The sequence below is a fragment of the Rhododendron vialii genome, chromosome 8a (assembly GCF_030253575.1).
Source record: "Rhododendron vialii isolate Sample 1 chromosome 8a, ASM3025357v1".
NCBI lineage: Eukaryota > Viridiplantae > Streptophyta > Magnoliopsida > Ericales > Ericaceae > Rhododendron > Rhododendron vialii.
Window position 1 is genome coordinate 10,779,333 of NC_080564.1, and position 72,089 is coordinate 10,851,421.

The 72,089-nt window shown below is 36.9% G+C and overlaps 3 protein-coding genes and 1 long non-coding RNA gene across 11 annotated transcripts; 3 read left to right on the forward strand and 1 right to left on the reverse strand.

Annotated features, from left to right (window-relative positions):
• Positions 1 to 8,894: 8,894 nt before the first annotated feature.
• LOC131336569 (patatin-like protein 2) lies at positions 8,895 to 41,884 on the reverse strand. Of its 8 annotated transcripts, none has more exons than XM_058372452.1 (9): positions 41,788 to 41,884; positions 24,794 to 24,967; positions 13,995 to 14,071; positions 13,596 to 13,777; positions 13,302 to 13,488; positions 11,814 to 11,975; positions 10,509 to 10,811; positions 9,669 to 9,844; positions 8,895 to 9,106 (listed from the first exon to the last, which is right to left on the reverse strand). In XM_058372452.1, the coding sequence occupies exons 3-9, from the start codon at positions 14,022 to 14,024 to the stop codon at positions 9,016 to 9,018; spliced, it is 1,131 nt and encodes a 376-aa protein (XP_058228435.1). In that variant the 5' UTR covers positions 14,025 to 14,071; positions 24,794 to 24,967; positions 41,788 to 41,884; the 3' UTR covers positions 8,895 to 9,015. The 8 variants fall into 8 exon arrangements, with proteins under 8 accessions (XP_058228435.1, XP_058228436.1, XP_058228434.1 ...); XM_058372453.1 differs by lacking the exon at positions 41,788 to 41,884 and adding an exon at positions 35,652 to 35,675; XM_058372451.1 differs by lacking the exon at positions 41,788 to 41,884 and adding an exon at positions 28,659 to 28,777.
• LOC131336568 (protein FAR1-RELATED SEQUENCE 5-like) lies at positions 15,486 to 18,107 on the forward strand. The gene is made up of 2 exons (XM_058372448.1): positions 15,486 to 17,701; positions 17,783 to 18,107. Exon 1 carries the CDS (start codon positions 15,567 to 15,569, stop codon positions 16,983 to 16,985), a length of 1,419 nt encoding a protein of 472 aa, XP_058228431.1. The 5' UTR covers positions 15,486 to 15,566; the 3' UTR covers positions 16,986 to 17,701; positions 17,783 to 18,107.
• On the forward strand, positions 31,731 to 33,527 carry LOC131336572 (uncharacterized). The gene is made up of 3 exons (XR_009202878.1): positions 31,731 to 31,788; positions 32,727 to 32,796; positions 33,244 to 33,527. It is a non-coding gene; the product is annotated as an uncharacterized LOC131336572 (long non-coding RNA).
• On the forward strand, positions 37,405 to 38,638 carry LOC131336571 (precursor of CEP9-like). The gene has a single exon (XM_058372458.1). The coding sequence runs from the start codon at positions 38,034 to 38,036 to the stop codon at positions 38,451 to 38,453; it is 420 nt and encodes a 139-aa protein (XP_058228441.1). The 5' UTR covers positions 37,405 to 38,033; the 3' UTR covers positions 38,454 to 38,638.
• Positions 41,885 to 72,089: the final 30,205 nt, after the last annotated feature.

Below are 72,089 nucleotides of genomic sequence, written 5' to 3' on the forward strand. Positions count from 1 at the left end.
ACGAAGGCAAAAAGGAGCTACTCCCTCCGTCCCTTTTTGTGTGTCCAGTATTTCATTTTGGGCTGTCCCTTAATAAGTGTCCATTTTGTAAAGTTAAGGGGGTAAAAGTTGGTGTATTTTCTATTTTGTCCCTCAAAGTAGATTTTATTTTGAAAAGTTAGTGAGTAAAAGTGTAATGATGATGGGTAAGTAGAGAAAGTGGAGGAAAAAGTTGATGTGAAAGGTGTAATGATGATGTCTTTTTAATAAGTTGGAGTTACGAAGTAGGACACTTAAAAGGAACGGAGGGAGTAGTATTTTTAGATCCGCGCGTATTCTACCCAACGAAGCTCAGGCGGTGTGGGAGTTAAACAAATCCATGGGAATTGGATATGATGGTGACGAAGTCGAAGTGGTTAGTAAGTAAATAGCTCATCTCGAAGAATTGGATGAAGCAATTTTTCTGAAATGCATTGCAGAAGCTGGAGGCATTGGCTAATCTAAAGGGTATTTCTACTAACAAAAAATACCAAAAATTTATGTATTTTATCATTTCATTTCTTCTAATAAAAAGTTTCAATATTTTACCATTTCGTTCTCACTAACAAAAAAGGTATCGACAAAATTTTTTTTTTGCTACAGTAATTCTACTCACAAATTTATCAACAACTTATTCACTACCGGAAACATTTAATAATTTTTCAACCACGAATAAAAATCTACAAATTTTTCACTACCGAAAATACCCCTAAGTTCCAGGGTATGCTTTTAGGATTTTAGGTGTTGAGGCCCTATCTCAGGGATGTTTAGGTGGCATCTTTTCTTTACTGTTCAGAAAAAATCTTTTTTGTTGTTTAGGGTAAGTGTTTTGAGGGTTATGCTTTTGGAGAGGTGATTTTTTTTTTTTTTTTTTTTGTCTTGGCGGCTTCTTGCCATACGCGGTTTGGTGTTTTTTTCCTTTGAGTCCTGGTGGCATGTGATCGCTAGTGTGTTGGGGTGTCTCCTATGTGGACTCCTCATGCTCCATCGTGATGCCTCATACTTTGAATATTTTGAATCTTTATAATTTATTTTTAAAAATTAATAAACTCTTTTTTTGCCATTCAAAAAAGAAGAAGAAAAGACTCATCATTTTAATTTAATTTACGTGAACTGAGCTAGCTGAGTCGTAATCATTTTAAAATATATAAGACGGCAAAGGCCTCACGATTCCGGGTGCATTTTTTTAATTGAGAGTGGAATATTTTCTTTTTCACATTTTTTCAATAACCTAGCTTTAATGTGGATAATTTTTTTTACCTTTCAAATACTATTAAAATTTACTAAACTCTATAAAAGTGCTTAAACCCTAAGATATTCTACCTTGTGAAGTCAGTGGAGGAAATCATGGGAAAGTTCAATGGAATTATCCAGCGAAGGAAGGGATCCAAGAAACGAAGGCAAAAATGAGCTATTTTCATATCCGCCGCACCAGGGAATTTCTCTTTCGATTTCCTCTGATGGAATCCTTAATAGGAACCGTATTCTACTCAACGAAGCCCATTCGGTGGGGGAGTTAAAACAAATCCATGGGAACCAATAATTAATGAAATTCTTTTTGGCCTGCTGGCGAGTTTTAAAAATTAATGAAATTCTTTTTTACCGTTCAAAAAAAAAAGAAAAAAAGACTCATATGTTATTGACCATTTAAGGGAGGGAATATAATTTAGCGGTTGTGCTGACTGGCGCTTATTAGCTGTGGGTAATAATTACTACTATTAACCAATTCACTCGAGAGTGTTCAACTTTTTTCCCGACGCACGCTCCAAAACAATCATGCCCATCTTGTACTTTTAACAAATTACAACTTTAACCCATATGTTGTATTTTACCTCTCGTTTACCCCGTTTCTCCTCCTCCTTCCTCTTCTCATTGTAACTCGTTCGATTCACAATTTTTTTTTTTCTTTTTGCCGAACGATAAGATGTAAGGGGTTAGTTGTTAGTAGTTCAATGGAAGCCCAACACTTCTCTATGAGGACTTGAACTCAGGATCTCTCCCATAAGAAGGAGAGTAAGAAACCAACCAAACTAGGTAGTGTTCTCAGATGATTTGTGGATTAAAACAGGTGGAATTAACAGTTCTGAGATTGTTATGTGTTCTAAAAAAATTTATGAGCTTCTTGGGTTTTTTGAGTTTGTTATTCTTGTGCCAAATTTTTGTAGCAAATCGGAAAAGTAAAAAATTATAAATTTTACTAGAACATATTTAAAAATATTCAAGATTATGCCAAAAAAAAGTGGAATTTTTTGGGTTTTAAATTCGATATTTTTAAAAATATTTGGGTAAAAGAAAAAAATATTTATTTTTTCAATTCTTCTTGTCATGACGAATCAATAATATATAAAATTTGGTGCAAAACAACACCTTAGTCCCAAGATTATTTATCTAAAATTAATTTTATCCCTAATTCTACCCGATCCAATGTTTGATACGTGTGGGATTACTCATGGGATAAAGAACATTTTTTGAAAAAGTAAAGTTTGAAAAACATTTTTTTTGAATTTTTTTAAACAAACTTTTTAACAAAAGAAAGTTATGAAAAAAATAGTTTTTTATAAGTTCTTGAAAAAAAATTCAAAATCAATTTCTTAGAAGAATGATTATGAAAATATTTTTTGAAAAGAATCCCGATATCATCCGAGTATTTTTGAAAACAATCATTTCTCTGTTAAATCGGTTCTTACTTTTCAGAACCATAACCAGACACCAAACCGTAGAGCACTGAACCGATTAGTGTAGCGGTTATTTTTATTTTTCATGAACACCTCTAATTTTCCAAGCTTCATTTTACAAATTTTTTTACTTTTTATGTTTCTCTCATTTAGACAAATTAACATATATAAGTCAAAAGTACTAAAAAAATTCAGGTTAAAACGCACAGGAGAATTGCGATTATAACAACAAAAAGTTGGTTTACACATAATGGAAAAGGGCGAGAAGTTTGTGGAGTCGTTGGACGAAGGGTGAAAAGTAAAAGAGTAATTATATGTAATGTTAAAAAAGTTGGAGGGGTTATTGGCAGTTTTGTAATATTATCTTCTTTACCTTGTGACATTCCATCGGATATTTTAATGCAAAAGATTGGTTTGATTGATTCACAATTGATTTAACGCTTTCATGCGGTTGTTATAGCATTTGCTCTTTGCCATAATTTTAAAGGCCAAAATCCTTTTATGATGAGACCGTACAAATTAAAGAAAGAGAGGTCATGTCATGTCATGTCCGAGGGGAGAAACAATAATACAGTACTCTTTTCGTTACTAAAATTGGGTTGGCCTAGATCTGGAGATGTTTTTGGGTGCTTGAGTGCAGGTACCCCACACACACGTGATACCCGTCGGTAATTTCTGTCATCCGAACGATAGGGAAAGAAAAGTTTCTCCTAGATGTGACCTGGATTTAGAGGGTGTTTCAGTTTTGTAAAAAAAATACTTTTTGAAAAAAAAAAGTAATTTCAAACTCAAATATAATGAAAATGAAAAATATTTTTTTAATTTTTTTTGCACCGTTTAAAAGATATTAATAAGATCTAACAAACAAAATCCATATTGGGTGAAAAATTATTTGCGTAAATCGATAATTTTTTGAGCTTGAAATTACCTTCTTTTTCTAAAACGTACTCCCTCCGTCCCTTTTTAAGTGTCCTGCTTCGTAAATCCAACTTATTAAAAAGACATCATTATTACACCTTTCACATCAACTTTTTCCTTCACTTTCCCTACTTACCCATCATTATTACACTTTTACTGACTAACTTTTCAAAATAAAATCTACTTTTAGGGACAAAATAGACAATACACCAATTTTTACCCTCCTAATTTTACAAAATGGACACTTATTAAGAAACAACCCCAAAATAAAATACTGGACACAAAAAAAGGGACGGAGGGAGTACTTTTTTTTTCAAAAGTGGAATAAAAGTGTACAAGAGTTGATTGGGTTGGCCTTGTAAATTGTCGTTTTCAAATTAGTAGTATGAAGCGAGAGAACATAAATGAATAAATAAAAAATACTACTCCGTAATATATAGTAATACTATTTGTGTGAGCGTACAAGCATTACCAAGAATTTGATTTCTTGGATTTTAAATAAATATTCCAAGTTGATACTTCTACACTTATAAACTTGACTCAGAATAACAATAAGAGCATCTTTGGTCCTTACCCTTTTCCTTCTTTAAATTTGGGTCCAATTTTGTGCAAAAACTCATTTTGGGTCGTCCTTACCCATTCTCTTCCCTAAATTTGGATCAAATTTTGAGCAAAAACTCATTTTGGGTAGGAGCATCTCCAATGACAAAACCCTATTTTGACCCAAATTTATTTATTTTTAAATACCCAGTGGCATTCATGTAAATAAGGCAGGAGAGAATCTTCAAGTCAGCAGCTCCTACGAGGCTCCGAACGTCTCACTAGCGAAGCTCCAAACATCTCACGTGGAGGTTGGAAGAGATGAGGTGGAAGTTGTTGGGGCCATTTTTCAAGGAGTTGCAGCAGAAGGAGATGTCAGCGCCGTTGAGCTTCAGAGGGTCGTGGAGCGAATCGAAGAGCTCGAACGGTTTCGAAACATGAACATACAGTGAGGTATGGGTGTGAATCTGTATTTATAATTGGAGAGAGAGAGAGAGAGAGAGAGAGAGAGAGAGGCGAAAAATGGGTATGAGTCTGGTTTGTCCCAAATTTGGAGAAGAAAATGGGTAAAACCCAAAAATGGGGAAGGATTTGGGTCATCATGATTGGAGATGGATTTTTAATGATTTTACCCAAATTTTGGGTTTGGATCTTAAAATGGGTCAAGGCTGGAGATGCTCTAAAGAGAAAGCTATGGTCATGTCTACCTAGATGCACGATAAAAATGTTGCGCATTTTTTTTGGGTGTATGTTACCCATATTCTTTTTTGTATGGTACGGTACGCAATTCTTTGGCACGGGGGCGTTCATACTAATTTTTTTCGGTGAATAAGTTGTGACAATTTTACATGTTGTTCACACTAATTAATGAACAACTTAATCATTAGTGTGAACAACTTGTGATTTTTGGTAAATAAGTTGTTGTGCATGTACAACTTATTCATTAGTGGAAATACCCTCTTAGTTACGCAGGGATATATCTTGAAAGTGTATACGATCCTCATAGATTTCCAAGATGGTATGCATAAAATTGGTGCATATATGGTATGCATATTTCATAAATATATAGTGCATCTCAGCGCTTACCTGGCCTTTTTCTTAACCCAAACACAAAACTTGAATAAAACTCGCCAGGCCAAAATCCACTTGACGCAGGAACTGAACCTACACCCTCACTAGTCACTACAGCTAATTTAACAATCGGTGGCCGGGGCAGCTCCGGTTAGCTTTTTAGTTGGCATTCTAAAATAATGTGAAGTGATAAGGATATAACAAAACACGTATACATATTCTAACAAAATTTGAAGCGCTAATGACATAAAAAAATTAAAAAAAATAAAAAATAAAAAAATATATACAATCTGTTTAATAATTGGAATAAGGATTTCACTTGTGTACACGATACAACAAGTTTGTTCTTGGATGTTGAATAAGTGAATAACCATTCAAAGTTGATAATAAAAAAAACAATAAGGATGGCTTGGTACGTAAGCAAGCAACCACTTATGTAGGCGCCAACTCCCAATTGTCCGAGATTGCTAGATCGAGCACGCGACAAGCATAGTCTTAAGTTCAAGAGCGGGACTTTGACTCAGTATAAAAATAGATAGGCAAGCACTTAATTGGCATGAGGGCATTTAGTCCACCAATTTATTGTTGATTAGAATATATACCAACATTCTACCCGTTCAATGCACGGGATGACATACATTACATTGACTAACCATATGCGCCCATTGACTAATCCTAGCTAGAGTACCAATCTCATCGTCCACTGACAGCGGACAAATTAAAATCAGGGCAGGGCCTGTATGGGATGCACATGAAGTTCTATCACCGTAGTTAAAATCCAATTGAAAACAACTTTAGAAAAGAAAAAAAAACCTGGAGCGAGATACAAAACAACGAAATTAAGATTAACGAATTTAGTGATATTTACCTTTGTTGAGAACATCGATTCCGAAGGCCTATTAGAATATATAGAAGGGTCAATGCTCAGGGAAAAAAAATAAACTGCAAATTAAGCGGGGAAGAAGCAAATAGTGATATTTACTTTCAAATTCGCATTTTGTGTGAAAGGCAGCAAAAACTCAGTGTGGGGGGGGGGGGGGGGGGGGGGTGGTTTCAGTTTAGATTTTAGCTTTAGATTCTGCTGCAAATTTTAGATTTCAAATTTTAATAGACATTAAGAAACTTGTTTTTTTTTTTTTTTGGTCAAAATGTTAGGAGTTTTCAGTGATAGGAGAAACAGTACATCAAAAAGAGTAAGATCCCCACAACACAATAGGCAAATCAAGGCACAAGGGAGAGGCCAACAAGAAAGCACCCACTCCCACACATAAACCTTCCGAGCACAACATTTGCCGCAAAAAGAACGCACAACCAAACCAAAGGAAACTTCCGAAGGGGAGGAAACAACCCCATCAGGGGTAGGAAACCAAAAAAACAAACGTAGCAGAGAAAAACAAACCAAAACCTATAGAAATAGATCTACACTAGCAACCACACCCCACCATCCAGCAACACCAATAGCTATCTCTGTCCCACAACAACAACTTTGTCAGGGCTCGAACAAGCGATGCTCAAACGACAAGGCTAGGCCGGTCTGATAACGCCGATAAAACTCGCACGGTGAGGAAGATTGGAAAAGAGAGCACATAACCAGACTGCACGTAGACGAATGGCGCCATTGACGGGGAGCACCAAACTCAGGGAGGGATAGATCTTAAGAGAGAGGAAGAGGAAACAGAACCCCAGCTGTAATCATGTCACTGGACAAACCACCGCTCCAGTTTCGGGAGCTTATTCGGCGGAAGATCTCACCAAGTGGCCCAATAATCCGTCATAGGAGGGAGTGGACGGCCAGTGATTGAGGGGTGGGGCGTGGGGTGGGGTGAGGTGGCAGCCCCAGCCCCCTACCAGGAAACCCTACCAGGTGTCTTTTTGGCCACGATCGTAATTTAGGGTACTGGAAAGTATAGAATATGTTCTTAGCAAAACCTGGCCTCATCGCTTAGCTAGACGTATGAAAAGAAAAAGTTCTCATTACAAGAAATTTAGGATCTCCTAATGGTTTTTTTTAGTAACGCTTGGAAAAATAGTCGGTATAAATGGTGTATAGTAACGGTTTGCAAAACGTTATAAAACGATTTTCTTGTAGTGTCTTGAAGCGGACAAACTTTTATTGTTAACAAGTGATATATTATGGTAATAAGAACAGTGAGTTTTTTACTAAACATTAGTTTGGCTGGACTTTTTGCATTAGTGAGTGACAATGTCTTATGTGAGGCGACGAGAAATTTTTCAGTGCCGGGTGGGTACGGCTAACGTGGTGTCCGCTTGACCCATTCGAGCCATCCAAAAGTGTTTTGGCACTTTTGGACGATCCGGCATTAAAAAATTTCGTGTGAGGCAACAGGCGGCTTGAACGGACTTTTGGATTTTGCAGAGTTAAGACAGGACTTCCGTTAACTATGCGAGAGCAAAATGTGAGAGTTGAGTTGGCATGATGTGGAGCTTGTGATATAGTAGAGTTAATCCTAGCCGTTCACTAGACCAAACTAGACTTTGGCACACTGGACAGGAGCTAAACCCTATAATTGAGAGTAATATTTTAAAAATACATAGAACTTCTCCAAGTTGAACGAGTACGGGTTGGCCGGAGAGCGGTACCTAAAACCTTACCAATCCATTCCCTTGACTCCAGAGTTTGAAGTCCCACTAAATGATTTATCGGTTCCCAAAATCAAGTGGAGCTCCCCTAAAATCAAGTGGAGCCAATGAATGTCGCAAGCAAAACGGAAATGGCATACATTTAGTGGAGTCGCCGCAATCAAGGGAGTCATTTTGGAGTCTTGGAGTCGCCGCAATGAGGTATCCTTTGCCGCAATGGGCGACTCCAAATTTAGTGGTCCCTTGACTCCCGAGTCTAAACCAAGATTTTCTTGACAAGGGAGAGTAGCCAGCCCAAGAGGAGCTTCCCTGCCCGCACCATTTTGGCCAACCATGTCAATGCCATCTCCCCACAAAATTCCAACCCGAACCAAAACGCCCAAAACCAAAGCCAATATGCACCTCGCCTCCTCGAAAATTTTCCCCCACCCTCAAGCAAGCTGCTCAAAGCCCAACCACCTTGCCAACCCCTAGGAGCTAACCGTGATCTTGCAAAGTATTGTACCTATCACCAACAAAACGGTCATTAACAAATCATTCATTAGGCTGCAGCATGATATCAAAGACCTCATCGTTAATCAACCCATCAAATCACCAAAAAGGACTCAATGTCAAAACCAACCCACCTCCTCAAAACATCGACCCTATAAGAAGCCTGGCCCCGTTCTGCTTTCTTTCTAAACCTTCTTTTTCAAAAAAAATTTAATTTCAAACTCTAATATAACGAAAATGAAAAATAATATTTCAATTTTTTTTTTTGCATCATTTTAAAGATCTCAATGAGATCTATCAAACAAGATTCATATTAGTAGAAAAATTATTTGTGTAAACATATGATTTTTGAACTTGAAATTACTTTCCTTTTCTAAAAGTTCCTTTTTTAAGAAACCGGAACAGGGAGCTTACAAAATTTAACTAGTAGGGGTTGTCTGTGTGGGTTCTACAAATTTGTAGTCCCGCGGATATGAAGTTTTCGACGTGAAGGCCACTATAAGTGGCAACCACAGAGAATAAGCTTCAAAGAAATAGGAAAGAATAGATTATGGATGCAAGAATTAACCATGAAGGAGATACAATCACAAAGAAGGAAAGATTGATAGAGCAAGTAGAAGAGTTTATAAAACAAGAAATTTCTTAGGCTTAATTTGCTTACAACACACAAGGAGACATATGACTTTAATTCGTAGGAGTATTACTTTCTGGAAACGCTCATGTGGGGTTTATCCTTCTTCTGGAAGTTTGACTCCCTCAACTTCCTTTCATCTGAAAGTATTTTCGCAAACCTGCAAAGAAAGGTATGACAACGTTATCACTATCAGCACTTGTTAGTATGCGTTTAACTAGACTCTCAAGATTTACCCAAGTAGTTGTACGGTACGATTAGAGTACGTGCTTACATAGGAGTGTTGAATCCGGCGTTATAACTTAGTAACTAATTACTATTGAACTACAGCTATCTTGTACAAAAAATACTGGGGTTTAGCTTGAAGGGAATGGACGATTCAATTTTTCTATCGTGGACCCTCCTTGATGATGAGAACTGATCATAGTAAAGCCCGTTTAACATGATCGGATTAGCTTACTTTGAAAAGAATAAATATAGACACTCTATTCTCACTTCTAAGAATTATTGGTGTCGTGTAATTTAATAAGAAAAAAAGATTAAAATTTTTTTATCAAAAAAAAAAAAGAAATAAAAGAAAGATTAGAATTGATCCTAGCTAGACTAATGTTGGATCAAATAATTTTTAGCACAATCAATTTGTATGCTACATTATGACTGGTTCAGGTCATTGAGGCGGCCCGGGGTGAGGTACCAAAAATAAGTACTAAACGTGTACTTACCTTTTGAGGGCATCTTCATTGGTGCCACCGTCTGCAACCGTTTGGTAGAGACCAGTGTCCAAGTTCACCCTTGAAACTGGTTTCTTCAACAATTTCTCACCAAATTCCACAAGTTTTCCCAAGTTCTCTGTTGTAGCTACATCAACTGATGCTAGTGTTCCGCTTAACGTCTCATCCTGAATTCACGCATGACAACGAAATCATCTAAAATCATTAGATCTAACTTGTAGTAATCATTTTGCACCATGAGAAAGGAAGTGCTATATCTACTCTTGTTGTAGCAAGTCACACTGTACTATATTTAGTATATTTTGTGCTTCCTTTGTTCTAAAAAGATTCTTCACTATGCAAAAAGTGAACTTAACAACAAAATTCATTTTCGTCAAAAAATTTAAACTTTTTATTTTCATAAATTTAAGAATTAATTGATATCTAGTAACTTGCCAATGACAGTCAAATATTTTCCCAGACTATGAGAGAGAGAGAGAGAGAGAGAGAGAGAGAGAGAGAGAGAGAGAGAGAGAGAGAGAGAGAGAGAGAGAGAGAGAGAGAGAGAGAGAGAGAGAGAGAGAGAGAGAGAGAGAGAGAGAGAGAGAGTTTTACTATTTATATTCTCATCGTGCAACTCATGTGCTACTATGGTGATTACTGTCGTTGATAAAAAATAAAAAAAACAATCAACATATGTAATACTTAAGAAATATGCCCATCTATAATTTCAAGCTAATAGCATTTTTCTTCTTTTATTTTTGAATCTATGGGATCTCTAGTCATGCCATAAATTAATATGTAAGACAAATATGAATGATGAAGCAAAAGAGAATGGGATTAAGGCTTTACTTGGATTCTGAGGTAATTATCTTCTGAACAAAGAGCTTGAAAGACCACAGATATGTGGTAATCAACCATATCTGAACTTGCCTGAGTGAAAATATTCACCAAAGGAGGAGACCAATTATCAAAAAACCAATCCAAAAGACCCCAATTGGCAGCCAAGTTTGCATTGTACTTGTGCTCTTTCTTGTTCGAGCCCGTCCCTAGTGAAATCACAAGAAACCGACGATAATCCAAGGGCTTTATTGGATAAAAGTCTGGATTTTCATTGAACTCTTGTTTGGTCACTTCACTAATGGCAACCAGAGCCTGCAATAATAATTACATGCCAAACCAATTAATAAGATCTCACTAGTTTGAGTTTCTACTTTCATACTTAATTCTGGGACAAATTCAATTGCACCCAAAAATGATGGAATCAAATTCTCTCTATTAAGCCTTTTGGCTTTTTTCCTGATCCAAGAAGTAATTAAAAAAAAAAAAATCTCCCTCAACTACACCTAGGAGTTGAGATCAAGTTGTTCATTTTGTGGGTCACTATGTGCAGATCATTCATCAAAAATCAGGTTCATCCAACAATAATACACATGATTTCACTAATTTGTACTCAAAAAATGAATAGTCTCTATTTTCAGTATCATAACTATCATCTATTTTCCATTTAAGACATATAGGATGAAACTAGGTAGCTATGATAAGATCTAAGATGAATATTTAATTTGATTTCTTTTAGATACAAATAAGGGCCCTGTATAGTGAACTAAATCAAATTATGGGGTCCTACATGGTGGGCCATCCGTCCAGCATTGGGGATTCTGTCTAATGAAATCTCTAACTAGAATGATGGATATTTTTCCACTTGAATAACTTGTTGATGGCCTTTTACCAGTTAAACACATCCTGTACTAACATGATTGGCTCAAAACTCAACATCCATACGATGCCTCCGTCACACTTCAAAAACTCTTTTTTTGTAGTTGTGCTCTTTTTTGGGGTCGACAAATACTAAATTTTGTATCAGAAAAAACATCAAAACAATTTCACCAATCTAAAGATCACATAATTACTTCTTTACGACAAAAGTTCTTAATCATTAAAGAAAGAAGTATTAAAAGAACTATAAATAAGTTTTGAAGATATACGAAAAAGTAAAAATGAACCATTATAACAAGACAGAATGAGCATATATGATTATTCTGCAACGGCGTACCTTATTAGTTCACTTATCAAAAAGTCAACAAGCTTATAGATAAGATGTCATTCTCCCAAAAGTTCAAGGATAACACAATCCAATAGTTCCAATTTGCCTACCGGGTCATTGGCAGCCACACCACCATCGATCAAGTTAAATTCTATGAGATTCCCAAGTTCGTCAGTGTTTGTAAAATAATGTGCAGGAAGATAAGTTGGTGCTGCTGAGGAGCTTATGCATATATCTGATAGCGCACAATCAATTACAGGATTGCTTGTCACCTGCAATTAATAGCATCGTCTAGTAAACAATAATTTTTAGGCTTCTTACACTTGACAATTAGTGTCGTTTAATTGGCATATCAGAAGCGACCCATACATCATCTTATGATAAATTCTGCAGGTTAACACCAATAGACAAGAATGATCAGGAGTTCACAGAATCACGTAGGAGGAAGTCCGGAGAGCAATAAAAGATTGTGACAGCAATAAGGAGTAAGGACCCTGGGCTTGATGGTTTTAATCTGATATGCGCAAGTGTTGGGGTACAGTGAAGGGGGAAATTATGCAGTTTTTTAAGGAATGTCATGAAGTTGATCCTGTTAGCCCGGCAGATTACAAATCAATTAGCCTCATTCGGTGCATCTACAAAATTCTTGCCAAAATGCTTTCAAAAAGATTAAAGCCAATCACCAGTTCAGTAGTTGGAGAAGTCCAATCAGCCTTTGTAGGTGATATAGGCATTCAAGATGGGACTTCAGTAGCAAATGAAATAGTGGACAACTGGAAAAAGAAAAATAAGAGGGGGCTGATATAAAGCTTGATTTCGAAAAGGCTACAAAATGAATTGGAACTACTTGTTGGACATGAGGATGAAGTTTGATTTTCCTGATAGATGGTTGACTCGGATGAGGGAGACTATTACTTCTGACACTTTTGTGAGTGCTGGTAAATGGTTCACCTACTTGTGAAGATGGCGAAGGGGTTGATGCAAGGAGATACATGATCCCCTTCTTGTTCAGGGATGGCATCTTGCTAACTCCTGCTACCGTTTCTTCTCTTTTTCTTGTCTCTGTTCACCTATGGGTGGTTGTGTGTACGTAATTAGGTGGTTTGGATTGAGGGAGCCAACCTTATTGGGATGCTCTCTTCCCTTCTTCCTCAGTCTTCTTTTTAAACCTCTATGGAAACTATTCTTCTAAGATTAATAAAATGCTCTTTCTTTGCTGATTAAAACAAAGTGAAGTAACAAACTTCAAAAAATTCACTGCTTGTGACTGATTAATAAAGTAACTTCACATTTATATCAATACGGGTCCCTAATATACTAGTTCTTTGTGCCCGCCTCTAGTTATGAAATATATCCCTTGTTGACCAGCTTCCGGTATATGGCAGGATAAACGTCAAACACTAATGGTAAGGAAAGCCTAAACTAAAAGCATGCATAGTGTAATGTGCTGCGTATTTTCTATGGAATCAATGGAAATTTCATGGACCTATCATCAAAAGGATTGTGTGTGTATGTGTGAGAGAGAGAGAGAGAGAGAGAGAGAGAGAGAGAGAGAGAGAGAGAGAGAGAGAGAGAGATAGTTATGACTAAACAGGAACCTGATAAGAGCTAAAGATAGTTGGCTGCAGATTCTTGATGTCGAAAGTTGGAATAATAATGTTTGTCAAGGCCTGGTGCAACCTTGTCTTTCCCAATATGTCGTTAATCAGGTTATGGAGATAATCCCCATCATATTTAGGTCCAATTAAAAGTGTGAGAAAATTTATAATCCAAGCATAAGGTCCCCTGCATTTTCCAGAAATCCAGGAACAAAACAAAAAAACAGTCAAAGAAAAACAAAATAGTTGCATGAATTTTAGGTCCCATTCTATGTGGAAGCATTTTGTGCTTACTCTGTTTGGGGGAAAATTTTTGGAGCATTGTGAAGATAAAAGGGTACTATTTCTTTTGCAGCATATAAAGGTCGTTTATCACTATTTGGTGCAGTTAGCATAGCTGCTATTAGACCACCAGTACTTGTTCCTGCGACCACATCAAAATAATCTGCGAGTCTTGCATTTGCTCCATCTAGCACCTAATTATCACAATCATATATAGACATTGAAGTTGAATCAATAGTTATCAGGCCACAAAAAACATATCATTACATATGATTGTCAAGAGTATCCAAATAGTCTCTTTATCATAAAAATATGATGAATATGTTTAATCAAGAAGTAGAACGTAGTTTTTCTGGAAAAAAAAATGTCAATTTTCAAGATTCTATATAAGATCTTTGAAACATTATATACCTGAAGTTGTGATTCTAGGTACGAGAGCATAACTCCGGGTATGATTCCTCTAATCCCTCCTCCATCAATGCTAAGTACTGTAATAAGATTCCCATAAGTTGGTGGATGGATTGGACTAAATGTTTCCCCCATTGGAGAGGAAACGGAACACGAATGTCTGGGAATTAATTTAGAGGTGATTTATGTGCTGAAAGAAAGAGAGGGTTTATATAGATTTTAAAAACTTGGCCTTGATCAATAGAAGGTGGACATATTTATAGTGTGTTTGGAGAAACTCTGTTCAATGATAAGTGAATGGTACATTGTTTCTTTTCCAATGAGAATTAATTCTTTCCCCAAGAGTTGGGAAACCCAACATTTCTGCTGACCAATCCCGTAACACCACATCATCAAAACAGTAAAAAGTTGGGATATATCACACCATTTACGGAGGGTGGATCATCCTAACCTGGTGTTGAACCAACCACTTTCCCAAGCCTTGTAAGGGTTAACTTGGGCTTGGGGGATTCAACCCAAAGTTAGAGCAAACCACTACCAGCAAGTGATTCCCCCAAGATTTGTACTTTTTTGCTGATGTGGGGTTACGGGATTGGTCGGGGAAAAAGTCAGGTTTTCCGTCTTATGCCGACAGAAATTGTTATCTTTAAATACTAGTGTAACTGAGACGGGCTGCACACCTCCATTTTTGCTCGTTGGGTGTTGCTTGTTCAACAATAATTTACAGAAGAACATGTATGAAGAAAATATATGGAGCCAAATTAAAAGGAGAAACAGATCTTTCACAAACACCACTCAAAAAGAACACAGACTTACCTGTGTCGTTTGGGGGCCGAAATAGAACACACACACTTCCATTTCCATTCCTCCTCACCCACGTTCTTTTTCCTCTCCTTTTTTTCCTTTTTCTTTCTCTTATTCAAATCGATCAGCAGGAGCATCGAGATGGATGGCGGCGGCGGCGATGGTGAGCGGTGCTAACGTTAGGGATCTCAACGGCCGTTATCCCCTTGTCGTTTTTGGGGATCCAGATCCCCTCCACAACTTTTCCTCCCCACATCTACCCCATCTTTTCACCACAGCATGACAACACATTAATGAATACAACCGATGGCCAAGATTAGATCTCAGCCCCAACATTTTTTTTTTTTGGTCAAGTGGAAAATAAAACTACGTCGTTCCTTTTACTCTCCCTAACGCAGCTACCGTCTCTCCTTTCTCTCTGTTTGTTCTCTTTAACGCCATCAAAAATTTTCCCAACCAGCGTAAAAAATTTTGGCGCTAAATCTCCTCTTCACCCATCTCATTTACCCGCCATTTTCATGATTTTCATCCCTTCTCTCTATCCTGCCACTTCAATCTTTAACACCCCCCTCTCTTTCTCTCTCTGGACTGTAAGTATTTTTTTTAGTTCTTTTTGGCAAGTACTGTAAGTATTTTTAATCACCTTGAACTACTAATTATTTGATTATACCTCTCTGTTTATGTAGTGATACTGATGACTAACAAGATTGAATGTTATTTTTCCATCTTACAGCATTTTGATTGATTAATTTTTTGTTCAATTGATCACAGATGGAAGAATTACAGATGGTAGATGTTTCTATAGAGACGGGTGTTCCTGGAGTGGATGATATTCAACCAAAACCTGTTATAGGTATGGAATTTGACTTTGAATTATCTGCTTATGACTTTTACAATTTCTATGGAGGAAGCATGGGATTCAGTGTAAGAAAAAATAATGCTGCCAAAAGTAAAAGTGGTGAAATTACATCTAGGACATTCGTTTGTTCTAAAGAGGGCCATAGAAAACATGATAAACGAGATTACCAGACGAAAAATCCTAGAGCAGAAACGAGGACTAATTGTGATGCTTTGATGGCTATTAAATTGATCAGACAAATTGGCAAGTATAGAGTTACAAATTTTGTGGATACCCACAATCATCCCTTGGTTCCAAGTGATTTGGCCCATATGCTTCCTTCGCGACGAAAGATATCCACTTCTCAATCTGTTCAAATTGACTTGGCTCATGACTCTGGGATACCTCTTAGGTCGTCCTATGGGTTAATTGGTAAAGAGGCTGGTGGAAGGGAATGTCTTGGTTATTTGAAGGTAGATCAAAAAAATTACCTACGAACAAGAAGGCAAAACATGTTGGCATTTGGAGAAGCGGGGAGTATATTAAAGTATTTTCAAGATCAAGCATTGCAAAATCCTTCTTTTTTTCATGCTATGCAGTTGGATTGTGAGGAGCAGATTACTAATATTTTTTGGGCAGATCCGAAAATGATAATAGACTACGCTCACTTTGGAGATGTTGTGATGTTTGACACGACCTTCAAGCTTAACAGAGAGAGTAGACCCTTTGCAGTGTTTATTGGGTTTAATAACCATAGAGAGGTCATTGTGTTTGGGACTGCATTGATGTATGATGAAACTGCTGATTCATTTATATGGTTGTTTGAAACTTTTTTAGAAGCAATGTCAAACAAGCATCCACAAACCATTTTCACAGATCAGGATGCTGCAATGGCTAATGCTGTATCATTTGTGATGCCTAACGTACACCATAGGCTATGTACATGGCATATGATGCAAAATGCATTGAAACATATGAATTCCATCTTCCGGGGTCCTGGTGGAGTTAGAGAAGTATTGGGAAAATTTCTAGACGAGTATGAAGAGGAGGAGGAGGAGTTTGTTATGGCTTGGAATGCTATGTTAGATGAGTATAATCTTCGTAGTAATACTTGGCTTCAATGCATTTTCGACTTGAGAGAGAAATGGGCTAGGCCATATGTGAGATGGGCATGGTCAGCAGGGATGAAGAGCACTCAACTTAGTGAGAGTTTCAATTCAGATTTGAAAGACTATTTGAGATCCGATCATAACTTGGTCCAATTTTTCACACACTTTGAGAGGTTGCTTGATGAGAAACGATATAAGGAAAGGAAGCCGAGTACGCTTTATCATACAAGTTGCCTAAGATAAAAGTGTTAGTGAAGATGTTGATTGAGGCAGGAAAAGTCTACACGAAGACCATATTTGAAGAGTTTCAAGAGGAATATGTTGATGCCCTTGAATTATGCATTATAGATCGCCTTGATCATCTTCAAGAACCTGATTGTATCTTGTACCTAATTGTAGCTGATAGACTACGTCATGTGAAAAGAGATAGAGATGGTAATCTGTCATGTTCTTGTAGATTGTTTGAAATGAGAGGTGTCGATCCTGTGCAACCATGCTATTAAAGTCCTTAAAGATGCAATGAACATTATGGAAATCCCAAGTCAATATATCCTAAAAAGGTGGACGAGAGTAGCTAGAGCTGAAGTAGTACAAGATTATCGAGGACGTGATATTGAGGCTGACCCAAAGCTGGAAAAGAATACCCGATATAAGTCATTATGCTCCCTCTTTAACAAGATTGCATCTAGGGCCTCTGAATTGAAAGATACGTATGAGGTGTCTATTGAGCAAGGCACAAAGTTGCTTCAAACTGTTGAAGACATGCTACAATTCCACACTAGTTGTGAAACAGTTGGCATGGGTGAGAGCAAGGAAAAGCAAGGTTGTGCGGATAATGAAAATGCTATCAAACCCAAAGGACTAAGAAGAGGATTGTTTATGACCATAGAAGGCGACGGATTAGAAGTAGCGTGGAGAAGGCATTGGCTGTGACAAGACAAAAAAGACATTCATCTCAGGTAACACATTAGTTAACTCTTATTTATTGTATTTGGTAATTTTTTTAGCATTCCATGTTATTGAAATAATGCCCTATGCAGGGAGTACAAGTACCTCCACATATGCTCCAATATTTACTATCACAGTGTCCTCAACTACCCAATTCGATGCCTGCAACATGGAATGCTGCTGCTGCGGCATGTTTTGCACCGTCTCAGTAGGTGAAAGTCTTGGTAGTATTTTGCAAGCAGCTGTAATTTGCTAACCTTTTTTGGGACCCCTTTTTTGTTTTGCATAGAAGCAGTTCTGCTACCTACTCCTTGTTATGTGGGGGCTTTGTATTTATGAACCCTTAATGATATATCTATTAGCTACTGATCTTTTGGTGTTTATGTACCTAGACAAAATGCATTGCAGTCAAATTGTAGGTGCTTTGTTTTCCCTTTTATTTGGCAAAGCTTCAGTTGGGCTATAATTCTTATGATGTACTCTTGGTGGAGAATTCTATTAGCTACTAATGAATTAGCTATTGCTGAATTATTGAACTCAATGATTCAAATGCATTATTGAAAGGTAGATTTATGAACTCCATGACTGGCAATCAGTTTCAAGACACATGCAAAAGAAGGATATCATCAAAGCCACATACCACATGTGAAAAGTCATTCTTTCATTTATGAAATCCTTCCATGAAACAGTCAAGCCAAGGGAATAGCCTTGAACTTTATCAAAGACAAAAAAAAGAAAAGAAAAAAAATAACACTACACTATGCAAAACAAAAGCACTACACAAATATCTCTTATCCAGGCTAATTCAGTATCAACCAACACAATGCTTGATCAGTCCTTTACTTTGAAAATGCCAAGGAATGCTTTCAAATCCCTCTCCTTGTTTTTGAATAGCAGCTCATGATCTTGGTGATGGTGTAGATCCCTGTAAGCATTTTCTTCACTTGGTATGTTAAAGCTTAAAGAAAGACGTCAAAAATCTCATTATAAATTGCAGCACTCAAACCCCCATATCTAAATTTTGGGAGTTTTCCCGTACTTTTTAGGAACCAATAATTGGGATGAAGATCAAAATCATGATCCAGTATGGACCTGCAAAGTGTAACTATGTGAAGAATCAAAAAAATCCAAATCCAGATGGAAAGCATAAAAAACCACAATCAAATCAAATCACAGTACAAACAAAACCCTAGTTTTCTAGAACAAACACAAACCTGGGGCTAGTAGAGTCGCCGGAATGATATCCTTCTTTAGCCAGTAAAATGAGATGGGTATTCGTATTCCAACTGGAGAGTCGCCGGAATGATTGCACCGGAGTCGCCGGACTTATCGAACCAGAATCACCGAACGGATTGGGAGCAGGGGTTGTGTTTCCTCTCCTCGCCATGTTTGGGGATAAAGAATCAACGATGGTGGGTTATTTTTTCTTCCGAATTTGATGGCGTTAATCGATTAAAGAGAACAAACGGAGAGAAAGGAGAAGATGTTAGCTGCTCTAGGGGAATTAAAAGAAATGACGTAGTTTTATTAAAGCTGGGACTGAGATCTAATCTTGGCCGTCGGTTGTATTCACTAATGTGTTGTCATGCTGTGGTGAAAAGATGGGGCAGATGTGGGGAGAAAAAACTGTGGAGAGGATCTGGATCCCATTTTCTGGGGTTACGGTCGCCCGACAAGATCGGCGATCTGGTATGGTATGGTTCCTCTTCTCCTTTGTCTTCTCCCTCTCCCTCTTTTGTGTTCGACCCTCTTACCTGTGTCGTTTGGGCTTCTTCTGTCTCGATCTATTTCACCCTTATACCCGGTCATGGCTTTTGTCTCCCTCTCGATCTGCTCCTCTGGTTTGTTTTCTACTGGGTAAACAAATTTTGGCCTAACGGCAAGGGGTTGCTGCGGGTTGTGGGTGTTTGGCTGGCGTGGCTCCCGCCGAGTCCTACTGCTGGGTGGCTTGGTATTCGCGTAACAGTAGGGTTGAGTCCACGGCAGAACGGTGTTGCTGGGTCCGTGTTGCTCCATCGTTGGTGTGGCATGAGGTGGCGTGGTTGTGATGGTGGTGGCTGCACGGTGGTGGTGGCAGTTTTCTGTTCTGATCTGGGGTTGGTGATCTACGGCTGAGATCGAAGGTGTTCAAAAGGCTAGGGTTAGGTTTTGGGTATTCTTTTGGCTGGGCTTCATTGTATTGATTTGGGCATTTTAGGCCTTTTCTATATGTTCTTTATTGTATTATCTAGGTTTTTAGGCCCACGGGTGTATTAGGCTTTGTCCCTATAGGAGTTTTGGGCTTTGTCCCAACTGGATGTACTTCCAACTTTTGGTTGGAATTCTTTTCCTCTTTTCCCCCTTAATAAAATGTTTTTGCCGATAAAAAAAGAAGAAGAGAACACACACACACACACAAACGAAAAGTTTCAAAGTGACTTATGTTGCTTGTTGGGTGTCTATACAGACTATACTGTCGATAAAAGTATAGCAAAATATTAGATACTTGCTATGGACGATCTATTCTGATCGGAGCGCAGCCAGAAACTAAAAAACATTACTCTCCATCATTCTTCTGTGGAAGTGAAATGTCAAAAGTGGTAGATAATATATCTCTGATGACAGTGAATTTGCACTGACAGATGCTTCCACAGTATATTTGCTGAATCAAAGTGCAATAGCACGCTCTTTTGCATTGCAAAACATTTCAAGTGTTTCAACTGTGAGCTGACCGGGACGATTAAAAATTTTAAGGTATAAAGCTTAAGCAATTGTGCCCTCTAGTGTTAACATGGGGTTTAAGTAACTTGGTTGATATTTAGGACATTCATGCCAATAAATTCTTGTCCTAGTGGTGGTTCAATAGAAAGGCAATGAAGTGGATAATAGTATACTTACATTAGCTGTAGTTTCTTTCTTTCTACTTAACTGCCAAATTAACTAAGTTACTCCAAGATATTTGAAAACAAGATAAGATTTCAAATCAAACTTAAATAATTCATAGGTCACTCATTTATCAATGCCAAATGAGAGTAAAAAATTTTACTTTCAAAAAAAGCTGATAGCAATACATATAATTTCCAGGAAGTATATATCGTTTCCTCCTAGCTTTAATGTTTCTTAGATTTCATTTCTTACCGTTTCTTGCAAAAGATTACCTGATGTAAAAAGCTATAGTATTCCTTATAACCTTCTAAGAAAAGAAATTAAACTTATAAATCAGGTTACAAAATGCACAAAGAATATATGAGAATTTAGAGGTGCTTATAGACCTAGTGTGTGATAGCGAGTGTGGGTACCCCCCCAGTCCAGAAGTCTACACAGGTGTTCTTAGTTTTATAACAAACCAAGTAAGTTACTACTACTAACTTAGGCTTAAGTATTTTAGGCTATGTTCTTAGCCTCCAACAAGTTATTGGGCCATAGTCTACATGGGGTGTTATAGATAGTGTAAGAGCAACCTCTGTACATGACCATGTGCGCTTGAGAAAATTTAGTAGCCCAGATGCTATGGCGAGTCCTAGAGCACCAAAGGAAAAGACTCAGATTAGATTGTGGTGACTTTGACAACTAAAGAAAAGACTTGGGTTAGGCCATGGTGACACCCTGTCTCACATTATCGAAATTCTACGTGGGTGATCTTGCCTATATAACAAGTTGCTTAAGTTTTTATGGCCATATTGTTGGGCTAAAGGACATGTCTCCAAGCATTTCGTACCAGTATAACATACGTGTCAGGCAAGGACACACTCGGACACGTTCCCGACAAATGTGCCCCCATCTTTAATTGTTGTTTTCTAAGTTGGACACACTTTGGACACGCGACACGTACAGGGCACATCCCGGATACCACACTTACCGAACACATTTTGGGTCGTAATATGATTTTCAAAACTTGAAAATAGGTAAATATACATATTAGAAATGTGACAAATATTAAATAACTTAAGGATGAAAAGTGTAATAATCAAAAAGTGACAATGAGGTAAGTGTTCTACATAAAATTACGAAATATGTGCTCTTCTCATTTTTTTTCCATTGGATTTTTAAATCCTTAATGTGGAAAAAAGTTATATCTTTCATAATACATGAAGTTTAAATATAGACATGTGTGTGTGTAAATATTTATTCGTTTATGCGCTTACCGTGTCACCCAATGTGTTTCTGTCCCAAGTTTTGAGAAAATTACGTGTCCACATATTCATGCCGTGTCCAATATCCATATATGTACTTGTTAGTTGTTAGGCTCCAACAACTTACTGAACAAGTGATCTACAAGGTGCATTAAACAGAGAGGGTTTATATTGTTTCCAAAGACTTGACCTGGCCAATTAAGTTAATCAATAGAAGATGGACATATCTGACATGTGTACTTGGAAAACTATGTTCATATTCATAGTTGAAGGGTAAATTGTCAATTTAAAATTTTTAATTGGTGCTAATTGCTGCAAAACATGACTTGATTTGAATAGATGGGTGGCTGCACTTGTGACTTTTCTTTTTAGAATTTTTTGGGACTTGTTTGTACCCAAAATCGAACCCAATCACTTAGTGCCTTGTTCTAATACTTTCATCTCAATGATGAGGCGCAAATCAGGACTTGATCGGGTGGTCAAGATAAGATTTCAAGAGGGCTTGGTCACACTAGATTATGGCTCCATTTGTTCTTTCTAGTCATGCCGTTGAAGGAAGGAATAAGGGTCCACACTTGAGCAGTTGAGCATCAACAGCATATACTTAAAGAGTACTGCTATGGGTACCGACGGTACCCATAGGGAAAATGCACCGACGGCCACCGGACGGCCGTCTCCGGTCACCGGACGGCCGATCCGAGCCGTCCAAAAATTTTAAAAAATAAAACCGAGGGGCCCTACGCGAGAATCAATGGCATCCGAGATGTGTAGAGTACTTGATCCGAGTACCCCTTTTTCGTGTATATACACGTATATACAAATATACACGAAAAATGGGTGCTCGGATCAAGTACCCTATACACCTTGGATGCCATTGATTCTCGCGTAGGGCCCCTCGGTTTTATTTTTTAAAATTTTTGGACGGCTCGGATCGGCCGTCCGGTGACCGGAGACGGCCGTCCGGTGGCCGTCGGTGCATTTTCCCTATGGGTACCGTCGGTACCAATAGGATTTCTGATACTTAAAACACCATCTAAGGAACCCTTATTATAGTGTACTAACAGAACTCGGTATTTGGTGGGTGTTTACGAAAAATTATTTTTGCTGATCTATAAATTTTACCTTTTTAAAATCAAAATCAGTTTAGAGTGTTTGACAAAAATTCTAGATAACAGATTCTCAGATTCTACAGATTTTGAAAACCTAAAAAATGAATGATTCTGAAAAATCCCAAAGCTGGGTTTGAGTAGCTTCTGAAGCTTTTTTGGATAAGATTTTAGGTTTTAAATTTTATAAAAGCTTATTTTTAGCTTTTTGAAGTAAACAGTACCAGCTTTTGCTGTAACTTAATGATAATTTCACAACTATGGTAAACATGTTTATCTAGTAGAATCTAAAATCTAAAATCTGTAGCAGAATCTAAAGCTAGAATTTAAACTGTATCCACAGCTATTGGAAACAAGCCCTTGATATGGCTTCGAGTGTCCTAAGTAAAGTGGGAGCAAACTGCCCGTACCTAAAGGACCGACGCAACTTGATGTTGAGTTTGCAACAACTGAATCGTTCAAACCAATTACACACCACTTAGAAGGCATTTGCGAATCCTAATAATCAATTATCCACAATAAACACAATTTTCAGCAATTAAACGCTACGCCCTGGCATATAGAATTTCTCGTCCCCCGTCCTTATCTAAATGAATTGTCCTCCCTACTATTGACAAGCCTCACAATCAGATCAGAATCATCCCAAAAGCTTTTTTTTTTTTTCCCTTTTCAATAAGTTTCACCCTTATGACATCCATGATCTACGACATGCCAACCAAACCAAAACACTGATGGCTACAATATTCTTTTCTCTCTACCGAAGAAACTATGATCACAACTAAACCTAGTTAATATGATGATCTCAAGTTCACAATCAACACTTACCTATAGGAGTTTCTATGAGACCCTCATATATCTGTGGAATTCCTATTTAGTTATTGATTTTTTAGAGAGAGAGAGAGAAAGAGATTTGGATTCTTTCTAAAAATGGCCAGCCCAAGAATCAGCTGTTGGATTCATGGAACTACTTTAGACTATTAGATTTATGAATGTACATAAGTTTCAAAAACTAAGCTCGATTAAATTCAGGTCCCAAATTCAGTAAATAAGGCCTTATTCTTTCATTTATCATCTAGAAATGGAACTAATCTATACTGGGGAGAGGGAATGAGAAAGAGAGTATCATAGCCACGAGAGGAAAGATTTATGGTTTGCGGCTATTTGAATAACTTAGAATGCTAAAAGGAAGTCTTAAAGAATTTGTGGTTGAAACTTAAGTAGCACTGGTTGTGTTTGGTTGGGAGTTTAGTTTAGTTTTGGTAGTGGGTGGAGAGAGAAATAGAGTAATGATTGAAGATAGGGGTAATGATTGGAGAGAGATAAAGAGATATGAGAAAGCAATAATTGAAAAAATAGGGTAATGATAGGAGAAAGAAATAGGGTAATGATTGAAAACAAAACTAAAACTAAAACTAAACAGTGAACCAAACAAAGCCAGTTCTATATTGTTCTACAGGGGTTACATGGAAGATTCTTCTAATATAAGGCTACAAGTGTAAGTAGACTAAAATCCGGGGGGGGGGGGGTGCGCGTACCCCCTCTAGTCCTTGACTTGATCTGCCAGTGCTTAGAATCAACTACAGATAATATTACAAAGCACCAACTTCTTTTACTTCTATAGCTCTTTCTTCTGAATGCCTAGCTCCTTCTTCGGAAGAGGGTCCCTTCGGGCGAGGGTTCCTAAATTGAGAAATAAAAGAAGCTTTCTTTGAATGCAAGAAAACTACTTCCTTTTTATTTTTCGAACGGCAAGAAAACAAAAAAAACTACTTCCTGGACCATCAATTCATGCTGCCATGCAATAGACATAATTTTAAATTAGCAACAACAAAGAGAGATCCTATGCAATCAAGGTTCTATAGAGACAAGATATCCATCAAGTTACCTCGGTGAGGCTCTAATGACCAAGAGCTTCCTTCTTGTATCTTGACTGTTCCTCTATAAACCAGATGAAGGTTTGATTGGAAATTTGTTAACTACATTAAGATCCAATTGCTAGAACTCAACGTTGACAAGACGCATCTGTTACCACCACTTGTTGCAATAGTAAAAGCTCAGCCTACAAATGAATAACACGATTTCAAGCCATGGTGAAGCCATTTTTGGCCCATAATGTGGAGTTACATCCAACTCCTAGCTTATTTAGAATGCTGCAGGATGAAAAACAGATGGAGCTAGCATATATAGTGAAATTTCATCTTAAATGCCATTTAACAACATAGCAGCCGAATATTTTGTCATTTGCAGAGATAAGACTTCAATCCATCTCACAGTCCACTTATATTCCGGTGCATAGCGGAGACTGAGACCATAGAAGCAAAACCTCCCCTAGAAGGACTCAAATTATAGATACATCATCAGAAAACAGGGTGCACTTCTTTGGAAGAGTTCGTAAGTCACACTTGAGGAATATAGGCGACTCTTTGAAGAGATTGATTCCTGGCCCCTTGAAATTTTAGCCTGTTATCCAGAAACCCAAGTAAGTTGTTTTCTATACTGAAAGGTGAGTGAGCAACTGCAATGCTACACTTGAGGCCAAATTATGTTCTTCTAGTTGATTTAATGGCGAAGAGTTCTAGTTAGTTAACATTAGAATGGCTGCAGAAACGCAATCTCATGGAGTTCAAGACACTAAGAATTTAACTAATGAGCATATTGTCTGGTGGACACCACCGGGGGGGGGGGGGGGGGGGAAGCAGCAGCAAGATTAACGCTGCTTCAGTTAAATATTTCTCCCCAAGTACCTAACTTCCTCAATAAAAAATTCTCCCAAAATACCTCATTAAATTTCCACTTTTTAACCAGCTTCAAACAGTCGTTTCCTGGGAAAATACAGCCACACTTTTACAGAGAAGGACGGCTTAGGCACTTCGCATTGTCACACCCTCACAGACACTGCCACACCACCGACCGCTGCACTGCAAAAACCGCCTACTCACCTCTAAAGCTCCTTGGTTTCTCTCTCTAGATATAGAGATATCGGTACTCACCTTCATATATATTTTAAGGGCTTCTTGATGGATTCTGTATTGGGTATTGTTCAAAATTTAAGCTTTGATCTTGAGTTGAAATCTAAGTATATTATGTATCTTGGTTGTTAAAATCACGGCGTTTATTCCTTATATTTCAGGTACTTTAGGCCTTTTCATTCCATTGCAAAATAGGGCTTCTGATATATTTTCATGGCTTGGGGGAATTAAGGTTTTGATGTATTTGTTTGAACTACTTTACATCATTATTACTTGGTTGTTTCAATATATCTCCATTATTTGTGCCCATATTATATAGAATTTACCGATCTGCCATAGCATATAATGACATTCTCCATCACATGATATTATACTGTAACCTTGTATAATGGTACAACCATCCATTCATAATCATAGCCCAGTTGCAGTCATCATGATTCAGAAGTCTATACAACTTGGATGGCTATAATTTACCTAACACAGCATTACATATCCCTGTTTCTCACTGGAACTTTCCTGTATAGTTTTAAGCGGGATAAAAATGAAAGGAAACAAATCAATGATTGCAAGGGGTATGCAAACAAACAATCGAAAGAAGATTCCCATATGTGCTAGATGCACTATCATAGAAAAATAGAAAGGAATTACACCACCCCAAATTTTCTATCACAGAATCTCTGATTGTTGAGGACCTAAGCCGAGTATGGGTCTTTCAGCTCCTTAAATACCCAAATAGACAGAGGAGTCAGGCATCTCACTCTTTCACCTTTCTAATCTCTACCTCCCTCCCTCTCTATACATACATATTGAAAAACATATATATACATATTCATAGATACATAAAATATGGCCCAAATTAAGTTTGCAGTTGCTAGCTTTTTATTTGTATCGATTTTGCTCATGTGCACTCGGTCTAGTGAAGGAAGGAATCTGAAGTTACTAGGAGAAAACACATTCCCCCCAAAGCAAATATCTTATGGTATGATCTTCAAAGCAGAAATAAAAGATTGCTGACAAGAATAGTAATTTGCATGGAGAGAACTCAAATAGAACACAATATACAAAAGAGATTGGACAGATGGATCCAATGCAGCCAACAGCACAAAGTCAGGGTGTAGACAAGTCTCTACCACCGCCATCTCCAGCTCAAGTTGATGACTTCAGACCTACAGCCCCAGTTAACAGCCCGGGTGTTGGCCATTTCCTCCAAAACTAGGGCTTGGGCTAGGGCAACTGTTGTCATATAACCTAGGGTGTTTGTAATAGTGGGAATTGGGAAATGCAACTTTTTGTGGTAAGAATGAAGATCTGTGCCTGTATGTATATAATCTTACCTTGATCAAGTATAGGCACAAGTAATTGAATTTCAAAGTATTTAGCATAGGATAGATGTGCATAAATAAGGTATTATTGTAACGATATTATTTTCTAAGTTTCCATATTATCTGTAAACATATTCTAGGACAAATAAAGAATTATCAGTTGAAGATGTTTTCCGGTAATGGATTACACAATCCAGTAGTGTTTTTGCTTTGACATATAATCTAGTGGAGTTTATCCTCTCCCTGTTAACTCTTGCCCATGGTATGAAAATGGATGACCACACATTCTTCCATTTATTATATTATTGACCTTCACTGTTAAAAAAGAAAGAAGAAGAAGAAGAAAAATAATTACAAGAACACTTCAACAGTATTCTACCTCAAATCCAATTTCAGATCACTCGGTGAAAGAAAGATGGTTTTAAACCATGCATTCTCTCTCAGTAAATTTTCTCAATCCTCTTTCATAGGGCAAAAGTGCATCCTAAATACACTTCTGTCAACTCCTGGACCCTTCCACCATATAATAAAAATAGGAGAAGAGAAAAACACAATTTCAGTATCAATACACCTGACACATTTAAGCAAACCATATAGCTTTAGAACTTTGTCTTTCTTTTGGGTACTAATTCTATGATGTGCTTCACCGCCATATTAAACTTGTCATAAATGGCCAGGCTGTACATTAGCCTCTCCCTGTCACTTTTGTACTTAGTGGCTGAAAGCGACCCTGTTTACGTTTTGGAATGCTCGTTGAAAAAAATGGTACACACATGTTCCAAAACATTGAGTTTAGCTATCCCAAAGTTTTTATTCCTTCCCTCAATATTTAGGCTAGAGAGAAAAAAAATTGCAAAGAAGAAAAAAAATGGAACTCCAGTAGGACAAATGTAAAAGAAAATAATGTATTTTACATCAATATTTAAGAAAATAAACTCTACTTAGTTCCTCTTTTAAATTAATACATTCCTATATTATAAACTATAGAAGCCTACCTCACCATACCACAGTCTTGGGCATGTGGGCTATTGCATTTCCATTCCAGTTCTTCCTACCAGAAAGATCCGCATTCCAGGTATCATAGGATGAAACCATATCAGCAAGTATTTCAAAAGAAGCTAGGCCCTACACATCACTAAAACCATACCAACCTCTGCAAATAAATTAAGCAAGTGCAGAGAAATGCATGGGAGGTGTTCCACACACTACAGGAAGGGAATCCAACAAATGCAAACCATCACTCTAGCAAGTTCCAGCATGGAAAGAGTCAAATTGCTCCACTTTACAGCAATAATATTAGAAACGCCAAACCCTTCATATATGAATACTTGCATTTCTGTAGGAGGATGCGTTAAGCAGCAATTGCAGACTGTGACTATTTGCTGTGCAAGCTATCTCCAGAGTAAACATTTCAATTTATGAACTGTTACATAACATATGCATTATATCAGAATCCTACCTTAAATTGCTGCGCTGCTTTTTGCTCTCATATTCATGATTACACACAAGTTCAACTTCAACTAAAGGGATGTCTACAAAGAGATGCAACACCAGAAGAAATATTTGAAATCTCATGATCTGTTACAAAACGAAGTCACTCATAAACCACTTAGTTTTGAAAAAGTTTAGGTGTGTTCCACTAACTCAAATAAGTACTTTTATTTTGAATTAAAGGTAATTTATTGTGACAGAATGATCTGTCTCGTAACGCGGGAAGTAAGTACTTAAAAAGTAATAACCTTAGCGGAACGGGAAGTAAGTGAACCCTTGCGGAGTTAAGCAAAGTTTTTGGCCTCCTTCCTTCTAGTACCAAGGCAAACTTGTGCAATACGGCCTAATCTTTACAAATTCTGGTATCATAAAAAATCAGCATTGACCTGTCGTACATCAATGGATTCAAACCTCCACTTAATTCCTCAAAAGCCACCTAGAGATCTACATGTTTTCAATTACTACCGCCTACAATGTGTAAAAGTATCAATGAATGTGTTGACTGTATTTAATGTATTGAATGCAATCAGGAAGATACTCAATTAGTAGAATCAATTAGGGATTTGATTTGATTTTATTCTCTTTCCTTATTTTACCTTGTATTCAGCCCATATATTGTACCTCATTGTGAGAAGAATAATATATCAATCAAAGTATTTCAACATGGTATCAGAGCAGGTTCCAAGAACCTGATTTCTTCTTTTTGTTCTTTTCTTGGTCTCTCAACCAAGTATCATCTTTATCCTCTTTTTCAGAGCCAGGGAGCCTGTCCCTATTCTTTCTCGAACGATCTCTGTTTCTCAGACCTATCTGAGAAATCCATCTTGTCCGATGAAGTACTCTCAGCTCTTAGCAATACTGAGACTGCCTTCTCCGATCTTCTATAGACTCCGCCGCCCACTCAGTCGGACTCCGGCAACGTTGCCTAAACCCCAGTCAGCAACGTCAGACCCTCATCTAAACCATATCAACTCCGGGTATCTCTATTGCATCCCCACCAGATCTGGTAATATTTGGTTTATTCCTATTTTTTGGTTTACCCTCGTATTATGGGTGATAAGGATAAGAAAATCGAAACATCTGGCTCTAAGGACACTGTTAGGGATCCATTTCATCGTCGTTCTCTCACCTCAATTAAATTAAATGGGGCCAATTATTTGCCATGGTCACGTGCTGTGACTATTTCTTTGCGAGCAAGTGGTGAGACTTCCTATATCACTGATGCCCCATCTGAAGATTCTGTTTGGATTCAAAATGATTCGTATATTATGACTTTGCTTTGGAATAGTCTTGAACCTGATATTTTTAACAATATTGCATGCCTTAACACATCCAAAGAAGTATGGGATAATTTACATGAGTTATATTCATCCGAACAGAATCTCTCTCGCATTTATCAGATTTATTTTCTTTCCAACAAGGAGATCGATCGGTTGATGAGTATTTTTCCACATTAAAAGGGATGTGAGATGAGTTAAATGTTTATCAACCTTTAACCACAGATTTAAAGGTTCAGCAGAAGTACAGAGATGAATTTCCAGTTACCAAATTCTTGTCCGGGCTGAATACAGAACTTGCTCCTCTCAGTCCCTAAATTCTTTCCGGCAAGGAAGTTCCTACTGTTGGTGAGGCTTTGCTCGTGTTCGAAGGGCTGCTCCTTAGTCTTCTGTTTTAGAGCATCCAACTCCATCTGCTCTAGCTGCTCCTGCTACTGGTCCTATTTCATATTCTGGGAATTTTAGCCACTCTAATCCTCTCCACAGTCGTAGTGGTTCTTATGAACGTGGTGGTCGACATGGCGGCCGTGGGGGGCGTGGTGGTCGTGGCACCAAGAAGTGTACACATTGCAATGCAACCAATCACACTGTTGAGTTCTGTTGGAAGCTTCATGGCAAGCTGGCTTGGGCTAATCAGGCTACATTTGAGGGGGAGCCATCTGGGTTGGCTCCTCCAGATCAAATTACTATCTTTAGGTCTGAGTATGATTCCATGTTTCACAAGGCTAATGCATCTTCGACTTCCATTGCGACTCATGTCTCATCAGGTAATACTTGTCTTCACTCATCTTCTCGTACTGGCAATGCTCCATGGATTCTCGATTCTGGTGCATCTGATCATATGACAGGTGATTTGTCTCTTCTTATTGCTGTCGTTACACCTTCCATTCCTTCTTATGTTACTATTGCGGATGATACTAAAATTCGTGTACATGGCATTGGTACTTATCGTGCCTCTGGCCTTATTTTTACTTCTGTCTTATACTTACCACAATTTCCAATTTAATCTACTTTCCATTCATAAACTTTCTCAAACTCACAATTGTTTTGTACTCTTCTATTCCTCTCATTGTGAATTTCAGGATCTCAAGACGCAGAGGATGATTGGTGGGGGGTATGAGAAGAATGGTCTGTACTACCTTCGGCCGTCCAATCCTTCCAAGTTATCTGCCTTCGACTCCACTACCATACCTTACCAGTGGCATTGTCATCTTGGACACCCATCTTCTGCCAATCTTTGCAAGATAGTCCCTGATTTACCTAGTTTTTCTCTTTTTAATTGTGACACTTGTGAACTCAGTAAACATCGTAGGGTTTCTTTTCCTTTATGAGTTGAGTCACCTAGTTTAGAACCGTTTGCTTTATAGTTCATTCGGATATTTGGGGACCATCTCGTACCGCAAGTTTATGCGGAGCTTGTAACACCCGTTCCGAGCATGCACGTGCATCGCATATGTCATTTAACTTTATGTTGCATAGGTCATGCTATTTGTTACACGAGTTGCGTTATTATTCGCATACCATTTATTAATTGTTAAGCAATCCATGATTTAATTTGAGGGTTTAATTAGTTAATTAAAAGAGATTGACTTGGTAGGTGGAATGAAGGGTTAAGATGAGTTTTGACGTATTAGAACCCATACACCCAAACTCATGGGATAATTATTCCCTAAAAAAAAAAACCTTCTACGGTATTCTACATTATTCCACCCCTCCACCGCTTTCTTTTGTATCACGTAGAGAGAGAGAGAGAGAGAGAGAGAGAGTGAGTGAGAAGAAGAAGAAGAAGAAGAGGAGGAATTTGGGAAAATCTAATTGAAGGTAAACCCTATTTTATACCTAATCTATGTTTTGAGTTTTGATCAAACATGTATATACCTGTATATTCATGTAGTTTAAGTCCTAATTAGGTTATAGAAGATTGGATTTTACTACCAAATTCGTCCATCTTTGGGACATGTCTCAATTAGAGCTTGAGCATAATTGAATCTGTCCTGTTCTTAGCGAATTTTTCTCACAGACTTTCCGACCTTGTAATTTTCTGAAATTTTTACTGGACATGGATATGCATGTCTAGTTTGTTGGGTAAAATTTTCAGAATTTATTTCGAAGAGGGGAAAAAGTTAAAAATCGCGCACCGAACTGCTGCTGTGAAACTCGTATTGCTGACTGCACTGACACAAGTTGGGAAAACAGTCATATCTCCTAGCTCGAGACTCGAAATCACATTCCGCTTGCTTTGCTGAAAACTAGACTTGTAGGGCTTTCCAACGGTGCAACCCGTACGCTGTGGTTATGCCCGAGCAATAACAGAATTTCTATTAAAGTTTACTTAAAATCTGTCTCTGCACCAGTTTTGGAATTATGTTAAGTTATAGTCGCGAGGCCGTAGTAAGGTTACCCGAACTCCATTTTTTATGAATGACCTGTCGATTCGAAGAGGAAGAAGTTAACTTTTCAACAGTTTAAGTGAAATTTCTAGAATTCACGATTATGTATTGGATATGGTCAGAACCGTACACGTTGGCCATGGATTAAGCCTTATTCTTTGGAGTTCTTGTATCTAACCTCATTGAATCAACTTTGGAGCATTGAAACACATCATCCATCATTTTTATTGCATTGGTCTCATTCAGTATCATACTAAGGATGGAGATTTAAAAGAAGATCAAATGCTAGACTTATTGATGCATTTTGCTTGCATTTTATCATGAGTTGGAGTATGAAATATACTAAGTATAGTGTCATTCACATTCTAGGATCGGGGGACGAGTCTCCACCTCAAAGTTGAGAAGGGGGCCTTTCGCTTTTGTCTTTTGGATCTCTAAGGTGAGTGTGCTATTTCATTGAAGTGGCTAGCTAAAAATAAACTTATCATTTTTTTTGCAAATGTTGGAAATTTTGACGATAGTGATATGGATCAAGTTGCTTGAAACATGATTTATTTCAAGAGCATGCCATAGCTGTATTGTTGGTTAGAATTGTTTTCTTCTTGATGTACATAAGAAGGGTATAAATTGTCTGTTTGTTGTACACAAACAGGGTATAAATTGTTGGAAGTACCCTGTGAACAGGGTCACGGTACCGTCATAACTCCTGGTTGCGAGGGAAGCAACCCTATGGCTTCTTGAAATATTGTGCTTATTTAATGGTTTGTGAAAAATAACTTGTTTCTTGCTAAATATGGTTAGAAGCATTACTCGATCCATGTTTGCTCGTGTAAATTGTTTTATGCTTTTTGCCTGAATGAAGTAGTAACACTCACAATCCTTCCAGGTAACTGAAGTAGAGTTTTGGTCCACTACTGGTCTGACAGGCTGTAGGAGTGGAGAGGAGGGGCGACTTGGTGTCCTTTTGGCGTATTACATTTTGTAATATCAATTTTTGGAGAGTTGTCGTACCGTATGTGGATGCAACTCATCTTGTATAGTTCTCTTGTAAATTTTATTTTGGAAGCCGGTTGTAATATACTTAGTCGACACTGTCTTGCGTTTATGGAACGAATTTCATTAAGGTTGATATTAAGCTTTCATTAAGATTGATTATGTTAATCCTTCTAGAGCGGGTCGTTTCAGTTGGTATCAGAGCATAGGTTGTAAATTCTGTAGACTAGCCATGTTTAGACTAGTGGTGGACCATAGGGTGTTTGTCTTGTGTCCGTGGGGATGGGGATGGGAAGGAATAGAATGATCATGAAACATGCATGCATTTACTTTTGTTATTTGAGATGTTCTTTGATGAATTTTTGTATATCTAGCTATGGACCACAGTGGTCAACATGATAATGCTGGAGGGGGAAATGCTAGTAATGCATAAAATCAGCCGACCATGGATGGTAGATTATTTGAAGCGATAATACAGTTAACAACTCAAAAGGCAAAATATTTCGAGTTTCAGGCAGCCGCACAAGCGAGTTCTTTGGGGGCACGCACTGAGCAGGACACCATATATAGTCGGTTTAAAAAGCTTGGGCCTACAGAGTTTGATGGACCGCCTAACCCTCTTGATGCCGAGGAATGGATGAAAAAGTTAGAGGAAATCTTCCAGATAATGGTTGTGACGGATGAACCAAAGGTTTTGTTGGCCACCTTTATGTTAAAATGAGATGCTCGACGTTGGTGAGAAGTTACCAAACAAAGATTGTCTACACCAATTGCAAATCTTGAAAATAATGATGCTCCTCCTATACCTACGGTCATCACTTGGGCTATGTTTACCAAAGCTTTCCATGAAAAGTATTTCCCAAGGAGTTACCAAATGGGTTAGAGGCGGGAATTTTTGAAGTTGGAACAGGGGAAGATGACGGTAGCAGAGTATGAAGCCCGGTTTACAATCTTCTCACGTTTTGCTTTGAATCTTGTTAGCACGGACGAGGACAAGTGCAGAATGTTTGAGGATGGGTTGAATATAGAACTTCGGCCTTATGTGGTAAATCAACGGTTAAATACTTTTGCGGATATGATCGAAGTGGCAACAAATTTTGAGCGGGATGTGGGGTTATTGAATGAACAACGGGAACAAAATAAGAAAAGAAAAACAGAATCTACATCAGGTGGAAGGAACTTTGGCCAACAATCCATAATTAAAGGGAGAGGAACTTCTACTTTTCAGAGCCATGGTGGGAGTCAATTTCGAGGATTCCAATCTAGACAGCGAGCGAATGTGTCAAAGCAACAAAGTCAGACGGGTTCTACTTTTTTTGGTGGTCGCAGCAATGCCCTTACATGTCATAGGTAGGTGTGGATCACCTGATCATTTCGTTCGAGATTGTTCCGAACCAGAATCATTCTGTAGGTGTTTTAGATGTGGGGATCCGGGACATTTGGCTTCAAGTTGTCCTAGAACATCGAGGTCTGCATCATCTTCGGGTAGCGTTCAGATGGGTGGGGGTACTTCTCAGGTTAAAAATCAAAGCCATGGTGGAGGTTCAGTTGGTAGACCTAAAGCACAAGGAAGAATCTTTGCTATGAATCGACAAGATGCAATTGCAACTCCAGATGTTGTCATAGGGATTTGATTAGGTAGAATCAATTAGGGATTCGTGATCCTTTCAAAAAAAAAAATCAATTAGGAATTTGATTTGATTTTATTCTCTTTCCTTATTTTACCTTATATTCAGTCTATATATTGTATCTCATTGTGAGAAGAATAATATATCAATTAAAGTATTACGACAGAATGGTACAGTTAAAATTGTAATACTAGCAATAGAACTTACAACAACAGTATGCATAAAGAAGTTCGACAGTGAAAAGAATGCAATATCTTTGACCGTTGTGATTCGAAAGGGACAGGAGAGATACTTTATTTTTTCTGCACTATCACTATCACCAAATGTACATCGCACATCTGGGTTAATAGAATAAGAATGAAGCACTCACAAGTCACAACATGCACTACAGCCTAGTAGAAAACATAATCAAATGCAATTCATCCTCTACATGGCATTATGACTTTTTAAAGTTAAGTGGGAGGAGGCTCCAAAAATAGAGGAGCCAACCAAGCATGTCCTTTTGGAAGAGTATCTCTACTGATGATTCCATTTTTAACTGGGGAATGGAAGGTACAACTCCTGGCACTTTCAACTCATCATTTGCTTCATTTGACTAATACGAATTAAAAATTCCCCAACAAGGAGTGGTAGGGCCAACAAATGGTACGTGTATTCAGGGGGCTTGACTAACCTTTTTTTCCTTGACCAAGCAGTTTTCTGAAGAATTACTCAATTCATATGAACTTCACATGTCAACAGATTGTGCTATTTAGGCAGGTTGGCATACCACAACTGAATGGTTCAATTCATATCCCAATGCAGAATAGGAATCTGTATCTTTGATAGACAACCTAGAATAATTAAAACAGAAAGGAAATATGTCTGAATAAGGGTTCTAATTAACCACCCCCTTCAAACCCTCTTAGTATCACAACCATCAATTGCTTAAGATGCGTAAAAGAACATCTTTCATCAAAGGACAGGCTGTGAGTGGTTTAACAAAAGGATCTGAAGAGCCGACACCAAAACGGAGTCAAACCAATATTAATGAGAGAAAATAATATAAAACAGAACTCCTCGCTGTTCATAGGATCTTAATGTTGCATTTAAAAACCCAAAAAAAATCCCTTCATATCTCTGCTCATAGCCACTGATATTGGGTCTAATTTCGGCCGCCTTATGTAAACCATCAGTTATCAGTCAAATTTTCTTTTCCTAGTGGTCATGTCTGGTACTCAGAAATTTTTTCCTTCAAGTGGGGAGCATGTGCACTCTGCCTAAACTGCTTTTCAGGGAGAATATTATTGATTCCAGCACACTTACATTGTATATATTTCCTACAAACCCCAAAATTATCTGAGATAGAAGTCAGAATGCAAAACAAAATTATTGAGTACCAAAATTATATGATATTGAGTAGCATACTTCTGGGAAGAAAATTATATAAATGCATGTGCAAGAGCACAAAAAATGAATTCACTGCATTTAATGTTTTTTATAATATTCAAACAAATATGTGATTTAGAATCTGAGTTTAATTCACCAAACAAAAAAAAAATATTCCAGAATTATGAAACAAATATGTGATTTAGAACCTGAGTTTAATTCATAATCAATAGTGGGCACTTTTTAATCAAAGGACTACCAGAATTGAGAAGTTAATTGAGGACTCCTCAGAATTGAGAAGTTAATGGAGAACTCATGAGGTGCTCTGTGCCTAGTGGATGAATACAAGAGCAAGGACAGTCTTTTCACGATCCTAAGGTGAGTCTGGACAGATCTATTAGGTGTTACATGGTGCGGCCAATGTAGGTGGGTTTGTGTGTGAAACTTAATGATGCAGCACCTCATTAGAAGCCACTTTTTGCAGTATGCGGGATGGAATTTTTCAGAAATAGTAAAGGGACTACTGATAGTTTGATAGTCCTTCTTGCTTATCATTTTTGTAATATAGCAGCCAGTAATCATGCAAATCACTAAAAAACCTGTTCACATATTGTAATAAATTAAAATCAAAAAAATCTTCCCAAGGACAGATGTATATCACTTGAATTTGTCGACTAAAAGAGTCAAAGGACATTAGCCATCAACATATTACATACTCATAACTGCAGGTGGAAAGTGTACCGGAATCTGCCTTTATAGAACATACTGACGGTAGAGAGGCCACCTCAGCTCATCTCCGTTACCTTAGTCTAATACACTGTGATGCGAAGTCCCACATCATCTGGGTACCAAAGTAATATGAAATATAACTGAGATCAATTGCTAGCTTTTGGGGTTGAGCTCTACCCAAGATCATGTAACATGGTATCAGAGATGGATAGGGTGCGTGTCTCTGGCCTGCACGCAACAGATGTTGCGGAGTGAGCACACTGCGCGTGAGGAAGGGTGTGAAGCAAAGTTTCACATTGTCTTGCTACTAACGTAATATGAAGTATATAAGTGTGAAGTATATAAGTGTGAGGGCACCCTCAATTCAATAGCTAGCTTTCGGGGTTGAGTTCTACCAAAACCATGTAACACACACGTGAACTAATTTAACTAATTTGTCAAAAACAAGTACTCTAAAGAATACAGTCCATTGAAGATTCAAACAAAAAGCTGCATTTCAGCACAATGAAAGGTCAACCATCAAACTTCAGCCAGAGAAAGTGCTTCACATAGAAAACCAGCAAGAGAATGAGACGAATTCATTCTGTTAATTTATGTTGGGCACAAGTTTTACATGTAAATACGTAAAATTATACAGAGAAACGAAAAGAAAAACAGCAACAGACATCAAGAACTTTGAAAATGATCAACAAGAACGCACTACAAATAAACTACTCATAAAAGGACCCTCAAAAGGTCAGAGAACATGAACCATCCAATTTCATATAATGTAAGTGGACATTTTGAGTTTAACAAATTATCAGCGGTTAAGATCCTGAGAAGGGGGGCTCTCTAACAGTATAAATACCAAGGAGATGCCAGGTAGTTATTATAGCGTTCACAACTCAAAGCTTGAACCACCCTTCTGTTATTCTTGTCAGACAATAACAGGATTACTCAACCCTTTCCTTCTCTACTCATGGCCAGTTCCCAACCCACTTTTGTCTGTGCCATGCTTCTCATACTTATTGCCTGCAATGGCACTCTATTTACTGAGGGACGAAAACTAAAGTCCAAAGGATTTGAAGAACCAGTTGAAGCATATAAAGATGATTTTAGACCAACAACGCCAGGTAGCAGCCCTGGTGTTGGTCATCCTCAAACTCTGGGATCTGATGAATCAGTTGCAGAATACAAAGATGATTTTAGATCTACAACACCTGGTAGCGGCCCTGGGGTTGGTCATTCTTTTGAAACAAAGAAAGATGATGTTCAGAGTGACACACAAAGTAAAGGTACTGGTGTCAGCCATTCCATGGGAGGAAATGAAAATGATTTCCGACCGACAGGACCTGGCCACAGCCCTGGTGTTGGCCATGCTTTCAAACCACAAACGTAGAGAGAAGCCCATAATCAGCTTGGAGTTCATTGCAACTTGCATGTACAAAGAATAATGTCCATCAGGCCCAAAATGAGTGCGTATATGTATTTCAACTTTCTAAGGTTTATAGTGAACAGTCCTAGTATGTATGTTGGACCACCCATGTAGTGATATCAAATATAGCTTGTTGTTCAAACTACAAATCTTTGGATCTCCCCCTCTCTCTATCAGAAATAGATAGGTGATTCGTACGATACAGGTATGGACTGAAATGCATACATATCAATTCTTACAGGTGCATATATTTGCATGTTAGCGCAGAAATGCATGCGCACTGGAGAATTTAAATAGTGGACCCTATGTAGTGTATCAACCGCTACGTATCGGTTTTCAGTTCTCCAATAACATTACACTCCAACATAGGGACACTACAAAAATTTGCATGTGTATCGCTTTGTATCGATATTGTACCTACTTCACGGCCAATACTTGACTACTACGACCCCTTCAAGTGCTCTGCCACCAATAATAACTTTAGACAATTCATAACTGCTACACTTGATTTCGGCTACATATCATTACATACTCCTACAACTATTACCGTTGTGCGGCCCGCTACTGCTATTTAACCTTGTGCACAGCTCGATGAGTCACCAACACCATGAAAGCAAAAGAACATTGACTAAATGTGCTAGGGCAAGATGAAAAGAAAAATAGGTAGGATTCTTCAGTCTACAGCTTGGGCTGGAGCATCAAGTATGGACCTATGCTGCCTGCCACAGGTCTCACATCTGTAATCCAAATCATTCATCTTGTTTCTGTAGATTATAGGTAAGAAAACATTGGGTTGATTTGGTAACCGCACAATTCATTTCATCATAATGCTATCGAAGAAAGTATGAAAGTTGATTCGGTAACCGCACAATACATTTCATCATAATGCTATTGAAAAAATTATGAAACTTCTAATGGAAGGAGAGTCGACTGTCAATTTTTATACGACCAATATAACAATATCATATGGCTACAAATGCCAAAATCGATCTAATTCTTCTCATGGATGACCTACACAAAGGGCCATACAAGATGAAGGAATCAGATGATCAAAATGGGACCAGCGGTCAACAGTACGTTCTACTCCATAGAATATAACGGAGAGAAGAAAATCTAGTTTTACAAACCAAGGAATATTTGCCAATAGGAATCCCAATTCTTTTTAGATCTACAATTCCTGCCATTTTAATTTTTACCGGTCACTATTTTCAAGCTCACCCGTGTGACATATTTCAAATTGGATATTAGTAGGAGAATGGATGGTAGAATTTTCAAATGTAATAGGAGACTACCGCAAAGCAAATATTGGATAGGAAATACACACAATGAAGTTTGTGGATGTATTCAGTAACAGAGATACTATTTCTTATTTCGAGTGTCGGCGGCCCAAAGGCATGCCAAGCAAGTAGGGGTGTGCAAAAAACCCGAGCCCTGACGGATCCGACCCGAAGGGTTTCGGGCGGGGCTGAACATGTAGTTCGGTCGGGTACGGGTCCATTTTTTGAAAAAAAATCAGTTTTCGGTTCGGGGCTCGAGGTGCTGTTTTTCTTACCCGACCCGACGCGATCAAACCCGACCATAAGACGACCTATTCACATAGATTACTTCGGTTTTGGCCGGACCCGACCCGAAAAAAATCTGACCCGGCCAAAAAAAATCGGTTACGCGGATGGTTATTCCCCCTCCTTCGGTTCGGGTTCGGGGCCCAAAAATTCGATAACCGACCAATCCGGTCGGGGTCGGGGCCGAATCCGACCCGTCCGACCCGTGCACACCCCTAACTGCAAGAGAGGCCTGATAGTTGGAAGAGGGAGCACCCTCCCAAATAGGTGAGTCAGAGGCATTAGGATTGGTAGAAAATTAGGGGCAGGCAGAGAAAGGAAAGGCCAAGTCCAGATATCATCATAGATAATGCATGAGACTTTGGCAGCAATATCGAGTTTATCATGCCAAAAAAATGTAAAGATACCATCACCAATGATAGTCCATATCGGAGTTTTTACTTCCACATGGGCTCACTTCCAACTTAGAATTAGCATCCTCTTATTATTCTACTGTTTTATACGCTCCAATTTGGACGTCGACCTGGTCAGCTAGAAAGGAAAAGTTTCCTTTTTTCTTTTCAATTCTATGACAATGAACTAAACCGACATCATGCACTCGATGGTTGTTGAGACTGTTACCAAGTAGCATAAATTGTCTAACTCTAGTTTTCATCTCTGATGTTCGATAGTGACATCCGGGACACACCGCCCTCCCCTAAGCACCAAAGTTTTCCACACTTCTTGGAGGCGTCAAGAATCAACAATGAACTTCGATATTTTGATCACTTTGTTACACTCTCTTGAACACTTCCCAAAACAAAACAATGCAGTACCAACACATCTTAATTGGATACATATGCCTCATTTAGAGTAGGATGTCTTCTGGCTACAGACGGTACTACAGTGTACTTGCCTGAACGTTTTAGGATATGCGGTATTAGCATACCGATTTAGAGGAGCAAGTTACACGTACAAAGTAGAAAATTTGAATTATGAAAACTGCATCACAATCCAAAGCAAAAGTTAATTTAAAACCCCATGTACATTGAGTTGACTGATTACTTTCCCTAATATCACTCCCCAAAAGAAGGGATCTCAGACCTCCTACAAATGTACTATTTTAGTAACAAAATACAGGGCCACAGTGAGATTTTAGATTAAAGAAAATATGGAGAGCATAAAGTAAAGGGTGTGGGCAGCCAAGAAAAAGATTTCCAAGTGGGGCAAAATTGAACCCTCACCTCACCTTAAAATAAAACTGGACCGCTAACTCAAAAGCAAACTTTTCCAGAATTCAGACCCTTGAGGGGAAGAGCCCAATCAAGCACTCTTTTCACTTCCTTCGGAAAGATAGAGAAATCAAACAGCACATGCAAACCAACAGCTATGAAAATCTACTTTCTCTTTTGCATTAAATAATTTATTAGGGTTTGAATAGAAAAAAAGATAATATATTTTTTGGGGTAACTCGTGTTCTCGGGCTACCTTATGCAGCCCGACTAATCCCGGGACTCAATCACACTGCTCACTTGCACGGAACATAATTAAAACCGCAGCAGAGTGCTGTATAGACTGTCCCAAACAAATTGATAACACACGTGATACGTTCTGAATGTAAGATCTTAGAAGAGACCAAATATATACCTATACCTGGCCAACCCTATGGAAAAAAATACTACTGTTCTTAATTCAAATGAAAGCCCAAAATAAAATAATGAAAAAGGAGGAGAAAAGTGTAAACGTGGTTACCAAACCTCGTCAATCGACGATAAACGCCACGAAAGAATGAGCGGCGAACGAATTGAGAAGCAGAACAACATGAAACACCATAAAGATCAATGGACCGAAATAAATATACAATATCAACACCCAGACAATAACAAATTTTGACGCTTACCTGTTAAGGGTTCTTACCCAGAGCATAGGACAAATATTACGTACTTTTTTTTTTTTTTTTAATCTTCTAAGTTTAAAAAAATGGACTTACTAAAATAAATTTTGTGCAATATGGACCTTATTTGATAAATTTCGATGACATCTTTTCAAACGGTAAAAAAAATTGAAAATTATTTTTGTAAATACGTTATTCTTAAATTTGAAAATTACAAATAACTATTTATTTTTTAAGAACCCTTGACGAAAGGGACTTGCTCCCTCCCGATTTGTTTGTGCACTTTTAAGAATTATTCATGTTCCAAAATATTTATCTATTTCATTTTTTAATGAACTAAATGTCCTTTTTTGCCCCTACTTTTTCCGAGTAAAGTAACTTTTTTTTAAAAATAAAGTCAAAAGGGAAAATGTTGTTAATTAAATGTTTTTAGGTGTAATGTTCTCTACAAAAGTTGGGTTCCCAAAAATGGATAAATAAATTGAGACAGATGGAGTATTATTCTTAAGTCCAAATGTTCCATGGAAGTTTTTTTTTTTTTTTTTAAATCGATAGAAAACATCATATATATATATATATATATATATATATATATATATATATATATATATATATATATATGAGCTATAAAATACAAATCGGAGACACTACATTAATACTAATTAGCTCATTATAGGGTACAAATAAAGAGAACAAAGAAAAAAAGGAAAAGCCATTTTAAGGAAAGAATACTCAGATGTGGGTAGAGAGATTCGAACTCTTAACCTCTTAGTGAAATATAAGAGTCTTTACCAATTAAGCTTGTTACATGGAAGTTGAGCGAATTCTTTTCTCTTTTTTTTCCAATATTTTTTACATCAGCTGGGGTTAGTGAGAGAAGTTAGTGAGTTAGTCCACATAGGTTCATAAGTTATCCATAAACCGCTCACAACGAGACTCAAACCTTGATATCGCACAAGTAAGAGCCAGAAGTTATCGACCGAGCTGCAAGCCAATTTGTAGTTGAGTGAATTCATGGAGGTGTGTTTTATTAGAATGTTGGGTTGAGATGCACGTCGGTCATGAATAAAGAGCATTTGATAGGAAAATCAATTTTCAACAAAATTATGTTCTGTATTCTATAGTCATGATTTTTTATGTAAATATTAATGTTGGTAATGAATTCTAAAAATTACACAAATTCAATCATCGAGACGATCCAAAAACAAAAGCCTTGTTTGCTAGCCAAAAAAAAATATTAAAGCTTATTTTCTTAGAAATTTGGTAAATGGTATTTTCACTATTTTGTACGATCAATTATGTAACGCTCCGAATTTTGGTACGTTAAATGGACAATTTTATTGGAACTTAAAGATAGAGTCTAGCTCATTATTACATCATAATCCCCATAATTACACAGAAGGAAGGGAACTAAGGTTCTTAACTAAAGCTCCACCTGCTCTTCCATCATAGCCAGCTCTTCGGCTCCAAAGGCCTCCAAGGTGTACAGCTCACCTTGTTCATCTACAGAGTCTGACACATTATACCAGCGTCATCACCGATATAATATGTCAGGGTCACCAAAGGTAACATCATGAACTACATGAGCTCAATAGAATAATCCAAACTCACTAACCCTTAACTCACAAACAATAGATCATAAATTAACGATTTCCAAATAGAACATGCATAATTGACACATTCACATTCACTATTCATTATCGTTGGTGTCTATGAATTTTTTGAATTTCTCCTACGCGACATTTCGTAGATCATGTCACTGGTTTCACCTTTCATTTACCAAATCAATATTTTCAAAATCGTCATTTTACACACCCAACCTCGGTTCCGCCGCACCGGTCTCCCGAGTATACTCACAATGGTTCCACCGCGCTGGGTTCCCATTGGCACATAAAAATATTGAATTTGGCATTAGCTCCTCTCCATGGATAACCAATCCACAATTCAAAACCCTCGGTTTTGCTGCTCCGGGTTCCCAAGTATCCTTACGATGGTTCCGCCGCTCCGGGTTCCCATATGGGTTTTCGAAAATCATTAAATCAATTGTGTTGGCTCCTTTCCGCGGATAACCAGACCACAATTCATCTCTCGGTTCTGCCGCTCCGGGTTCCCATTGGTTTTTCGAAAATACTTTACACACGCACTCCTCACAATGGGCTACCAAATTCGGACACATTGTAGTCTCCAAAACATTTCTCTTTTGCAAATCACATCATTCCATTAACCACACCTTAGGTGTCATATTTCTACTTTCTCAATTTCTGTCTCATTTTCATGCAACGACTTCGCGGTAGGACTTTTCACATACGTAATCATAAATCATTCATTATAATCTTGAAACTAAACTAGCAAGATCATCCAACTAAATCATGCTCAAAACACCACTTAAAACATAATGCCACATGTATACATGCCTTTGGAGTGAAAATCACTTATGCTTTACAACAAGACAAGTAATACAATCAATTCATGTATACATGCTCATAACCATCCTAAAAATCAAAATACGAATAATTCCGTGCATTTCGATGTACAAACAACATACAATATACGTAGAGTAAGTAAGTAGAGGTATTCTACATATACTTAGAGTAAGCGGTTCGAAGTATTCTACCGCTCTTCTTGGTGGTAGGGCGGCTACGGAAAAGTAAGTTGACGATCGGGCGGAGTGACTTCTTACGGTAAGCTTTCGGTAGTTTCGGAAGAGAGGTTTCTCTCGAAACTATTTCGTGACTAGAACTTCTAAACTTTATGGATCGAAAGGGTGGTTTAGAATGAGTTTCTTGAGAATCTTAGGAAGAACTCAAAAACACTCAAGAATAAGGAAGAACAAAGTAAGAACACAAAGATTTTATAGAGAAAAATTTGGAGGATTTGAAGGTGTGAGTTGAATGGTGAATGGAGGGTGCTATTTATAGCCAAACTAACTTCTATTACCCAATGAATAAAATTTTTTTCTAGCAAATATTGTCCAATGGTTAAAAAGGCAAATTATGATTGAAAGCCTTCCATGACTTGTCAAATCCAATCTTTAGGCATAAGGCTGTAAAATCAAGTAGGATCTTAGGCTTTCTAAGTAAATCTAGGTGATCATAGTCTAGGTTGGCAAGTCTTACAAGTCTAGGGTAGGGTTTGATTAGGTTAAGGCATAGCCTTCCATGTTTAGTCATTCATAGGTCTAGGTTGTAGTCAATTTCTAGGATGATTAAAGGCTACTTTGGAATCAAATCTAGGATGATTAAGGCTAGAATTCTATGCTAAAAATTGACTAGAAATGGAATGGCAAATAGGAAATAGGCTTATGGCTGCATAGGACTAAAAAGGTAGCTTTTATAAGTGTACAAGTCAAGGACACACATGCACACACATCTCTCTCTCTCTCTCCTCCTCCCTCTCTCTCTCTCCCCTCCCTCTCTCGGCCCCTCTCTCTCTCTCTCTCTCTCTCTCTCTCTCTCTCTCTCTCTCTCTCGACCTTCTCTCTCTTTCTCTTGTACTAAGTATGTAGATATGTATATATATATAATGTAATTTTCAGGTCCACTCGTCCGGATTTTTTTATGGTCCGGATTTTCCCTTTTCCGATCGATTTGCGATGATCCGAGCCGCTCAATGTGTTCAGAACGAGATTTTAAGGGTATTCGCGAGAAATCAGCAAAAAAAAAAATGATCGGGAAGGGCTTGATCCGAGCAATTTTTTACTAAACCGTTCAATAAAAAACTGTTCGGATCAAACCCTTTTCGATCATTTTTTTTGCTGATTTCTCGCGGATACTCTTAAAATCACGTTCTGATCACTTTGAGCGGCTTTGATCATCGAAATTCGATCGAAAAATGCGAGGTCCGGACGATCCGGACCGTAAGGCGTCCGGACCTGAAAAGAAATATATATATATATATATATATGTATATATATATGTATATATATATATATGTATGTATCTAAGAAAGTAACCCTAGAATAATTAGGCTTATGACTATAACCCTAGGTTTGTATGCATAGCATGGCTAGGCTTGCTTCTTTTGAAAGCAAAATGATGGCTATGACTTTTCTTGTCCAAGTCATACACACGTTGGCAAGTCAAATGTCTATTATCCAAGGGAGAAGAATTTCTCTAGCATTTATTAACTAATGGTTAAAGAGATAATGATGATAGGTATAGCTTTGAATGACTAGTCATGTAGTATAATGATTATCTCTAATGGCCTAATGGTTCAATTAGGGTTAGGAGGGGTTCACAAGGTTCAAAGATGGTCAAAATGGTCCAATTAGGGTTAGGAAAAAGTAACTAGATGAATTGGTAGTCCGGTTCCTCCAACTAGTCGGTTAAAAACTTATTCTACTTGTCACGTAGGATTTCTAATCAAAAAATATAATTTTAAAGGACTAAAATCTAATTATGACGGATTATAGAAATTAAGAAGGAATTTTAAAAGTAATACAGAGTAATTAAAATAAAATTTAAATATTTAACGAAATTTTTATTCACCAAAAATCAGGGTCGTTACAAATTATAAATAATATAGCTTATTCAGCTTTTCTAGCTATATGATTAAAAGCTTAGGAATTTTAATCTCTAATTCAAAATTTAATTTTCATATTTAAAGCTGCAGAAACTAGATTTCATGAAAGAATATTTTTTCATAATGATAGAGCCTAAACTTGTATTTCTAACTAATAACAAACGGCATCAATGATATTCTTAATTTAACTATTTTATAAGTACATAATTAAAATAACTATAATTTAAAACTTTCTAAGTGTGATAACAAACGGAAGAATGACAATCATTCAACCCGACCCTCCAAATTCTACAATAACAAGTCCCCATAAATAAATAAAAAAAAGGAGGAAAAACAAAAGGGAAAAAGAAAGGATCCACAAAGCTAGGTTGAAGGCCCATAAAATCATGCGAGATAAGATCGCATAATCATTCCTCCGTGCTACTTTAAAATGCGTCAACTGATACTAATCCCTTGAAGACTACTTTTTATTTTATTTTATTTTATTTGGTGTCAAAAATTTGCCCAGACAATCGGTTATTAAAAAATATAACTAAGGAGCAGAGTTGAAAAAGGACAATAATTAGAAGGAATCTTCCAGTGTATTAACTAACTCGTGGAAGAATATGCTTACAAAGAACTTACTCCAATTTGTTATTATTATTTGAAATCTTCTTCTTTTTTTGAAAAAAAAAAAAAGGATTATGAGATTGAAATCTCCAGTTTCCGATCCCATTATTTCCTTCTTACTTTTTCTTGATATATATACACACACACCACGGATCAAGTGAGGGATCCTGCATTTTGTTAAAATGCGGGACTTTTATTTTCCGATCGAATTTTGAAAATCCGAACCGTTCAATGTGTGCAAAAAGTGATTTTAAGGGTTCTTGGGAGAAATCAGCAAAAAAAAAGACCGGGAAGGGCTTCATCCGAGCAGTTTTTTTGGAACCATTCAATGAAAACTGCTCGGATGAAGCCCTTCCCGATCATTTTTTTTACTGATTTCTGGATAGAACCCTTAAAATCACCAACTGATCACTTTCAGCGGCTTGGATCTTTGAAATTCAATTGGGAAGGGAAGTCCCGCATTTTAATAAAATGCGGAATCCCTCACCGGAACCTGACTGTATATATATATATATATATATATATATATATATATATATATATATTCTTATCTTATCCTATTGGAGTCCATGAAATTGTGTTTTCTAACTAATGATAGAAGAAGTATCAAGAAGTTACCCAACCCTAAAATCCTAAGGTACCTTAGAATCTTAGAGTGACACTTTCATTAATAGTAAATATATTTTTGTAAAAGTAAACCTAAAGGTGGCTAAGTATTTCATCTATCCTTAATGGGAATTAGGCTCTGTTTGTTTGAACGTAAAATATTTTTGCCAAGAACATTTTCCGTAATTTTCATTGTTTGGTTGTCGAAATGCCTGTAAAATGAACTTTAAAAAAAAATGTTTTACTACATCTTTATTAGCTGTAAAACAATTTACCCTCGAAAACTCGGTAAGTCAATTTCCAACTCTACGCATCCGTTTGCCCATTCGATCACCTCTATTGAAATAACTTGGCAACAACGCATTCTTGTATTCCCTCATGGCCATGTCAATAGACTCAATACACACGCAACAAGGACACACACACACTCTCTCTCTCTCTCTCTCCAGCCAAGAGCCAGACTCTCTCTCTCTCCCTCTACCCACTTGCATTCCTAGGCACCCCATCGCCTTCGTCTCTCTCTTGGACTTCCTCCAAATATGAAGCTTTCACTTTAATACTACTTCGGGCAAATTAGATGAGTTATTAGCTTGTGTAATAGTAAAAATATAATTCAACCAAACACTGGAAAATAATTGTAAAATTTGTGTTTTTCAGTAAAATATTTTACGTCCAACCAAATGGAGCTTAAGTTCACTTTTTTGTATTTAGAGGTCAAAATCTCAAAAAAAAAAAAAAAAAAAAAAAGTACTTATCAAGAAGTACGTGTTTGTGATTTGATACTTCTTAATTAAGCCATGAACGAAGGCAAGCAATTTCTTCAGTATGTTCTGGAAATTTTCCCTTCGACGGGAATTGTAACTAAGAATTTTTTTTTTTTTTAAAACAACAAAAAATTTATTAGGAAAACTTAATAATGGGTACATCAATTGTAGGGAAAAAGGAGGGAAAATCAACCAAAGGTTGATATAAAACACCAAAAGAGACAAAATCCACGAACCCAGGAGGACCAAAGGCCAAACTTCAAAAACGGGTCAAGCCTCATGAAAATTTTCAAACCCCATTCTCCTAATATTTCCTCGCACCCACTTCTCATATATAAAAGAAACTCCATGACCACTCATTATCGCTGAGTTCTTCTTCGGATTCGAATTGCGGATTTAGGCAAGTTGGGTAGGTGACAAATTTTAAAAAGAAAAAGGAAAAAAAGGAAGTTAACATGGGTTGCTTATACAAGAGTAATGATCACATCGATCTTTCAAATAATTCAATGTAAATAATAAATTTAAAAGCGAATGACAATGTATATACTGGACCGGGACATTGACAACCAATTATTGGGTATTCTCGAAATATTATGTGACATTATCATTTGGTACTCTCCATAAATGAACGATCGGTACCACACTTTGTGTATCAATCTTTGTTTCTCTATCACCCAGTAAAAAGTGAATGACAACGTTTATACCGGGTAATTGATTTTATCGCTAAGTAAATGATTGGAAGTACCACGTAGCTAGACAACCCCACACGATGATCGGAGAAACGCTGAATAATTACCCAACATTGATCATTACTTTTCTTTTTTTATCAAATTGAATTGATCATGCATACTAGTATCAAACAATTACTCCACCTAAAAAACAGAGCTAAGAATACTTTCCTCAGGGTCCATTGGTTGTTTTAGATTTGTGGTTGGTGGCATGGGAGAAGACAAGACCCAGAAGAATCTCTCAGAGCATGATTCTCCGGGCATGTCCTGCATGTGGTTGTGTTTTAATTTGTTACTGTAATTTCAAGGACCAACTTGTTATTCATTATATAAAGCCGACACACACATAAGGCTGCCATTGAGCCGAGTCGAGCCGAGTTTTGAAATGTTCGGACTCAACTCGCAAGAAAAAAGGTAGGCTAGAACTCGGGTCAAGCTACTTAATCGTGGCTCGAACTCGGCTCGAAACTCTATATTGCAGCTCGAGTTCGGCTCACTCGTGCTGGACTAGCCCATGCGTGAGGACAGCTTGAAAAAAGCTGGGTTGGGTGTTGTACTCAAAGAAGATGCTTTGTACAACAGGTATCAAATTTTCCGACGTGGGACTAGCAACTTCTCCTGTCCCTTGGTTTGTGTTTGTCCCACGTCAACATACCCAGACCCACAAAGTATTCCCTCTTCTATAAATGCTTTTCCCACCTTCACGTACCTAGAGGCCTTGCACGTGCCCCTCTGACACTTGGCAATCATAAGTGATTGCCGAGAAACAAGTTTAAAATATTTTAGGTGGAAAGTAACGGGTCATTCGGCTAAATAAGCTACTTGATTTATTTTTTTATTTTTATTCAATTTTTTTTTTGCATTTGTTAGTTTTTTGTCAATTTTTTGAAAATTTTTGCTTCATCATGACTAAAGAAATCTAAAAAGTAAAAAATTACGATTGAAATCTAATTTTTTTAATAAAGACGAAAAAATTGGCTTATTTTTATTTTTATTCAAAAAAATTAGGTTTTGATTGTAATGTTTTACTTTTTAGGTTACTTTCATCATGACGAAGCAATAATTCCCAAAAAATTGATAAAAAACTAACAAATGCAAAAATATTTTGAATAAGGACAAAAAAATAAGCCACTTAGCTTATTTAGCCGAACGGCCCCATAAGTATACATACATATATATATATATAGATATAGATATGTATAAGAAATATATGTAGTTCGCGAGCCCATACGAGCCGAGCTTTTAGAAGCTCGGGCTCGGCTCGTTAAGCAAAAGAGCTGAAGAATTAGGCTCAAGCTTGTTTGTTTATATGTCGAGTTGAGTTTGGACGAGCTCATCTCGAGCCAAGCTACGAGCCGCTCGCGAGCGGCTCGGTTCGTTTGCAGCCCTACTCTCTCATACACCCCCCCCCCCCCCCCCCCCACACACACACAGATAAATATATACACACACACACATGAGCCTTCCTATATGGGCATCCGTACTATGTTAAAGTGCGGATGTCTTCTTTTTCTGATCGAATTTCGATGATTCGAGCCGCTTAATGTGTTCAGAACGTAATTTTAGTGTACTTGCTAGAAATTGACAAAACAAATGACTGGGAAGGGGTCCATCCCAGCAGTTTTTTTGAACTGTTCAATAAAAACTGCTCAGATGAAGCTCTTCTTGTTCTTTTTTTTTTTTTTGCTGATTTCTTGCGGGGACCCTTAAAATCACGTTTTGATCACATTGAGCGGCTCGAATCATTGAAATTCCATCGAAAAAAAGGAGGTTCACACTTTGCTGAGTGCGGACACCCTTATAGGAAGTGGACTGTATATATTTATATAATATATATGTATGTATGTATGTAATAAAAAGAGGAAAAGGAATGAGAGTTCTAAATTAAATATGTACATATATATATATATATATATATATATATTTATATATAATAAAAAGAGGAAAAGGACCCGTTCCGGATTACCCCTTAAAAAATAAGTACTTATTTGTAATTTTCATGCTTAAAAATAATAGGCTTACTGAAATAAATAAAAAATATGCAATATGGGTCTAGTTTATCAAACCCTACAAAAAAAATTGAAAAATTATTTTCATAAACCTATTATTTTTAAGTTTGAAAATAGGTCCTTAAAAAATAACTACTTTTTTTAATAATCTGGAATGGGGCTTGAGAGTTCTAAAATACTATGAACCGAGATGGCCTTTGACCCAGTTGAAGAGGTGGGCTAATAAATTTTAAAAAAAAAGTGTCTTTGGGTCGTTTTAACTATTTGACTGATCCTAATTATTAGGTTGTCGAGAAACTTTTTTAATAATTAAAGAGAGGAGCCCTAATATTAAATTCTTGTGTTTAATTGGGATGCTTTTAACTTATTCGTTACTACTATCATTTTTTCAGGATTATAGATATGTCTCGACAAGAACAACTTCCAACTAAGTTAAAAAGAAGCTAGATTTCTGCTCTTTATTTTTCATTTAACTTTTATTTCTCTTACGTACGAACATGCAAATTCAAGATGTAAATTCAATCTTCAGAGGCATTCTTCATCAAGCCAAACAATTTTTAGACAAAACGTGAAAAACAGATATAACAGAGGAAAGAACAAGGTGGACCGCCTGAGGTACTAAGCAAACTTTGCATGGGTCCACCGAAATTATTTCTGGGACCAAAAAGCCACTAGTTGTTAAACTCCCTCAGGTTGGGGAGAGCACCTTTTAAGATTCTTTCATTTTCCTTTTGCCAAAAGGTGCAACGAAGGAATCTCTTCTAATGATCAAAGGTACGTAGCTCACAAACTTTCGGAAGTAGGGAAGTAGTGGAAAAGGTGAGACCTATAATAATATTTATACTTGTTCTGGGCTCTTTCCATGATCAAAGAAAAATATATGCTTGTTCTGATTTGGCGCTAAGGTTGGGTTTCTTTCTAGCCCTTGAAATAAAGGCAAGTCTCACAGGAACCGTACGTCCAAATAAACAGTATTCCCTGTCATTTGTCATGGGGTGAGTGGGAAGGTGCATGGGTTGGGTTAGAGAGAGAGGTATGAGAATTAAATCATATGCATTCACAGGTTTTGGGCATGATTTTTTTTTTTTGGGTTTTTGATAAGGTGTTCGGATCGATTTTACGCGCACCTCAACTAAGTTATAAGCCATGCATTTATAAATGTTACTTTACGACAAGCCAGATTAAGTCGAGGGACGAAGAGCCTAGTATTTAGGGGCGGAGCTATATAAGTTTGGGCCCGTGAGGCCTGGCCCCTTGGCATCGGCCCCTCAAGCATCCGAGTTATAAAATTTTTATTTGTATATATCTAATTTTGAATATTATGGATAATTATTCGTGTATAGCTACTTATAATCTTGATAATTTTGGTTTGATGATTTGATAAAAAAAAAATATCGGTTAATTTACATTCTCATTTCTCAATTTTTTTCTCATAAATGAAAAAAGCAGGTGACAGTAGAAATAGCCTAAAGAAAAAAATAAAATAATTGATATACTTTAACTGCATTACGCTAAAATCATTTCAAACTACAAATGTAATATATTGGAAAGCAAAAATCTTGTGATATAGTAATAAGTTTCGATAAAAAAAAATATGTTTATTAAGCCACCCTCGGGTCAAATTAATCCAGACTCTGGCACTCTGCCACTGCCACTATTACACTATTTAAGCAGGTTCTACCACAATAGTTCCAATTAGGGCTGTAAACGAATCGAATCGAGCCGAACCCTGTTAAGTTCTACTTGGGTTCGTTAAGGTACTAGTCTGGCTCGAGTTCGATTCGAGCCTGAACAACTTGGCTCGAGTTCAGCTCATTAAAAATTTTCAAAGCTTGGGTTCAGCTCGGTTGGGTTCGTTAAGGTACTAATCTGGCTCAAGTTCGACTCAAATTTGATTTGAACCTGAACGTCTTGGCTCGAGTTCGGCTCGTTAAACTCAAACGAACCGAGTTGAGCCAAATCTAAGCTCGAATTGAGCTCGTCAAGACTCGGGTTTGGTTCGACTCGGCTCATTAAATTCAAAAGAACCCAAACTCTCTCATTGATCGTATAAAATTTGAGAGAAAAATAAGTATTGAATTATATATACAACCTTAAAATTTTTTAATTTTACAAATAGACCCCTATTGAATTATTAATTAAATTTAATTATAGGTTCGTGAGCCTAACCAAGCCGAATATCGTTAGGCTCAGGTTCGGCTCATTAATAGAACGAGCCTAGAATTGAGGTTCAAGTTCATTTCGTTTAACAGACGAATCGAACTCGAACGAGCTCTTGCCAAACCGAGCCTCAAACAGTTCACGAACGACTCAGTTCATTTACAGCCCTAATTCCAATCATAGTAAACTCAGAAGGAACCGTAGTTATACGCTTAACACAATCAAGTGGAACGCAGTTTTCGGGGAGCTGAGAAGAAGGACAAGAGGTTCCTAGCTAGCTAAAGCTATCTAAAAGTAGCATACAAGTTTTTAGGCATGTGTTTTTTTTTTTCTAAGCAAACGAATTTATTAGTCTTTATAAAGGATTATAAAATTAAAAGGATTAAGGACATACCGGCAATAAGCCACCCAAGATCTAAAAAAAAGCAAGACGCCAACTGAATACCAAAACACCCATAAAACCCAACATAAAGCAGCCAAAAACCAAAGCGAGCCTCAAACCTTATACAGAATCCCCCCAACATCAATCAATCGAAAAGCCAAAGAGCCAACAAGACAAAAAAAAAAAAAAAATAACCACCGAGACCTAAAAAGAAGCGTCATCCCCATATTAGAAAAAATTCCTTCTTCTACCTCCATGAAAGAGAACAATGCTATCTCCTTATTGTAACGACCCGCTCCATCTTTGAACAATATTGTCCGCTTTGGGCACCCAAAGCCCATAGATTTCCCAATGGAGTCACCCATCCTTGGATTGCTCCAGGATGAGCAAGCTTAACTGTGAAGTTTCTATGCGCTTTGGCCCGCCCTCACGGCTTTAAAAGGCCTTTTACAAGTAGGAGGGATCTTTTTTTATAAACCATGACTTGCCCCCTTCCATCCGAACGGAACCTGCTTCCTGCAGTACCGCCGGCCATTGGAAAGCAGGGTGTCACACTTATCAACGATTTCCTCGACCAAAAGAAGCAACCAAAATCGAAACCAAGAGACCACCGAGCAAAGCCAGAAAAAGCCAAACAACCCCATACCCGCCAAATCTCAAAAAAAAAAAACATAAACACCCCATGTTCTAACATCCAATAAGTGAACTTCTTTAGGGTCTTAGAACTATTCAGAATCCTATCAATATTTGTGAAAATAAGAGTGCCATAATTCGAAATATCAATAATATTGGTCGTCATAACGGTATTGGTTGCGATGTTGCGGTTTCGGGGTGTGATAGCCGTAGTGGAATCGTATCGGTATCAAGAGCCACGATTGTTAAAATTTTCGTACTTCATATGAAAAAATGACCGATATCATTTTTTCTTTTTTTCCAGAAACACTCCGTAGCATTTCCCTCAAAGAAATAGGAGGCATATATGCAAAATATAACCATGCAACTAGCAAGGGGAAACATATCTCCAATCTTTTTTCTTTATTCATGATCCGAAGTTGTGCTTAAACCCTACAACTAAGGCCGCAGCCATCCAGTTCTCGTCGTTCTCCTTTTTTTTTGGTCCCTTTCTTTTGTCGATTATATCTATCTTCTCTCCAAAGGAATATTCTTCCCACTACTCTGCACCCTCACATGCTTGATGCTTCTGATCCCTCACCACCTTGTATAAATTTCCACAATTCATGCATGCAGGAGAGGGACATGACTTATTAGCCTTCCCTTGAAAGAAAGCTACTAAACCCCTCTCTCTCTCTCTCTCTCTCTCTCGTCTTCCCTTGAAAGCAAGCTACTAAACCCCCCGCTCTATCTCTCTCTCTCTCTCTCTCATGGCCAAGATTAGATCAATGATGTGTGGTGGTGGTGCTCTTCTAGTTCTTGTACTGATTCTGTGTAATGAAGCGGTTGGTGTTGATGGGAGGCTTTTGAAGCATGGGGCATGCAAAAGATGTCATGAGAAGAACAGTGATAATATGATGAATTTGAAGAACACAGAAACTGGTACTGGCAGGGCATTCAGTAGTGTTACAAAGCCAACAGTGGAAACGAGTAAGATGGCAAAAGTGGAGGATTTTCGGCCCACGGAGCCAGGACACAGCCCAGGCGTTGGTCATTCTCTTAACAATTAACGAATCATCTATCTTCTACGTACCAATTATTTGTATTTCGTGTTCGTAATCATCATTTCTCTACATATATATATGTAATCACAACCTAAAATGCGGCTTAAATGCCATGTTATTGTTGTAACTGTATATATCTCTCAATGTACAACGTGTTGTTTCTTTTACATATTGATCGAACTCTAGTACTTCCTCCGTCCCTTAATATATATATATATATATATTGTAAGTCCTATTTAATTTGAAAAGTTAGAAAAAAAAATGATATTGATACTCCAAAAATTGATGCTGACACTCTAAAAAACAAAGGAAAATGGTTTTGGAGTTACACTGATTTTGGAGTGTTTGCATCAATTTTTGAAATGTCAATATCATTTTCAAAAAAAAAATAGTGTAACTTTTAAAAAAATAACTCTCATAAATGATTAGAGAGATAATATTGCAGCGGACTAGAGCATTCATTCCTTTGGGACATTGATCCCGTACTTTTCTTTTTGATCAACTGATGATCATGTAACTACCAACCAATTAGCATTCATTACTTCAAAAACAGTGCTAAGAATACTTCATCAGGGTTAGGAGAAGTTTTTGGGTGTTGAGTGGGTACCACGTGACGGTATCTGTACGACACTCCAAACCGTATTAATGTGTTTTGGACGATCCAGATTTATCTCTCTCCTCACCCCACCACTCTCTCTTCTCTTTTTCTCTAAGATCCGGACTGCCCAAAAACACATTTAGACTGTCCTGGTCGCCGATGAGGTATCACGTGTGTGGTACACTACCAGCACCCAAAAATTTCTCCAGGGTTAGGGGCGGCTTCACCATGGTTTCACGCAAAACAATGTACTATGTCGAGTTTCCCTACAAAGTTAAAGAGGTTAAACCGGCTTATTTTCCTTTGTATTTTTTGAAGAAAAATAAGCTTCTCCACTCATTAGAGCATCCACAATGTAATAATCAAAACTAAAAGGTTGCTAAAGTTAGCAATATTTACTCAAAAAAGTGCTCACATTGTAATAATCAAACTTAGCAACTTCTTAGCAACTCATCAAATTTTGACCTTTGAATAACCAAACTTAACAACTTTTACCAATAACCAAAACTCAATAACCAAACCCAATAACAAAATTCAAAACTAAAAAATTAAAAAACACCTCACATTAGAATCGTCTCATCGAGACGAATAATTTGGTGTGGTCGGGTGTGTGATTGAAACTCGTTTGCAATTAGATATAGATGCATAGCGTATTGTGGGGGGATTTTTTATAGGGATACAAAAATAACCAATGTAGAGATCAAGTTTGTTAGATTTGATTATGAACTAAATGGATAATCAAATGCTGACGTGGCACATTTTGGTTATCGATTTTGATTATTCCAATTGCGGATGCTCTTACTACTCATACATCAAAAATATTTTTCAAAGATGGAAACCAAACAAAGGTTTTGTTTTTCTACATATAATTTAATTTTTTTAATATTGTCTGCACTAAATCATTCCTTCGAAGTTACAGTAAATGGAAATTCACTTAAAATTGTGTGTAATTAGCTAGATAATACAACTATAGCTTAACAAAATAAAATAAATTAGGCCTGATAAATTTTAACCAAGATAAGTGTGTGTGTGTGTGTCTATATATATATATATATAATATTATTTTGAATAATTTTTTATACATTTTAACACCGCTAAATTAAAATCCTACCGTCGCTCCCGCTCTGGAGTACGTACCATTGACAGAAGAATCTCTCATTGCAAGATTCTTTGGGGCATGGGGTTGTTTTTTTTTTTAATTTGTTTCAATTGTTATTCAATGTAACGTCGACATATAATAAAAGGAGAAAATGGAACGGGGTTTTGTTCTAAAATAACGTACGTAGATGACCCTTTGACCTAGGTTTTTTTTTTTTTTTTTTTTCCAATCTCGGTATATAAAAGATCACTTAACCATTTGGCCTAGTTGAAGATAGGAACGGGATCAATATTTCGTAGACCAGAGGGCAGAATTATAAACAATAAAATTTTAAAATTTCATGGTTTGGGAATCTAATAGTTTGTTTGGTTTAGATTTCGATGGAAGTTTTTTGGATAATGAGTGGAGAGAGATAGAAAGATAAATAAGATTAATAATTAAAGAAAAAAAAACTTAAAGGAGACTGTGCAGAGAGAGAGAGAGAGAGAGAGAGAGAGAGAGAGAGATTGGATTTGGGACCCAAAACAAACACATTGTTGAATATCCAAGTAACATCTAATACAAAATACAATATTTAAGTATTCTTAATAAACAAAATGGTTGTCAATATCTAATACAAATCATTGAAACCATGCTTTCTCAATATGGTTGTCTCACCTGCCTCCCCAGTGGAGGCGTGAGTTCGAGCCCCACAGGAGGCTTGATTGGTGTCCAGAGTTATGGATAACTTTTGGACATCTTTTGTGTACTAACATACTAACTACTAACTTTCCGATCCCATTGATGTATAAAGATGACCAAAAAAAAAACTAATATTAAAATTTAAAAAAAAAACCCGAAACAACGTGGGGACCTTGGCCCCATAAGCCCCAACTTGGTTCGATCTCTGGTTAAAGAGAGGTGCGCTAATAATAATTTGTGTGTTTGGATCGTCTAAAAGGGAAAGGCATGCAAATCCTGATTTGGGTGTGCATCATATACATATTATTGATAACATGACTCCCTGAGCAATAGGTACCCCGGCCGCACCCCTTGAAGTTTGGAGAAAAAAAAATCAAAATCTAACGTTTAGTAACCTTTTTGTTTTCATTTTTTATTTTTGTTTTTACTTTTTTGAAAATTAATGAAAAAAATATATTCGGTAGTTTCTACTTCTTCTTTTTTTGTTTTTCATAAACTTTTTTTTAGAGTTTTTATAAACTATGAAAATTACAAAAATGTGTTTTCTCCAGTTTTTTTTTTTTTTTTTGAGAAACACAAATATTAGTCAACATGATTTTTGTTCTTGTTTTTATGAAAACATAAACCTATTTCTAGTTTTGGTTTCTTAAAAACAAAAAAAAAAAAAACTGAAAAGATTACCAAACGCACGTATCTCTTTGTTACTTTCCCCTCTCGACGAAACCCTAAAATGGTCAATATCTCTCTGCACACCCGGCCACAAACGTATAACACCTTACATCACCAATTTCTCTTTCAATCTCGTCCAATTTCTTTCTCTAATCACACCCATGCCATCATCGCAGCATCCACTATTCCATCACCACCGTCATCCAATTCGACTTGAATTAAAGTTACTGAATATTTTTTATTTTTTTTTGCTCGGCAAACGAAATTTATTAAAAACTCGAAGGGGTACATCGAGGAAAGAAAACAAAGACAAACAAACAACGCAAGACCATCCAACAGAAAGTTGGACAGTTACAATGCCTAAAGAAAAGAACTACAATTTGAGCTTTCAGATACCATCCAAAAACAGCCTAAAGTCCTCCACCGAGTAAAACTTAATCTCTAACCTGGGCTTCATCCACATTGCTACTCTGGTTTTAACAATCTCCCCCACCTCCTCGACACTAGTTGTAGCGTTGTTGAAAACGTAGTCCTTCCGAACTAACCACGTACAAGGACCAGAGTGTAGCATAAAAAGAAGCTTCCCATAACTTTTTCTCCACATTTCCGAACCTGTTGTCGAACCACCATAAAGTTAGGTCTGCCAAGGATGAAGGGCATACCCACACAACATGCCACCAGTCGAGAACCAATGACCAAATACTCCAAGAAAACTGACAGTGTAGAAATAAATGATTGGGGGTTTCTAATTGCAAGGAACATAGAGGGCATGATAACGGCTGATCCTCCTGGATCAAATTCCTTCTTGATAACGTTGATCTAGTGGCTACCTTTTCTTGAACTGCCAACCACGAGAAGATTTCCACCTTAGGAGGGCAAAGATTCTTCCAAATAGAGCCCAAAACCTAGTTCTTGGATTGACCGATCTGCTCCCATTGGTTATACGCTGATTTAACTGAGAATTGTTTGTCAGAAGACCACTTCCACTGCAACACATCCTCCTTAGATAGGTCTAGAGTAACCTGTTGCAGCCTCTGAAGCAATTCGTCCAGAAGTTGGTTCTCCCGTACCCGCAATGTTTTCCTAAATTGTAGATTCCAAAGCTCATCCCCAGAACCCCCCTTCATTGTGCTAATCGTGTCTTCCTTTTGAGAAGAAATTATAAAGAGTCTTGGAAAAGCCTCTTTGAGAGTACCATCCCCCAACCATATATTGTTCCAAAAAGAAGTTTTGTGCCCGGAATTGACTTGAATTCTGAAGCCCTCATTGATAATAGAACCCAAATTGGAAAGAGGATCCCCTAAGGAGCAAATGTCCCTCCAAATAATGGTAACATTACCTGCTCTTGGCAAGTGCGGTAGCCAAGCCTCTTGCAATAGGTTATACTTGCCTCTAATAATCTTGACCCAAAGAGAGTCTTTATCCTTATTAAATCTCCACCGCCACTTGGATAGAAGAGCAAGGTTTTGTTGCATCATTCTCCTCACTCCCAGCCCACCAAACTCCTTCTTTGTTGCAATTGTTTCCCACTTGACTAAATGCAATTTTTTCTTTTTCGAAGTATCGCCCCAAAAAAATTGTCTCTGAAGTTTCTCCATAGCCTTTGCCACGGCCAACGGCATTTTGAAAATAGACATGAAATAGGTGGGGAGATGACTAAAAGAAGAATTAATCAAAGTCGACTAAATGCAAGTTACTGAATATTGTTTTGTTTGTTTACACACTTTTGCAAACAAATCAATAATTTATTGCCACATGGCAAATGGGTTAGAGCTCATGGTCAACAAAAACTCAAAATTAAGTGGGCCCGCATTGTTGGTCAACGAGAAAATCAAAGTCATTTTAAGTACAAGTGCGAAAAGATCGATGGTTGAAAAACTAATTGTTAGTACATGACAAGGGTACGCCAAATTTACCCTACCATATCATTCAACAACAAACTCTTACATTTTATGGTTGTTGGGATTTTTCAAGATCTCATTGCATCAACTGACAGATCCTCAAGGCATATCCAATGAATAATTCTTACAATTTCTTGGATTTTAAGCATAAAATAAAATACATAAGGACCCGTTCATGAATACTCCTCATCCAGTTGTTGACCGCTACTTGTTCTTCCACTACCCTGATCGATCGGATACACTCTTCCATTAGCCTCCAAGTTGATCCCCTGATTAATAATACCAAAAGATTTGATAATTAATAATCTGCACTTTCCCATAAGAGAAATATAACCCATTTGAAGTAGCTTCATCAAGTGTAAACTTTTTTTTTTTTTTTTTTGAAATTGAAGTAGTAAACTTTTTAAATCTACAACAACAATAGGAGTACTTTTTTTTTTTTTACTGCTGATTTTACCACTCCTTTTTTTGTTAATGCCACTCCCTTGCAATTGGTGCAAAAATACACTTGCAGAAGATTGGCGTTAACAAAAAAAATGGATTTTTTTAATCCGAAAATAGGAGTATTTCAAAACCTTGAAAAGTCATCAAGTCATCGGGACCCATATGCACTAGCTAGCCACGGTGGTCGTTTAAGTTGGTTAATTTAAGCTGTTTCCCACCCCCACTTTGATGCTTTGTCTAGGACTTTTTGCTACTGACAGAGATACTATACGATTTTGTTTTAGTCATTAGTCACTAAATTAAGGTTGCTTATAAAAGTGGTCCTGTTGCATCTGGACCATTTCTTTTTTTCTCCTTTTTCCAATGGTTATAACTCTTCTATTTTGGGGTAGGGGTTGCACATGGAGACAATGTGTCATGGGCTTCAACCATATAATATAATCCAAGTTGGAGCATGCGGTGTGGACCCTAACTATGATTTTTTTTTTTTTTTTGTACCTACGTTAAGCCCAAAAAAATGGTTAGGTTATTGCTAATCATCATATCAGAAGTCCCACTTTTGCAGATTGCACTAAGCTTGGAATTTGACTGCTAATCATGATTACCTTTCGTAGCCCAACGTTGGATTGGTTGGGTTTTTAATTACTCCATTAGGAATTGCGAAATCTCCCGAGAGATGGGGGATCTCGCAAGATCACTAATGGAAAGTATTAATCTGAACGAAACATTGCTACATTAGATCAAGTAATTCCAATTAGTCGATGGAGATATGAAAAAATATTAAAAAAATTAATGAATATTTTGGATGATCACTTGTGTGGAACCTAAAAGGGGGCCTTGCGTGCTGATTTGTGCACCATCGGTGCATGCCTTGTCGGTACCCATAGTTTGAATGGGCCATTCTTTTGGGCTCCAGTCCCATCATATGCATGCATTTCTTGTTAGGAAAATTGGTCTCGATCGGAAGAATGAAAATTTGATTTGTATTTATTTATACTTGATGGAAAATACACAGGTATATATATCTCTATCTACTAATCTAATTACAGAGATTCTGATTAGTAAAAGGTCACTAATCTGATACTCATAAAGCAGATTGCAGTCGAATATCCACAATCTCGAGTTGTAACCGTGAAACTACAAAAGCTGTTGGAAATCGTAATTCGATCAAGAACGGAACAATAACTAAATCTAAAGCCCCCGTTGCTTCACACGACATCCTTAAAAATGATTCGCCACCTCCCGGCTTCTCACGGTTCAATGCTCACCAGACGATGAAACTTTTAGACGAAAATAAAACTGTGTTAGTTCTCTCTCACACTATAGCTAGAACCGGAACAACAAAACAGAATAGAAACGAAACATGATCGAACAATATTTGTTTCTGGATTTTCGCCATTTTTTTTTTCCCGTAATAGGGAAAGCAAAAAGGAAGAAACCAATTTAATCATGTGGGAAAACCTTTCTGAAAGCCCTCAAACTTACAGGCTCAAAAGCCCGAGCCCAGACCATCCATACCAAAGCCGAATTTGATAGTCAATTTCTCATTCATTTTCTAAGAGTTCTCTCGCAACTTGACTCTCAAAATTACAAATTAAGTATCAGGCTGCCAAGAAAAAAAACCGACGAGTGCACATACCGGCACGCAGTCCGGATCCTATAACAAAATTAAGTATTGTTTTAAGTAGTATAAAAAAAAATGCTTTGAGGAGGAGGGGTTCGCGTCTGATTAGCTAGTTGGTGAGGCAATAGCTTACCAAGGCTATGATTAGTGGGCCCACTTCGCTTTTCGCACAGATAATTTGAGCAGTTCAATAATTTTAAAAAAATGAAACCGAGTGGGCTTGTGAAAAATTAACTTCATTGGTTTTGTGTAGGTGCTCAATCTAATCTTTCAATTTTTTATTCAGATCACAAGGCCCACCCTTTTTTTAAAATTATTGAATGGCTCGGATTATCCGTGTGGAATCCAAAATTGGTCTCGCGTGCCGGTATGTGTACCGACAGTGTATCAGAGCCCCTTTTCGAAAAACGGTCTTGCTATTGTCAGCCCACTGGGCTGACGATAAACACACTAAAAGACAAGAAAAATACGTATTTATGTGCACTTTGTATATCCTTTAGTACATATTCATACATCTACTATCGTCAGCTCATTGGGCTGATTTTAGAATTTTGTTTCGAAAAATTACGTTAGCCGTTTACTAGCCCGGACTGTTGGGCCTCTACTACAAGAGTCAGCTGAGAAGAAGGCCCAAAAGTGATGACAAAAAGATAGCATAAGGGGGTGTTTCTGCAAACTAAAAATAAAATTAGTATTTATTTTTTTAAATAAGTAATTATTTTTTGAATTAAAGGTGATATATTGTGAAAAAATGACCTATCTCATAAAATAAAAAATAAATATTTAAAAAATAAGAACCTTAGTGAAACAGGACCTAAAGTCCATGTTTTCACATATTCTAGGCAAGTCATTCTCTTTACATACATCGACTGCAATACCAATTAATGAAAATTACTTGACTATTGTTGAACTTGTAGCTAATGAAAGTTGAACCAAGCTCATCAAGAGCTTATGTCATAGTAGTACCACAAAACCAACAAATACTTTTCAACACCCATTAGACAACTAAATATAATAAAGTAGTATTCCATTTATTTTTTCTTCATGTCCTTCACTGTTAGTTGTTTTATCAAGGTTATGATTGAGTGTTAACCTCTCCGTATAAAATTTCTGAATCTACCACTGGAGTCTGTAGGTGAGGAGATGTTAAAAAAATACAATCTCATGATACTACTTGGGAAGGAAATGAATGATCACTCTATTTATTGCTCTTGGATCAGATGTAAAGTTTCTATAGTCATAGTTGGATTTATCTCTCCACAATTTTGTTTTTCCCCATCAAAACCTAGATGAATCGGAGACGTTTTCACTAACAAAAATACTAAAAACTTAACGCATTTTACTATATCGTTTTCACTAACAAAAAAGTTTAAGTATTTTATCATCTCGTTTCCACTAACAAAAGAGTTGTACAAAAAAAAATCTTTTTTTTTTTTTGCTACAGTAACTCTGCCGGAAACACCTAACAACTTATTCACTACCGAAAATAACTTGACATTTCTCAATAATTTACTCACTACCGAAAACACCTAACAACTTTACAATCACAAATAAAAATCTATAAATTTTTCACTACCGAAAAGTGAACTAAAGGCAAAGATAAAACCATTGAGATACAACTAACTAGTCCTATTACAGAATTACATTGCCAGCTCGAAAGTGACCCAAAAAAACCAATCCAACAACATAACACCAATTAGTTCCAATAATTTTGTATTACCCTGTCCTTAAGCCATGTGTTGGGCCATTTCCTCTCCCTTGTCATGTTCCTAGCTTTAGGGGGAATCAGAAGGCGTTTACTCTTGTCTTTCTTTTTTTCATTTAAACTCCAGTGTCCGGATCGGCTTATGGTGTCCACCTGAGAAGGTCCCAATTAAAGCTAGAGCAAATTTCCATATGAATTGATCCTAAAAGAATTCATAGTACCTGCGAAATTTCAAGCCCCCGTGCCAGCTGACTTTGAGCACTAGGCGAACCCCTTGCGTTATTCCTATTCTGTCTTGTATTGATTTGGTTTTATGCCAAGTGGGGTTACTCGTGCCAGCATGTATGGAAGTTTGGGGACCTCACCAGAAAGTAGTGGTCCAATTCCTTGTCTTTTATTGGACCATCTAAAAGTACTTGACAGCAAAGAGGACGGGGTGATTGTTACTGGACTGGTGCCTAAATCTGGATCTGGGTACACCTCTGGTACTTATGCCCAACAATATCATAACTGATTTTTACAGGATTCCAGAGTTTGTAATGATATATAGATCGAGGTACACAATTAATATGATGGTGGTGGGTATGATCGATCGATGGACAGATATGGTTTATTTTGTCCATTTTCTTCGAGTAAGAATCAAATCTATTGTGAAGTTTTCTAATGTAACGAGCATGCAGACGGAATTTATCATGATTCTATTTGACAATCCCCAACTACCGAGTTTATCATTCTGAGGTGTTTATCACTCGTGCAAATGATAATCAAGTTGATCTGATTTCGTATTCATCTGAACAAAGCATAGTTGACACATGGGAAATGAACCGCATGTGACCGTTACTTGATTTCATGACTAGCATGATTTGATTAAGTCATTAACTATGGTCGAACTTTAGTAAATATAATAAAAAACACATTTGAGAATAACAAACGAATTGTCAAATAAGAAGGTGAAGATGCCACATGAAGATTCACGAGAAGAATCGTCGCATAAGAAGATCATCTTGATTCATTTTATTGTAAAACCCTCTCTCTGACCTTACCCTCTCAAAGGCTATCGGATAATGTGAGCTGAAAATTCCATGTTGAGGGCAGTGATGGACCCCAAATGGACGCCGTAGAGAAATGGTAACGTCCTTCCTTTCCCTCTGAATTCTGCTGCAAATGGAGCAGCGCATGTGGCATGGGCAAATGATCAAGTACTGAAGGACTAGCAATTTTTTGAGGCAAACTCCACTTACACACTCTAGTTTGGCCTATGTGCAGAGACATTCCTGAAGTTTAATTTGTTGTGCATAATTACCCTGTGCTTTGTGGACTTCTGTGCAGAGTCGTATTTTTCATATATATCAACATAGTTTTTGATTCAAGGACAGAACGACCTTAATATTGGTTTTATTCCAATCCAAGAATTGGATCCGAACCGTTTGAGTTCGATGTCCACACCAAAATTCAAGTCGATCGGACAAAGGAAATCTCATGGTCGAACATAATTAATCATGAAGACAAATTTTGAAATTTAACTTTGTGTTTCATTTTAACAAGAATACTGTTCTCCAATCACTGAGTTACTGATGTATGATCGGCATGATTTTTTATAGAGATGCTCACTATACGATTTGATTAATACATTTTGAACGGCTCGGTTTGAATTTTCTAATATATTTGTTAAATTCAAAGAAGAAGATGAGGACATTTATCTAGACGGAATAGGGTGTGGACACAAAGAACAGGATAGTTATGTGCAACAAATAGAACATGAGGGAGCTTATCGATCTGCACATAGGCCAAACCAAAGGGAGTGTAAGTGAATTTTGAATTACATCAGATGAGATACAAGTTTTATTTTTATTTTTTTGATCCGGACAGGATATAAGTTCACAATCATAACATTATAAGCCCGTGTCTCCCTTCCCTTTACTCGATGTTCTATAGTACGTATAACCTTTGGATTAATGTTTTGAGTTTAGACACAATGTGACACCATGTCCCACAATATTCAAAATCTACATAGGTCCAGTGAAACAACGGCTCTCCCGTTAGGTTTTACTATTACGGAGTAGAAGAGAAATGGGGCTTGATCAGAGCTTTACAAAAAGTAGTGATCAATTCACTATCATCATATTAATTACTGATCTCCTACGTACCTGCCCTTTTGTCTAATTATGTTCAACAGGCATGTATGGTTTTATCTACGAGAAAAGGTTGCACCTGACAACCAGTACTACTAATTAAACGAATCATTCTTCTATATATATACAAGGATGGAATCAGAGGAGGTCTAGTGGCGGCGATCGCCACGACAAGAATTTTTAAAAACGTAATTATTATATGTAAAAAAAAAATTATGCCTAACTCATATAATTTTACCACTACTAGATTTTTTTAGTATACATTTCGCCACTGTTAGGGTAAAATATTGGTTCCGTCCTTGTGTGTGTGTGTGTGTGTGTATATATATATATATATATATATTACTATAGTAATTAATGTGAGTCATCGATCATGGTAATGGCTAGTCGTATATAGGCATGCATGATTTGGGTACGTTTCGCCAGGCAAAAGGCTGATCCAATCAGATGTTTAATTAGGATTAGGTAGAATGCATGTGTCTATCTTAGCTAGCCAAAAAAAGAATGCATGCATATATGAGAGAGAGAGAGAAAGAGAGAGAGAGAGGGAGTACATAATTAAGGACTCTACTCAATATATATTCACTCTACTCGATCAATATTCATGATCTCCTCGAAGGGAAAGTCTACAATACACACTCTTTAAAAGGGTGTATCATAAGCACATATTTTATGGTTTATTCATAATATTTTAGCGTGTTTCGTAACTTTTGTCGTAGAATTCATAATTCAGCAGTACAATTCATAACATTTTCATTATGATTCATTACATTTTGGTGTATCTCGTAATCTTTATACGATTCGTAACTTTTTAGCAATACGATTCGTAACATTTTCTCTATAATTCATAACATTTTGAGGGGTGTATATTATACACACCCAAATAAGGGGTGTGTATTGTAGTCTTTCCCGTCTTTCCCCTCTTTCGAAACTATGTTGTTTAGTGTATTTGAAATGTTATTTGTACCTTCGACACACATCATGTACAATATATTTGTCTTTAACGTGTGCATTATGTCTTTTACCAGTTGTATTAAAAGCACACGGTAGATTGTACTATTTTTCATCAATGAAGTTCTCACTCTTCCACACACAAAAAAAAGAAGTTGTCCCAACAAAGATTTTCGTATTATATTAGTAGTCCGAAGTAATAAGAATTTTGAAAACTGAACTTTTAAATGGTTACCACTATTTTCTACTGATTACTTAAATTTCATATTTCATCTACTAACTCCAATTACAGTACCTAATTATTTCCCCTTTTTTCAAACTTAGTTTATGCTTTCCTCTGTTTCTTTTGGCTCCTTGGTTAGGCTTATTTACTTATAGACTATAGTATTGAATGATTTATTTCAACTACAACTGAACTTTGGACGGGAGCGGGGTCCTGTAGTGAGTAAACTTACTATAGGGTGTAGTGAGTAATCACATCCGTCTATTTCAGCATTCAACGGTTTAGATTTTAAAAAAAAAAACCTCTTTAAGAGAAGAGTTATTCTCTTTCATGAAAGTATTTATTTTAAATCTGAACCATTGAAAACATTTTCGAATGATGGAGATTACTCAGTACACCCTGTAGACCACCCGCTTTACTAATAAAACAATGAACTTCTCCTTGATCGTGTTATTGTTGAAAACGATGGAACGCCCAATTTTTCCCCGTGATCGTGTCTGGACGTTGGGGATGACAACAATAACCATTTGCGTTAAAGTGGATTTGTATTAAGTACTATTTTTCTGAATTTAGTGAACCTTATTTTAAGTTTTTCCTTGGAATATTTTGGAATTATTCAATTATCAAAAAGACAGAGAAGCTGAAAAAAAAAGTATAAAATATGGACTGAAGCTGAACAAACTCCGATTAGATGAATAATAAGAAGAGAAAGCTTCATTGATTTTTTTTTTTTTTACTTTTTCATCTTTGGCGAATTTTTTCTTTTTTGCTTTCATTCAAATTCTTATTAGTCTTAAAATTTTGTCAAGACGAATGATAGTCCAAATTGGGGATAACGAAGAGCTTTTCAGCATAATTCACAAAAAAAATTTGACGGGAATCTAATAAGAATTGAAAGAAGAATGAAAACTAATGACATGTTTTGCCCAAATTAATTGTCCCTAACTAACAGTCACACATGTATAAACCCTTTATGGGCAGAGTTTGGTTTAGCAATTCGAGTAATGCTCCAATGGACAACATTAGCCACACACATACACAAAAAAGAAAAACTTGAGATTTCAAGAGCATCTCCAAGAAAAGAAGTAGCAAAGTGAATATATATTCGAAGGAAAGTACTAAAAGTTCTGCACTAGTTTACTTTATTTCTTTAATTTATCTCTCCCGCTCTACGAATTTGAAGAGAGGACATGCCTCTTCAAACCGTAAACTTTGAAATTGATCAAAATTTTCAAGAATTTTTACAAAATGGGCCCTTAAAAGTCAAAAGGAAAAAAATTACTAAAATTTGAAGAATCCATTAGAGCACACTTACTCCCAAGTGACTCTTAGCTTCTACCTATTAGTGAATCATCAAAGTATATAAATGGTCTAAATTAAATTTGATTTTCTCAAAGTTAAGCATAGGATTCTCTGATGTATATCTCGATGATCACAAGCTAATAGTAATACTTAAATGCCTTGACACCCTTTGGAATTTACTAGTGAATTGAGATTCACCAAATTACTTAATTAACCTATATATCTATCTCTTCCCTTTAATAATGATCCGTTATATCCTATTGCATGAAATCAAGTTTGTTCGCCTACTCTTTATAAAACCAAACATTTACTCACTCACCCCAAAAATTGTAAATTACTTCACCTTCTTTTATGATTGGCATCCAATGCTTCCAAGCTTTTTAACAAGAGGCAACCATTTCATATATATATATATATATATATATATATATATATATATATATTAATGCGTGAAGGATTACAGATTTCGTCGCAGAATACAAGAGTGAATCAAAACTATCAAAATCTAGACGCGAGCAAATGCAAAAATCAACAGACTCAATGGCACCCACTACCAAAGCAGGCCAACAACTAAGTTGTTTGGGGCACATATTCGGTCTTCGAAATGATAGTAGAAATCCGAAGGGAAAACAGCTCAAACCCGAAATAAGCACAAGATAATCAATCGTGGATATGCTACCCATAAAGCCAATTGCCGGCACGCCCCTTCCAAACTTGAATGTGGTTCATTCCTTATTTTATGAACATTAGTTTCCTTTTGGTCTATCCCATCACTATCAGACTAGTTCTGTATTTGTCTGCTGCTCCCCTCCCAACTCTATTTTCTTCCCATTATCTATTTGTTCTCTCTTGCACTTAACTCGAACTTCTTATGGGGGGCGACTATTCGCAACCCTTTATTTTCTCTCTTAACCCACTTCCTTCACTCAACTCATCCCTAATATTTTAAAATACAAATGTTCTTCATATAACTCATTAAATGCACCTAATCTTCCCATTATACCCTTCCACTCTAAAAAAATTTGAAATTACACTTTTAACTCCACTCCCCAAATAAAAACCCTACCCAACCAAACCCTACCCCCACATCCAGTTCCACCTCCATCTCCATATCCTGCCCCGACAATCTCCATTAACACCGCTGCACCACCGGCAGTCCAACCACCACACTGCCGCACCACCGCCATCCTTCCCTCCTCCTCCTCCTCCTCCTCTCTCTCTCTCTCTCTCTCTCTCTCTCTCTCTCTCTCTCTCTCTCTCTCTCTCTCTTCTCTCTCTCTGTACAGTCACCATTGAACCACCAAACTGCAGCCATTTTGAATTTTTTCAGTAAATTAAAAAATCTGTAAATGTCGAAATTATGGGTTGATGAAGAACACGTTTGATTGGGGTGTTTTTGTTGAATTAGTTAACCCTAAACAACATTTAACTACCGAAATAGATTACACTTCGAAAATTTTAACATGTAATTGTTGAGATAAAACGGAAGGTAAATGTCGAAAAAAAGTATGTTTAGATTTTCCAAAGTTTAGATTCTGTATGAAATTGTTAATTCCAGTTGACAAAAATCGAAGAATTGTACATATATCTATTGTTAGATGTTGAAATATGCCTAAGATGGGCTTGATATTTTACAGAAAGTAGATGCTGAAATTGGTTAACATTTTCGATAACCCAAAATTGTATTAGTTGCATATTTTCGATTTTTGAATGTTGAAAATGTTATTATTGAAATATGCCTAAGCTGGGCTTGATAATTTACGGAAAATAGATGCCGAAATTGGTTAACATTTTCAACAAGTGTGTACATATATGAAAATCCTACACACATTTCGGTAAATAGCTGTTGAAAAAAAATTATTTCGGTAACCACATATCGGTAAGTAACTGTCGAACTAGAGTATAACAAAAATAAGATACTTATATTTCGCTAATTGAATGTTGAAATTATGTCTTAATTTCGATAACTAACTGTTGAATATGGCAATTGTTTGCGGTGGTTAACTACCGAAATAACTTAATTTATTCTGTAACACCCCGACTTCTTAGAACGAAAAAGAATAAGGAAAAAATAAGGGGATAATCATTTAACGAGCCCCCTTACCGTTAGGATTTAATTAGAAGTAAATTGTTTGTGACTTATTTTTTGCATATGTGTCATTTTATAAAATGTTAGTGCCTTAACCCTATTAAGATTGTCTCCGCGAACCGAAACAATTAACCCGGAAAGAGGCGACATCTAATTCTAGGGCGAATCGGATCAAATCGTATTAGAATATCCTTAGATTTTAGTTAATGAAAGATTATGCAAGATCCTTCAAGATACACTAAATCTTGTTAAGATGGGATAAGATTCTAATTGGATTTTATTAGATATTACAAGATATGATAAAATTCTAGTTGGATTTTATTAGATATTACAAGATATGATAAGATTTTATTTGGATATTACAAGATGTTGCAAGATATGATAAGATTCTTGTTGGATTTTGTTAGATTTGGAAAGATATTGTTAGATTATATAAGATTTGATTAGATATTATTAGATATAGTTGGATTTTCTTAGATTATATAATATTTGATTTAGATATTATTAGATAATATAAGATTATGTTTAGATATGATAAGTTTATGATCTAAGATTTGATTTGATTTGATTTTAGATATGATCTAGAATCTTCCTTCATTAGTATAAATAGGTATGCCCTTTCACATTCTTTCCACACACCACAAATACATCACACCACACATTCCACCGAGAAAATAGAGAAAAGAAAGAGAGAAAAGAAAGGAGAGAAAGAAAGGAGGAGGAAAGAAGAGGAAAAGAATTAGGTGCGAGTTATTCAAAGTAGATGATAATAAGGCAAGTTGGATGGAACGAAAGGTGAGTTATGAATTATCCTTGTTACATGAATTTTCGTAAAATTATATTTTTGACTTACAAATGTATGTTTATTTAACATTTGAATTATTTTGTACCAAATATACCATGGAGTTATGATGTTTGAAACAGTTTATGAAAAAGTATTATCAATACATCCGAACAATGTCCCTGGAATCTAGGGGACGGTAAAGATACTAGTCGGAACGGTGTTATAAGGGCGGAAAGAAAGGGGGCATAGCCGGGTGTCCAATTGAATTGATCAATTCACTATATACGCGTTGGGGGTCGCTCTCTCAGCAGCGGCGGTAATCGTTGGATGGTATATCGTATATATGGTTTTGTTTATGATATTGGTTACAGTTTAAGCCATGAAAAACTGAAGTTATGATTATGGGTTACAGTTCAAGCCTTGAAAAACTGAAGTTATGTTCCTTGTGTTTATTTGATCATGAAAAGCATTTTAAAGATTCCATGGTAGGTCATGTAACTCTGATAAT

What these genes read in the sequence shown, in the direction of transcription:
- LOC131336569 (XM_058372449.1), bottom strand. Translation starts at nt 14,126, where the DNA reads ATGGGGGAAACATTTAGTCCAATCCATCCACCAACTTATGGGAATCTT. An exon ending in GTGTGGCTGCCAATGACCCG is followed by an intron (nt 10,812 to 11,813) that starts GTAGGCAAATTG and finishes TTATTATTGCAG; the next exon opens with GCTCTGGTTGCCATTAGTGA. An exon ending in ATAATTACCTCAGAATCCAA is followed by an intron (nt 9,845 to 10,508) that starts GTAAAGCCTTAA and finishes GCGTGAATTCAG; the next exon opens with GATGAGACGTTAAGCGGAAC.
- LOC131336571 (XM_058372458.1), top strand. Translation starts at nt 38,034, where the DNA reads ATGGCCAGTTCCCAACCCACTTTTGTCTGTGCCATGCTTCTCATACTT.
- LOC131336568 (XM_058372448.1), top strand. Translation starts at nt 15,567, where the DNA reads ATGGAAGAATTACAGATGGTAGATGTTTCTATAGAGACGGGTGTTCCT.